This window comes from Pyrus communis, chromosome 17 (assembly GCF_963583255.1).
Source record: "Pyrus communis chromosome 17, drPyrComm1.1, whole genome shotgun sequence".
In the NCBI taxonomy this organism is placed as follows: Eukaryota; Viridiplantae; Streptophyta; class Magnoliopsida; order Rosales; family Rosaceae; genus Pyrus; species Pyrus communis.
This window is the reverse complement of record NC_084819.1, coordinates 14,413,829-14,485,917: the sequence shown is the minus strand read 5'-3', so window position 1 is coordinate 14,485,917 and position 72,089 is coordinate 14,413,829. Positions and strand designations below refer to the sequence as shown.

The 72,089-nt window shown below is 36.4% G+C and overlaps 5 protein-coding genes and 1 non-coding gene across 6 annotated transcripts; 2 read left to right on the top strand and 4 right to left on the bottom strand.

Moving 5' to 3' along the window:
- Positions 1-13,637: 13,637 nt before the first annotated feature.
- On the bottom strand, positions 13,638-15,397 carry LOC137723649 (glutathione S-transferase U8-like). The gene is made up of 2 exons (XM_068462846.1): positions 14,963-15,397; positions 13,638-14,257 (listed from the first exon to the last, which is right to left on the bottom strand). The coding sequence occupies exons 1-2, from the start codon at positions 15,275-15,277 to the stop codon at positions 13,904-13,906; spliced, it is 669 nt and encodes a 222-aa protein (XP_068318947.1). The 5' UTR covers positions 15,278-15,397; the 3' UTR covers positions 13,638-13,903.
- Positions 15,398-20,282: 4,885 nt separating this feature from the next.
- LOC137722055 (probable glutathione S-transferase) lies at positions 20,283-20,678 on the bottom strand. Its single transcript, XM_068461049.1, has one exon. It carries the CDS (start codon positions 20,676-20,678, stop codon positions 20,283-20,285), a length of 396 nt encoding a protein of 131 aa, XP_068317150.1.
- Positions 20,679-25,962: 5,284 nt separating this feature from the next.
- Positions 25,963-29,682, top strand: LOC137723038 (rop guanine nucleotide exchange factor 7-like). The gene is made up of 7 exons (XM_068462191.1): positions 25,963-26,731; positions 27,003-27,119; positions 27,248-27,402; positions 27,789-27,863; positions 27,943-28,233; positions 28,312-28,668; positions 28,760-29,682. Exons 1-7 carry the CDS (start codon positions 26,116-26,118, stop codon positions 29,264-29,266), a joined length of 2,118 nt encoding a protein of 705 aa, XP_068318292.1. The 5' UTR covers positions 25,963-26,115; the 3' UTR covers positions 29,267-29,682.
- Positions 29,683-29,836: 154 nt separating this feature from the next.
- Positions 29,837-29,908, bottom strand: TRNAP-AGG (transfer RNA proline (anticodon AGG)). The gene has a single exon. It is a non-coding gene; the product is annotated as a tRNA-Pro (tRNA).
- Positions 29,909-30,811: 903 nt separating this feature from the next.
- On the top strand, positions 30,812-31,714 carry LOC137723040 (uncharacterized). Its single transcript, XM_068462193.1, has 2 exons — positions 30,812-31,228; positions 31,421-31,714. The coding sequence occupies exons 1-2, from the start codon at positions 30,889-30,891 to the stop codon at positions 31,435-31,437; spliced, it is 357 nt and encodes a 118-aa protein (XP_068318294.1). The 5' UTR covers positions 30,812-30,888; the 3' UTR covers positions 31,438-31,714.
- A 1,488-nt stretch (positions 31,715-33,202) lies between these two features.
- LOC137723039 (uncharacterized) lies at positions 33,203-36,442 on the bottom strand. The gene is made up of 6 exons (XM_068462192.1): positions 35,993-36,442; positions 35,330-35,417; positions 34,556-34,737; positions 34,162-34,222; positions 34,018-34,066; positions 33,203-33,477 (listed from the first exon to the last, which is right to left on the bottom strand). The coding sequence occupies exons 1-5, from the start codon at positions 36,116-36,118 to the stop codon at positions 34,050-34,052; spliced, it is 474 nt and encodes a 157-aa protein (XP_068318293.1). The 5' UTR covers positions 36,119-36,442; the 3' UTR covers positions 33,203-33,477; positions 34,018-34,049.
- Between the last annotated feature and the right edge of the window lie 35,647 nt (positions 36,443-72,089).

Genomic DNA, 72,089 nt, shown 5'->3' with positions numbered 1-72,089 from the left:
ACACCACCTTTGATAATAATAATTTAAAAAAAAGTCGAAATCTGTTTCTGTATTCATTCTCAAATAATTATAACTCAAAAAAATTATATAATCGAAATAATAAATTTCAATTTTAGGCCAAAACAAACAATAATAAAAATAATTCAAAAGAAAAATAGTGCCATAATATACAAATGTTTTACATCTAACATTCCATATAATTTACAAAAATTCATCCTCCATGCTTTCCTGTGCTTGCCTTTGTCGAAGACCACATATTTTGTAGCTCCATAGTGCCATATATAATACTAGCAACTCCATGCTGCCATGCTTGCCATCAGATCAGTGCTCCAATACTTTACTACTTCAACATTAAGGCTCTAATCTCTATAGATTAAACTCAGGTTTTATACCTTTAAAAAGTTATGGATCTGCGATTTCCAGTGTCCTTGCTCTTCAGATCCAACATGCATAAATACAAAAAAAAAACAATTAAAAACCAAGAAACAAAAATAAATTTTCAATTTAAGCATAAAACTATTTAGAATACAAAATAGAAACTAAAATTAATAATCATAATAATTTAAAAATGAACCACCTTCAAGCTCTTCCTCCTCGAATTGGAGTTCTTCAGAATGTTGATCTTCAAACTGGTGATCCAAAGCAAACGGGGAAGGAGTTGAGGAAAAAATGAAAAGGAGGAAGAAGGGGACGCACAGATGGGGAAGGAGAAGAAGAAAGTCTGAAATTGGCGGAGAAATGAAAGCACGGTTGAAATGGGAAAGAGAGGGGTTTAAATATGGGTACTTAGTTTGCGTCCGTTAAAACCGACGCAAGCGTCTGACACTTTTTTTGAAATTCACATAGTGTCGCTTTAATGAAACTCGCGTCGCTTTAATGAAACTAGCGTCGCTTTAAACCGACACAAACTTCTGACACTTTTTGAAATTCACATAGCGTCGCTTTAATGAAACTAGCGTCGCTTTAATGAAACTAGCGTCGCTTTTAACCGACGCCAACTTCTGACACACTTTTTGAAATTCACATAGCGTCGCTTTAATGACACTAGCGTCGGTTAAAACCGACACTAAGTCTCTCCATCCATTCAAACAAGCGGGAAATTTCCCGCCTAATATTTCAAATACTATAATTTTATATATATTAATTTTATAACCCTAAAAAATACTATAATAATTATATATATTAATGTAACAATTTTATACCCCTAAAAACTATAATAATTATATATATATATATTAAATTAAATTTTAAAAATTGGTGACCGTTGGATCAGTTTCAATATACATACCATTCAATTTCTTTAAGTGTTATACATACAAAATAAATAAATTTAAATCTACTTAATAAATATATATATATATACACACACCATCGAACTTGATGGGATACAAATTCTATGGAACTTTTCGATGGTTATAAAACGAAAAACTAATTTAAATCAATATGTCGCTTAAAAGCGACACTGGGTTTCAAAATATTTAAAAAAACTAATTTAAAGCGACATTGGATTTCAAAATATTTTAAAAAATAATTTAGTGTCGGTTATAAGCGACACTCATATAAGGGTAGGTTTTTGGGTGTGCAAAGCACCATTTTTGCACAAGTCAAACCACCTGGTTTTTTCTTCTAAAAAAGAAAACATATATCCCGTATAATACCTCCTGGTCCCAAAATAAGATCTCTTCAATTAATTGGAAGGATACTTCTGAGAATTTGTATTACACAAGAGCAAAAAAATAATAAAAGTTGAGGGCCATATTTGTGCGCTATACAGCACACACACTCCACACTCTGTCCATCAATTGATAGTGAAATTAGTTTGACGGTTGAGATCGTTGAAATTAGTTTCGGAGAATTCATATCCCATCAAAACAATAGATTGACTAACACTTAGAGTTTATTTATACTTTCATTAAGTATAACATAAGATTTTGTGGTATCCACTTGTGTAAATATTTTAATTTGAAGATCGAATTCATTCATTCTATTCATAAAGGGTCAATGAGTGTAGCTGTAAAAAATCATCAAAATCGGAGTTAAAATAACCGTTAAATCGTGATTTTTCGTTTATAACCGTCGAAAAGCTTTGTCCCGTTACTTGATCTCTGAATGTTTGTTTTTTGTGATTTTTTGCTGATGTGATCTCGAAGCATATGCAAACAAGTTTGACGGTTGGGATCGTTGAAATTAGTTTCGGAGAATTCGTATCCCATCAAAACAATAGATTGACTAACACTTAGAGTTTATTTATACTTTCATTAAGTATAACATAAGATTTTGTGGTATCCACTTGTGTAAATATTTTAAATTGAAGATCGAATTCATTCATTCTATTCATATAGGGTCAAGAATGTAGCTGTAAAAAATCATCAAAATCGGAGTTAAAATAACCGTTAAATCGTGATTTTTCGTTTATAACCGTCGAAAAGCTTTGTCCCGTTACTTGATCTCTGAATGTTTGTTTTTTGTGATTTTTTGCTGATGTGATCTGGAAGCATATGCAAACAAGTTTGATGGTTGGGATCGTTGAAATTAGTTTCGAAGAATTCGTATCCCATCAAAACAATAGATTGACTAATACTTAGAGTTTATTTATACTTTCATTAAGTATAACATAAGATTTTGTGGTATCTACTTGTGTAAATATTTTAATTTGAAGATCGAATTCATTCATTGTATTCATATAGGGTCAAGGAGTGTAGCTGTAAAAAATCATCAAAATCGGAGTTAAAATAACCGTTAAATCGTGATTTTTCGTTTATAACCGTCGAAAAGCTTTGTCCCGTTACTTGATCTCTGAATGTTTGTTTTTTGTGATTTTTTGCTGACGTGATCTCGAAGCATATGCAAACAAGTTTGACGGTTGGGATCGTTGAAATTAGTTTCGGAGAATTCGTATCCCATCAAAACAATAGATTGACTAACACTTAGAGTTTATTTATACTTTCATTAAGTATAACATAAGATTTTGTGGTATCCACTTGTGTAAATATTTTAAATTGAAGATCAAATTCATTCATTCTATTCATACAGGGTCAAGGAATGTAGCTGTAAAAAATCATCAAAATCGGAGTTAAAATAACCGTTAAATCGTGATTTTTCGTTTATAACCGTCGAAAAGCTTTGTCCCGTTACTTGATCTCTGAATGTTTGTTTTTTGTGATTTTTTGTTGATGTGATCTCGAAGCATATGCAAACAAGTTTGACGGTTGGGATCGTTGAAATTAGTTTCGGAGAATTTGTATCCCATCAAAACAATAGATTGACTAACACTTAGAGTTTATTTATATTTTCATTAAGTATAACATAAGATTTTGTGGTATCCACTTGTGTAAATATTTTAATTTGAAGATCGAATCCATTCATTGTATTCATATAGGGTCAGGAGTGTAGCTGTAAAAAATCATCAAAATCGGAGTTACAATAATCGTTAAATCGTGATTTTTCGTTTATAACTGTCGAAATTAGTTTCATAGAATTCGTATCCAATCAAGTTCAATGGTGTGTGTGTATATATATATATTAAGTAGATTTAAATTTATTTATTTTGTATGTATAACACTTAAGAAATTGAATCGTATGTATATTTAAGCCAATCCAATGATCACCAATTTTTTAAAATTTAATTTAATATATATATATATATATAATTATTATAGTTTTTAGGGATATAAAATTTAATTTAATATATATATATATAAAATTTAATATATATATACACACTTTATGTCGCTTAAAAGCGACACTAGTATTTAAAAATTATTAAAATAATGTTTACGTCGGTTTAAAAGCGACACTAGTATTTCAAAATTATTAAAATATATGTTTACGTCGGTTTAAAAGCGACATAAACATTTAATAACGCTTATAAGCGACAGTAAATCCGACGTCATGTTCAGTTAGTGTCGCAACTGCCTAATCCGCTACTATATTAGATTAAAGCGACACCACCCTCCGACACTATAGCCCCCTTTTGTAGTAGTAAGATTCTAGTGTACATTTAGAAGTCTCTAGATCAAAATATTACAAACGGCTAACAATTTGCAAATAAGAGGCAATTGGGCTCCAAAATGCTATTGCATTTTACAAGCCCTGAAAGTTAGCTTATTCTAATTTCAAGGGCCTGAATAAGCATGAAATCTAAAAAATAATGGATCACCGGTGAATATTTTCATAGAATCTTCTTCATGATCAGATGCGGTGGCATTAGTACCCATATAAGCTAAAAAATCGTTTTAGGGTATGTTTGTTTGGCCTCACTAACTTTTAATGACTGAACTGGACTACATATTACTATAATCTTGTGTTTACTATTTGTAAGGACTAATTTAAAGGGAAACTAATGAAAAGTTAAAAAAAAAACTTTAGTTTTAATGAAAAAAGACAAATAAAGGTGTAGCGAATAGTATCATGGAAATGTAAAAATGTGATTTTTCGTTAAAAGTAAACAGTACTAGAAGTGTTTCATTAAAACTCCCTAAATTTAATAGGATTAAAAGGGACTTGTGCGAACTAACTCCCACGCTAGGTCTTAGCGAGACCCCAAAAAAAGAGAGGACTTCTAATATTTATTTATAAGGGTAAATTATATTTTACCCCTTTAGGTTTGTGGTCGATTTTAATTTCTTACAATTTTTTTTTAAACATTTCAATTTCATACTTCAAATATGATTTAGTTGCAATTTCATACAATGCACTACATAATTTGTTAGAATAACCGTTAAGTGATGACTAGGGTTCCTATTTGTGCTAACGTGGCTAAAAACTTAATAAAAAAAATTTAAAAAAAATTATTTAAAGAAAACTTATTTAAAAAAAAAAAAAAAAAAAAAAAAAAAACCCATATCCCCTTCTTCCCCAAAATCCCCACACGTGCCCACTCTCCCACCCCCCATCACCCACCCTTTCCCCCACCCCCCAACACTCTATCTCTCGCACCTCTCTCTCCCCAACTATCTGGGCAAAGCTTAGCCCAATAACCCCATCTCTTCCTCGACTCCATCCCATCTCCTCTGTGCTTATCTACAACCAATAATCCCATCTGGGTTTGGGAAGCTTCTTCAGTCGCCCTATAGAACTTCAACCTCTTCTTCCTCGTGCTACCTTCTTCCTCCCTGCAAATCTCAGGCATTACACGAGACTCCCTGAACTTCCTCCCTCCCTCGCCACGCACCAACACACTGCAAATCCCTGCCTCGAGATGAACTAAGTCCGGGATTGCTGAAATCAACTCCGGGATGATGTCGGATAAAGAATTTGAGGACAAAGACACATTCTTTAGCGAAATTAGGTCCCCGAACAAAGTAGGTATTTCACCATTGACGGAATTAGAGGAAAGGTTTAAGGTTTTGAGGTTTTCGAGGAGTGTGAGGGAAATGGGTATCTTCCCCCAAAGCTTATTGCGAGAAAAATCGATGTGGGTAAGGTTTAAATTCATGTGTTTGGGAGTGCTGCCGGTTAAATTGGTGTGGGAAATGGTGACTGACTTGAGCTTTTTCAAGTTTCAAAGGATGATGAAGGGTTCGAAGGCCTTGACTTAGACGTTGGAGACAGTGAGCTCGGTGAGGTTTTGGAGGCAAGCGAGCCAAACGCCGGTGAGGCGGCGGAGGGAGTTGATGCAGGTGAAGGAGTGGAGGGAGGCGATGTGGTCAGCGGGGAAGCGGATTAGAGCAATGGGGCAGTTGAAGAACTGTAGGGACTGGAGGGTGGAAAGGGATTTGAGGGCGGTGAAGGAGAGGGCGATGTCATCGAAGTAGTTGGCGAGGCGGAGAGAAAGGAGGTGGCGATGTCGTGTCGAGGGTTAATGGTGACGGAGAGGCGTGTTATTGGTGGTTATGGAAGATGGGGTTGATCAGAGGAAGAAGAGGTGTGGGGATGATGGAGGAGCGGATGAGAGCATCTCCAAAGGAGATGTCAAAAAATAAATGTCAAATGTTAATTTAATGGCTGATGTGGCAATGTCAAATTTTCTCTTTTTCCAACCGATATGTTTCTTTGTGATAAATGATATTTGTAGAACCCATTTTATAAAGAAATTAATTAAAGTGCATTTTTCAAGATCTATAATTGATGCATTAATGAGACTTACATAATAAAATAATTAAAAAGAAAATTGACAACACCTTTTCTCATATGTTAAATTTGACATATGAAAACTTATATGTCAATTCATATAGGATTGACATATTGGTTGAAGCTCAGTCCTACCTTCAAATTTGATTACATAAAATTCCACATAGGATTTGACATTTCCTTTGGAGATGGTCTTAGGAGTTGATCAGAGAGAAGAGGGGTGGGGTGTGGGGATGATATTTTTTTTTTTTTGACATTTTAATTATTTATTAAATATTTCAAATAATAATAATTTTTTTATCTTCATGGCGCAAAGTTGACATCCACTTCATTAAAAACTGGGTTCTATATCTGCCACATCATCACTTAACAACCATTCTAACAGATTATGTAACGGATTGTATGAAATTACAACTAAATCATATTTGAGGTATGAAATTGAAATGTTTTAAAGATATTATAAGAAATTGAAATTGACCTCAAACCTGAGAGGGTAAATGACACACCCCGACCGAGATCGGAGCGTGCTGGCCGTCACTCAAAGGTGACGTAGCCATGTGCACGTGCGGAAGCTAGTAAGTAGTAATATAAAGGTACGAAATAATTAAAAACTAGCATACAAGTACTAGAATAAGTGCTAGTTAGTGCTATACAAATTCAGAGCAGGTCTATAGCAGTCCAAATAAAACGACAACAGTAGTACGCCCGAAGGCGACCCTACAATGTGGAGTGTCTGTCAGAACGCCGAAAAGCTCTCAAGGGAAACCACCGCAACGGCTAAGCAACTAGAACCTGGAGGGGCGCAAAACAAAAGCGTGAGTGGGCAAAAACAAAGCTCTTTGAAAATCATTTAGCAAAACACAATCTAACCCCTCGCCGTAAAACCTGTATACTTCCCAGAAAAATAACATATGTACGTATGTATAGATATGCCCAAACATGCTCAATATATGCTATGTCAAAATCTCATAATGATGTGCAAGTGCTCAGGTATGAGTCGTATCAATCACATAATCCTCTGGCAGCCGGAGTCACCTAACGTGACCTGTACGGCTGTATATAGAGCTCAAATCTCAATCTCAATAACTAAACCTGCCCACGAGTCGGAACCACTCTATGTGGTCTGTACGACAGGCCTGGGTGTAATACATATATACGCTCTAGTGCTACGATCATGTGAAGGCTGTGCGAATAATCGCGGGTCACCTACGAGTCGGAACCACCTAATGTGGTCTGTACGACAGGCCTATGCACCTAGCTTGGATCCAAGCTGAGCGTATGGTGCGGGAGGTGAACAACACGTGAAGGACTGTGCCCTACTCTGGGCGGGAGCACTAACACCGGGGGTGCAGGTTATGAGCTCTCTAAGCCTCTCTAAACACTATGTAATGCAATCGTTAATTAACGCTTACCTGGCACTTACCTATGCCTCCACAGCACCCACATATAAATATATATGACATATGCATATGAATATGTATGCCACAAATAATGCATGCAAAGATGCATAAACGATAAATAATAAAGTGCATGGCATAAGGCAAATAACCCTTTTTAATTCAATTTCTGGGAATATAAATGTATATAGGTATATACGGAAAACAAAAGCCCACTCACTGGTATGTAGAAGGGTCGTAGCCCCCCTGTCTCGCGTGTGCACGCTCGTCCTCTGGGTACGTGTCACCTAGATGCGAAACAACTATAAAAACGTTAACTTTAAAGCACATAACCCGTTTCTCGTAATAACTTCTCATACATTGCTCAAAATGGACAAATGAATATACCCACGTGCTCTACACAACCTCAGGATCACAACCATATTTTTAGAAAAATTTTTGGACCCCTCACGCGCCCCCACGCGCCAGCACAGGCACGGACCTACGCGCCCCCCACGCGCGGCCACGTGCCAGGCACACTGACGGTGTCAACAGACGCCGTCAGGAATATTCCGTTAAACTGACGGAATATTCCGTTAAAACTAACCGGATCCGTTAACGGCGTTAGGAATATTCCGTCGCCTTCCTCATTCGAACGCCGGCGACGTCGCCGGCGCCGGAAACTGGGAAAACCTGCAACTAGGGTTTTCTCGCTCGTTTCTCGACCGTTTTTCGTGATTCTTGGACCAAATGAAAGCCCTAGACTAGTAGAACATGTCCCAACAAGTTTTAAGGGCTAAAACTAAGAGATTATACCTGTGCAAATTCTCCAAAACCGGCCAACTTCGAGCAGGACGATCCCGACGTCCAAATTCGTCCAACGAAGTACTCCGAGGCTCCTGGGAACCTCACAAACACAACTACGAGCTCAGAAAACCCAAAAACTTAATGTACAAACTTTGCATGAACAGTACACAAATCGGCCATTGATGAATCGACGTGAAAATCAAGGATTCCTCACCTGAAAATGGTATGGCTGAGCTCGCCTCGACCTCACGAGTCGAATGGTGTAGTTGGTTCCTTCGATCTGTGATGGTTTGAAGGTCCTTGGTGTGTGTCCGTACTCTCACAGAAGGAAGAAGAAGAAAGAAGGGAGAGAGAGAGAGACACGGGACAGAGATAGAGGGAGAGGGAGAGTGAGTCAGTGTGTGTGTGTGGCCCTCCACTTGCCACCACACACAAAATAACCCCACAACGTGACGAAAAACATACTAGGGGCAAAATCGTAATTTCATACGTACGTTTTCTATAATTCCGGGACGGGATGTCACAGTAAAATTGTATTTTACCCTATTAATAATTACAACTAGGTGATATTGAAAGACCATAGTTTTGGTCACACATGATTATAAGTTTGTTCAGTAAACCCTTGTTTTCAATGACATCACCGCGCAAACAAGGCATTACACATGTATGAAGAAAAAAATTGTCACTAGTGCCACACAATTTAAAAGTCAATTTGCACTTCTCACAGTTAGTAAAATAGAAACAGCTATAATACGTGAAAAATAAGTAGACGTATTATACGGCAACTTTTCTAAAAAATTACTTTAAGAATTCGGCTTTTTTTTTTTTTTTGAAATTTTAATAAGATTAAATTAAATTAATTAATTTTTTATGTTTCTTCAATAATATGTTAAATTAAAATACGTCTAGAATGTGTGTATTATTGAAACATGTGTGAAAATAGCGTGAAAAGCATGTATGTAGCATGGACGGAGCCACCTTGGGCGCAAGGAGGGCGCATGCCCTCACTCAATTTTTTGGTAAAAAAAACTCTTACAGTTGTTTGTGACATTAGTATTAACTCTTTGGGTAAAGTACAAAAAACTATCTCAACTATTGATGTCACAACACTTTCATACCTCATCTTTTAAACTTGACAATGTCATACCTCATCTTTAGAATTTGGTCTAATGTTATACCTTCCGTTACTTGGCTGTTTACTTTTCAGTTAAATGCTGACGTGGCTTGATCCAAGTTCCATTTTCTATTAAAAAATTAATAAATATTATTAAAAACTAAAAAAAAAATCATTTAATAATTTTTAAATATTAAAATAATAAAGAAAAGTTATTAAAAAAAAAAAAACCTTCTGTTCGTACCCTTCCCCCCCCCCCCCCCCCGGGCCGCCCCTCTTTTCTCTCTTCTCCCCCATCTTCATCTTCTTCTCCCTTCCAGTCCTTTTCCTGCAACCTAGAAAAAAAAGAAGGAGGAAGAAGAAGAAGGGAAAAAAAAAAAAAAAAAAACGGAAACTGCAACCCAGAAGAAAGAAGAAGAAGAAGAAGAAAAACCCAAATCTGCAACCCAGAAGAAGAAGAAGAAGAAGGAGGAAGAGGAAGAAGGAGGAAGAATAAGAAGAAGAAAAAACAAAAACCCGAATCTGCAAAAGAAGGAGGAGGAAGAAGAAGAAGAAGAAAAAGAAAAATAGGAAGAAGGAGGAAGAAGAAGGAAGAAGGAGGAGGAAGAAGAAGAAGAAAAAAAAAAAAAAAAAAAAAAACCAGAATCTGCAAAAGGAGGAGGAAGAAGGAGGAGGAAAAAAAAAAAAAAACCTAGATCCTATTAAGGTGGAATTGGGAAACCTTCGTGACCTTCTTTTTCCTTTTCCTCCTCCTTCTTCTTCTTTGGGCGTGGGCCGGGGGTGTTGTTACTGAGGGTTTTTTTTTTTTTTTTTTAACTTTTCTTTTAATATTTAAAAAATATTAAATGATTTTTTTTAGTTTTTAATAATATTTTATTAATTTTTTAACAGAAAGTGGGCCTCGAATTAAGCCATGTCAGCATTTAACTGAAAAGTAAAAGGTCAAGTAACGAAATGTATAACATTGGACCAAATTCTAAAGATGATGTATGAAAGTGTCGTGAGATCAATAGTTGAGGTAGTTTTTTGTACATTACCCTAACTCTTTTACGTACTACTGCCATCATTGAAAGATCATTTTTGGCCATGAATTTTTTTAAGATCGATTGAGAAATTGGATGAGAGATCAAGGATAATGATAACATGATTATTTTTATAGAGAGAAATATATATTTGATGGTATTGGTAACGAGGTTGTTATGTAAGGCTTTCAAAACATAAAAACACATGAATGGATATTATAATATATTGTATGATAAACTTTATAGACTAGTAAATAAGTATTTTGTTTACTACATTCTTGAGCTTTTTAATTCATGACTTTGTTTTTTGAGGATGCTCTCATCCATGCATATCTCGAGCTTCGTTCTTGGTATGTAGTGTACAATACTTGTATTGTACATTAGAGTTCAAAAAACATGTATTGTGATGAATTAATAAAATGTGTACGGAAAATGAAAGTATTTTGAAACATTTTTGTGTAATACACGTATTATATACAAATTTACTATGTATTTCACATTTTTCTGTAGAAGGCAAATGTTATAGATAACGTTGATCTGATTTACATCTAAACAGTAAATCACATATTTCAACACTAACTAGTTAAAAAACTTTTATTCCATAGATGTCATAAAAAAGATTTTGCGGTGCATAGAAAATATAAGTAAACTAAGAACCTTGCAAGTGGTGGATTGCGCAAGTATTTTAGACATTCTTCGTCAATTCATTGCCATTTGGGTGTTCGAACTCTCCTCCTCTTGTTGCGAAATTTAAATCAACCGAAATTAGTCCAACTTAGTTCCAAATTTTATGCTCACAAGCGTATGAATCGTTCGATAGTATAGAAAGTAAGCACTTAACATTGTACCGCAAAAATTAATCTAATTCTAAACAACTAACTTAAATCCAATTGCAACATGGTGAAATTTAACAAAGATTGATAAAATAATGATGGTTTTGAGAGTTGATACTAAAAGTTAAAAAAAAAAGAAAACAATAAAAACAAGTACGTGTGATCACAATGCAAAAAGTGGCAGCAAGAAAACAAGTTGTAATTCAATCGAAGTAAAACACTAGATCGTCCAACTCACCATAACCAATCCTACTTATTTCATGCAACAAATTATTAACAAGTACTCAATCTCATTGATAGTCAAATTTCCCTAACTCATGTAATATCTATGACATCTAGATTGTTACGTATATTCCATTATGCAACCATCCATGGCATTTGGATTAGTTAACATAATGAAACTCATTACGATTAGTGGAAATTTATATAAAGATTACACAAATCCTAGAGTATGACATCTACTACTAGGTAATTTATGGTATCTATTTGCAAGAAGCTATCACTCAAGTTGAAAACATGACATCTGCACAACTTGCATCAAATTTACTAAGTAAGAGTCAAGATGGTAGCTAATCACCAAGACTAAAACCAAGCATATAAGCACATCAAACGATACCCAATGAAAATTGAAAACTTGAAAATTATTCACTTCAGAATCTAAGCATTCATAGTTGTGGCTACATCGTAGCCCTAGCTAAGAAAAATTAGTTCCAAAACATAATCGAAAATATTATTGAATTCATAAAATTAAAAGAAAACTAAGTTTAGAAAAGCTTGAAAATCTCTTGCTTTGCCGCTGCCTTCTTCTCCTTGTCCCTTTTTTCTTGAATCTTGATCAGTTCTCTTTTTTCTTTTTCTTCCCCCTTGTCTTTCCTTTTCCATAACTGACAAAGGTTTTAAAACCCATTAATTGGCAAGAATGAAGAAGAGAAACGGAAGAACTTTTAACACCTTCTCATTGATATCTCACTGCCATCACCCCTAGCCTTGTACCTCTGAATCAATTCATTGCAATAGTAGGCCTCCTTAATTTACATCTTCAATGCTCTGCTAAGCGTTGAATGACATTCACATCTCCAAAATGGACATCCACCAAATTTGCACTTGGCCAATCTCCACAACAGATCAAAATCATCAAATAAATATCTCATGTTCATACTTTTGCTTGAAACCCTCAAACTAAAATTTGATCTAGGAAGCTAGATTTCCATCTCTTTTCGAATCGGATTGTCCAAAGCCTCTTGCTCTGCTGCAATTGTATGTGACGGCTTGCTCCAGAAAGAAAGATTGGATTAGGCCTTTCTTTTGGATTTGGATCCTCTCCTGAGCTAATGGAGAGGATCCTCCTGACCAATCATCATGGGACGTTGTATTTTTATCTACCGGCTACAATCATTATAACTTTAAAAGGACCCCCTGTTTGTAGCCGTTGGATAAAAATTCAACGGTCCACGATGATTGGTCATGAGGATCCTCTTCATTAGCTCATGAGAGGATCCAAATCCCTTTCTTTTCTTTGTCGGTGTAGATGAGAGAATAAGGGCAGCCCCTGTGCAATTGAATACATCACGTGCAAGGCATGTGTTCCACATTTTGTTGACTTGTCAAACCTCCTTTCAATCTTGCTAAGTAATAGGAAAACTATTCCTTGTCAACATAGAAAACCAGGATATGATTTAAGTGAGAGTGAGTTTAGCCTTATAATAATGGAGCCTCACAAAATGTTAAATAGTCTTCTCTTTGTGCGAGCCAATTATACAATGCCATTGTCTTAAACAAAAGATAAAGACATTCTTGCATTCAAAATACGAATGGCAATAGTTCCATTTGACTCAACATCATATAGATATAATGCAATTTAGTCCTCTCCTTTGCCTAACCATAAAACCACAAAAAACGTGTAAACGCTTTCATTTAACTCCAAAATGTCACAAGAAAAATACAATTATTGGAGTAAATAAATAGTAGAACATGCGATCATCATCTCCATCAATATAGCTTACAGTAACGTAGTATTGTCACATCTATCAATTTTTTTATTTTTATTGTCACATCTATCAAGATATATATGCATACATATACATACATATAGCTATGCAGGCCCTTTAAGCAAAGGGACTTCTATATTTGTTTCAAAAATTGAGATTACTTGTTGGATCCACTTCACATTGAACTTTAACAATCCGAACAATCTATTTTGCAAAAATTCAATTCAATTTGACATCATTTACCCATTTAATTGTCACAATGAAATTTCAATGTTTTTTAGAATATAATGTTCGTCAAATTTTTTGAACTCAATTAGATATTTCAAATATTTCCGATTTGGCTAATATTTTGCAAGATAATCTATGAGTTGCAACTTGAAAAATAAAAGGTTCAGATCATTGAAGTTAGATATGATGTTGGCCTCACAACTAATCTCCATTTTTTGAAATAAATGAGATCCATTTCCTTAAAGACTCTGCGTGTGTGTATTAAGAACCCGATCTAGCCACAAGTGCAAAATCCTGATTTTGTTCTTATAAAACATCACGGAGCCACGAAATGCTTCGAAGGAAATCACACAGACACATATATTTAGCCACAAGTGCAACCTGATTTTATTCTTCTAAAATACCATGAACTATGAAATGCTTCGAAGGAAACCATCTGATGACTAGGATTCTATGAACCGTTTTAGCTGGAAGTAGTAGTGGTGGTAGTGCTTTGAAGGCGACCGCGGATGTGAGCAACTAGTTTATCTTTGGGAGGCAGACTTTCCTGAAAAACACTGCAAAACTCATCGCTCCAATTGTACAATTTGGGAAGCTTCTCTTTGGTCAACAGCTCCACTCCCACAACTTCTTGAATGGCTCGAAGCCAGTAGCCTATGAAGTTGGCAACAATGTCCACAAGTCCAACGGTCTCTCCTGCGAAGAACTTCTTGTCTTTGAGCTCATTTTCCAGTATTTTCAGAAGCTCACAGGCTTCTTCCACAGCCTTTTCAGGTTCCTCACTGCCCCACAGAACTTTATATGTTGCAGGCAAGCACTAAAGTAAACAAACAAAATAAGAATTTAGCTAATTAGACATATATTATGGTGTGGAAAATTAATTAATGCGGTCAATAAGCTGGAACATGGGCTAAAAAATAGGGCTATATAATGTTCACTTGTCAAACTAATGTTTTATAACTATTGTCTGAGACCACACATATCATGATAAAATCAAACTTGATCACTAATTCAGATTTTGTGACATAAACTTTTTATACAACCAGACATGTTTTCAAGTTATTAATTTAGACTACATTTGTTTTAAATGAACTTCGACGGTACGATATAAATTTTATTGATACGAAATCTTAATCTAAACTACATATTTTATACAAAAACCAACTTGATCAACCATTCATATTCTGTAGTATAAACACTTTATACTACCAACATATTATGCAGGGTTAGGCCTGTATTGTCACTTGTCAGGTTTGATCCAGACTGAACAAGTAGACATTTCAAACGAGATTCAACTTAATCAGTGATTTAAGTTTTAATAATATAAACGTTTACACTGGTAGTCACAAAAGCATTTCTAGCTAGTACATATACTCAATCCAAAATCGCCATGCACATGCTTATATATATTAAGAAACTGTTAATCTAAACTATAAATTCATGTTATAATCAACTTTATTAAAAATAACCTTGATCATCAATGATTTAGATTCACTGTCTAGCAAGACAAGAAACATTTTACCTTTTCATCAATGAACCTAGCCCAGAAACGTGCTTGGGCTCTTTCATAAGGATCTTTAGGCAAAATGGGGAAACCCTCCTTCCAATTCTCATCAATGTACTCGAGAATGACCTGGGACTCAGCTATCGCTCTGCCATTGTGCAGGAGCACAGGGATCTTCTGATGAACTGGGTTGGATTTTAGAAGCAAAGCACTCTTGCTCTGCAGGTCCTCCTCAACAAATTCGTACTCCACATTTTTCAGCTTCAGAGCTGTTTCCACTCTCCTACTATATGGGCTTCCCCAAACCCCCAACAGCTTCACCTCGTCAGCCATGATATAAGCACTAACTAATCAAGTTTAACACTAATTAATCTCCTTCTTGTGTGCATATTATGACTGGTTTAATCTTTCTTTTGGGGTTTTATAGCGGTAGGAAAACAGTGTTTTTGGCAGCTAAGACAACTCTACACAATGTTCAATAGTCAATAATAATTTTAAAATGGTTATTTGATTGAGGAAAGATCTAGAAAATGTGCTTTATTGATAATTCTTCGTTGAAAACCGTATCTAAATGAGCTTATCTGCGGAAAAGATCCCTTCCGGATCTCTCCAACTAAAGTCCACCAATTAATTAATTTGGGTTCTTGAAATTTGATCTAACGACTATAAATAGAAGATCTTTTAAAAATTATAATAATTTTAGTCGTTAGATCAAATTTTAAGAACTTAAATTAATTGATCGGGTTGGTGAAAGAGATCTGGAGGAGATCTTTTCCCCTTATATGCCGTATTGATATTGTATTATTCTCCATCTGGTGCTACTGCTTGCTTTTATTTGTTTTATCATATATTACCTATTTGTGTTCAATTAGTCCAACTTATGTAAATTTTCCGATGTATTACGTCATTGCTTATCGTTAAGGGCCTCAATAATCAATATATTGTGACAAAGACTTCTTAAAGTTTTAAACTATTTTTATTGGGTGGTGTTGACGTGATTGACATTTCGAAAATTTTACTATACAATCCAAATTTCGTTATTTAAAAAAGAAAATACACTTATGAGTAATACATATTACATAATATTGAGATTTTGAGTGTCAATGACGTCAACGCCCTTTTCTCTTTAAACAACAATATAGAGGGTGGGTATTTAAGCTACATAATGAGCTAATTGTAATTGTGTTGAACTCAAATTCAGAGGAATCAAACTTAAGACCTTTAGTTTACAAATGAAGAGAAAAAACTTTCCAAATGGTAGATATATTGATTAGATAATTAGATTTAGGGTGCAATTAGAAGTCTCCAGATCAAAATAAGACAAACTGCTAACAATTTGCAACGAAGAGGCAATTGGGCTCCAAAATGCTATTCGGTTTGGGCTATAAGCCATAAAGTTTCAAAACAGATGGATCACTGGAGAATATGTTCAGAATCTTCTTCACGGTCACAATGACGGTAGTACTCATTTAGGCTAATTAGTCATTTTAGGGTACATTTGTTTGACATCACTAATTTTCAATGGACTGGACTTGATTACTTATTAGTAAAATCATGTATTTATTACGTGCATGGATTAAATTTAATGAGATTAAAGGAACTCGCATGGATTAACCTCCTCACTAGAAGGTTTTATAAAGCGCCCGAAAAGGAGATGACTACTAATCTTAATAATAATTACAACTAGGTGATATTAAAAGATAATAGTTTTGGTCACACATGGTTATAAGTATTGCTCAGTAAACCTTTGTTTTCGATGGGATCATAGCAAACAAGGCATTATATATATATATATATATATATATATATATATGTATTAAGAAAAAAATTGTCACTTCTCATAGTCATTGGTACTTGTCGTAGTTAGTAAAATATGACACGGGATATAGTACGTGAAAAATAACTACATGCATTATTTGGTAACTTTTCTAAAAAATTACTTAAAAAAATTTGGCCATTTTTTACATTTTAATAGATGAAATAGTTATTTTATTTCTTCAATAATATATTAAATTAAAAACGTTCACAATATGTGTTGTGAAATTCCATTACCGAATTCCACTATTCAATATTTCGTATTTCGTATTTTTTAGGAAATTAATCTTATTTTTAAGTTAATTTTGGAATTTTGGTTATTTAGTTATAAAGTTTGATTTTTTGTAATAAAAAATTCGTAGACCTTTTAAGGCCATTCTTAGTATTTTTGGATTGAGCTCGATCCTATGAGCGTGTAAGCGAAAACCATATACGAAACGGAGTTGTAACGAATAAACTAAGAGCTTCCAAAAGCAAGGTCAAAATGGTAATTTCCCTCGTATATGGCAGCTCAACCCAGCCCATATTAGGGGTGTTTCGAAATAAAAACTGGGTATGTACGACCCGTTTCTCTATTGTCTGGCCCGCGATAACCTGCTACCCGGGTGAATTTCCGAAGGCGATCTCGTCGAATTCCGACGACGATGAAACAAACACCACCACAGATCGACTCAGTGCTCCTCAAGCTTTATTTTTCACCCCAGGTCTTCGTTGTTTGGCTGTTGTTCGTGGTAGGTGGAATCCCCGAGTTTCCCGACCGACGATCATCGTCCTCCGTGCATTTCGACATCGACCTTCACTAGTTTTCAACTCACCTTGACCCCAATAAAACCCGATCAAGGTTCATGCCGTGGGAGCCCCCGTGCCGTCGAATCGACGTTCGAACGATTTTGGGGTTTCGGACGATCCATCGTCGTCCCGATGGAAACCACCTTCATGCTTTGAATCTAGTTTTGATACCCGTTTGACGCAATTCGATCATTTGGACTTGGTTTCGTAATTGACTACCACTCGATCTTTTTAGTACACAGAGATTCGATCATTGGATCGTCCTGAAATTATAGTGTGTTGTTTGTATGTTTTGAAGACCTTAGGAATTTATGGATCTGAAATCTAACATAAGAATCTTGTGGATTGGATTACTATAGTTGTTGATCGTACGATCCGACCGTTGGATCATCATAAAATTATTGTATGTGGTTATACATAATATTTGAGTATTTAAAAGTTTACAAATCGACTTCTAATGTGTGGATCTTCTGGATTGGATTACGTATGGTTGTTGATCTTACCGTTGACTGCGTTGATCAAGGGTTGATTTCTTGTCAAATTTCTCGAAACGTCTTCAATTACTCAAATTAAGTTTCCTAGAGACCCGACAAAGTTTAGAGGACCTATCTTGATCAATGAGCTATCCTAGATGATGTGTGCCTCCAATTGCGTGTAAGTGACACCTAACCAGAATTTATGTGTGTATTGAATTATAAATGACAGTAATGATATTGTGCAAATACTAGTATGAGCAGATAAGACGAGGGCCATATTAGAAGTATTATGTAGAACTTGTACTTATGTATGATTAGATAATTGTTGTTCATGTAGATTCAATAGTGCTTGTGTGTACTTACAATTGTGATTCATGTTGAATGAATGTATAATAGGATGATGTGATTGCACCATGTAACAATGTGGTACATGGATAATCCCACCTGGTTAATTCGCATTGGGGGACCACATGCATTGTAAGAGTGACTCTTGTTGATTAATCTATATTGGGTGTGTCACTGCCTACGTGGTTCATTATTTCTATAGGTGGTCCTGCCTGGTTAATCCGCGTTAGGGGACCTTACACATTCTAGGGGTGACTCGGTTAATCCGCATTGGTGGGTCATTGTCTACTTGGCTTCATTATTTCCATGGGTAGTTCCGTCTGGTTAATCCGCATTGGGGAACCACATTATTAGATGCATGCCTATGGTTTCACTAGTTAATCCGCATTGGGGAACCATATGCATTCTAGGAGTGATTCCGCCTAGCTAATCCTTGTTGGGGAATCATACGCATTCCAGGGTGATTCTGCCTGGTTAATCCACATTTAGGGATCATTGCCTACTTGACCACATTAGATCTATAGGTGGTCCTGCCTAGTTAATTCGTATTGGGGGCCCGCCCTATCGTATTGATGCCTATGGTTTCACTTGGTTAATCCACATTGGGGGTCAATACGCATTCTATAGTTGGATTATGTTGAATTGGTTTGGAATCCCTTGGTCCATAATCCCTTTTCCAAGTTGGTTGCTTTGAGTTGGTCCGGAACGTTAGATTCTTGTGAGTAGATGTTGCTCAAGGTTACACTTGTGTGTAATTTAAGATTACAATGTTGTTACCTTATAATACTAGTAGAAAATTAGGGCAATCCTTACGGATGTTGGATTTGTTACGATTAGTGAAGTGATGTTTGATAGTATTGATTGATTAATGTGGGTAAATATTAAACTTTGTGCCTTGTTGGTCCATTGAAATGTTATTGGTTATGGTTTTGTTATTAGAAATCTTTTTGAAGTATGTAAAAGATGGAATGACATATAGATTCATCACTTACGTTCGAAGTTAACTATAACTTTATATTTTATAGTTAGGAATGCCATGAGAAATGTTAAGAGTTTATCTAAAGATGAACTATGAATGACTTGATCTCGTGACAGGGTACATAGGCAATCTAAAGCAAATGTTAGATGCACTTATAAAATAAGAGGAAAATGTACTAAGGTATGGAACCGTTGGTTATTTCTGGTCATGTCTTGAAAGGTAGATAAGATATATGTTGGTATGTTCTGACATCACGTGTCGATCGTGAACAAATGTTGGGATCGGGGCATCACATGTGTGACACTAAAAGATGTGTGAAAATTACTTGTACTAAACATGAAATGTATGTAAGTATGTGTATAATACGAATGTTGTACGTTAAAGTTCTAAAATGTGTAATTTAACGAATTGTTGAAACTTGTATGGAAAATAAAAGTATATTGAAAAATTCATCTGTAATACGGGTATTATGTACGGATTTACTAACTATGTATAAACAATGTATTTTTTACATTTTTCTGTAGGGGGCAAATATTATAGTTAACGTTGTTCTGATTATATATAAATGGAAATCATATATTTCAATGATAATTAGTTGAAAAACTTTTATTTCATAGATTTCATAAAAAAGATTTGGCGGTATAGAGAATATATAAGTAACTAAGTACTTTGCAAATGGTGGATTACATAAGTGTATTAGACATTCTTCGTCAATTCATTGCACTCCGGTGTTCGAACTCTGCCCACCCGTCAATCTAGCTTAGAGTACATAGTAATATCACGTCTAACAAGATTATATGCATACATACGCGAGCGCGCGCAGACAAGAGAACGCGATCTAGCCACAAGTGCAATCCTGAAATTTTTCTTATAAATATCATGAACTACGAAATGCTTCGAAGTAAACCATCTTATGACTGATTTATGAACCGTTTTAGCCGGAAGTAGTAGTGGTGGTGGTGCTTTGAAGGCGACCACGGAAGTGGGCAACTAATTTATTTTTGGGAGGCAGATTTTCCTGAAAAACACTGCAAAACTCATCGCTCCAATTGTAGAGTTTGGGAAGCTTCTCTTTGCTCAACAGCTCCACTCCAACAAGTTCTTGAATGGTTCTAAGCCAGAAGGCTATGAAGTTGGCAACAATGTCCACAAGTCCAACGGTCTCTCCTGCGAAGAACTTCTTGTCTTTGAGCTCATTTTCCAGTATTTTCTGAAGCTCACAGGCTTCTTCCACAGCCTTCTCAGGTTCCTCACTGCCCCGGAGAGCTTTCCATGTTGCAGGCAAGCAATAAAGTAAACAAACAAAATACGAATTTAGCTTATTAGGCATATTATGGTGTGCAAAATTAATTAGTGCTGTCAGAAAATAGGACTATATAATGTTCACTTGCCAAACTAAAGATGTATAACTATTATATGAGACCACACATATCATGTCAGAATCAACTTGATCACTAATTCAGATTTTATGTAACCAGACATATGTTTTCAAGTTGTTAGTCTAGACCACTTTTTTTTTTTTTTTAAGAAACCTCAACGGTACGATATAAATTTTATTAATCTAGACTACATATATCATACAAGAACTTGATCAATAATTCATATTCTACCAACATATTATGTGGGGTCAGAAATGTATTGTCATGTTTGACCCAGACTGCACAAGTACAAAGTCTCCAGATCAAAATACGACAAATTGCTAACAATTTGCAACGAAGAGGCAATTGGGCTCCAAAATGCTATTTTTTTTAGCTTACCAACCTTGAAAGTGGGCTTATTCTACTTTCAACAAGGAGGCTGGGCCTCAATAAGATATTAAGTCTCAAAATAGATGGATCATCGGAGAATATGTTCAGAATCTTCTTCACGGTTAGATGCAATGACAGTAGTACCCATTAGGCTAATGAGTCGTTTTAGGGTTTTGGTGGATATGGTTCTTGTGAACTTGACTTAAGATCAATTTGGGTGATGTTTGCATTATAGTTGTTTGTGTAGCTTTTGTCCGCTTTAGTTTTGTGTCTTTTGTTTCAGTACAGAGTAGATGTTTTGATGTCATAGTTGAATTGTTGCAAGCTTTTTAACGAAATTTGTTGTTCGATAAGAAAACATGTAAAATTTCGCCAATGTCAATCGCTCACGCATGTAAGAGATTTATAATCATTGATCAAAATGTGAATTTTACAACGACCAAAAATCACCCACACACGTGTTGGGCAATTGATTGTAACACAACTCAACTTGGGGCCATTATGCTTCATTCACACCTCTAAACAAATGATCATATTTCCACATTTGCAAACAACAATAAACAAATAATTAGCAATGCGGTCCATCAATTATCTAGCGTGTTTCACATCTTTTTGGAAAGAAAAGGCCCAAATGGTCAGCTTTTGACTCCTCGGGAGTAGTACTCATACCATGTAAGTTGTTTACCATCATGAAAGTTTGCATTTGAAAATTGAAATGTAGGATGGAGCCATGGCAATAAATGGAAACACAAGCTTTAACAAGGAATCAACAACTTAAAGCACAAGAGTGGTACATCATACTATCATAGGCTCCATTTCTTTCGTTTTTGTAATTCAGAAGCAGCTTGGAATTGAAGCGTGTCTTTCCCTCTACGTCTATTCAAATTAGCAGTCAACATCCAAACAACGGTTGGGAGGAGCCTTGGAAGTCGGAACAAGAACAACAACCAAAATCATATCCTTCATCCGACGCAAATTGGAATTACATAATGCCTTGCACGGAAAGTCACCAACCAAAACAAAATGGAGATTAATTTAGATGGTTGAGACTTGAGAGATTTAATTAGTACCCAAGTCTGATCTTAATTTTAATTCTTTCTCACTAACTACTTTGGTCATCATTAATCATGATAATGCTTTATATTGTCCCGTGCATAAACAAAACTCATTTATGAACTGCTCCATTCAACCATGAACAAATCTTCTTTGCCGATAAGATTTCAAAGAGACGATTTAGGAGTTCACCACTAATTTACAGTCATATTGACTTTAACCTTATCGATAAGATTTAAAAAATTCCTCAAATTTCCCCCTAAAACTCAATTTTTGCATCACTTTCTCATATTCCGTTAATCTTTTAAAAATCTGTATCGATAACGGTTAAAACCCATTTGGAAGTTCAAATCAAGAACCCGAAATTTCATTAGATAGTGAAGACCCACCAAACCAAACTTGTTCTAATGTTTCCAGTGACAATGACCTTGATGCATAGTCCTCGGGCTTCAGCATTCTTCCCAATTTTGATCACAAACAAAACTCAATCAAAAAACCAAAATAAAAGCATTTCGCACAAGTATTTTAGCTCCAATACTCAATCCCCAAATATTGATTTTGATTTCGAGTTGGTGGGTTGCTTGAATTAGGGTACTTTGGGTAGGGAGGTGCGGCGGTAACGGAGGGGGAAGAAGAAGAACCTTGTTTTTTTAACTTTCCAAATACAATATATTATTTTTTTAAAAATATTATTTTGCACAACTGGCAATCAAAACAGAAATAAATGGGACTCGATCATGCCACGTTAGTGGACTGAATAATACAAAATTGACATAATATAAGAAAGTGATGCGAAAAGTGAGTTTCAGAAAATGAAGTGACTCAAAATTTTAAATAGAATAGATATAATGTAAGAAGGTGATGCAAAATTAAGTTTCAAGAAATGATGTGGCGTAATTTTTGCTTTAGCCGACAATGTAGAATTGAAAAGGAGTTATAACTTACGAGGGCCGTAACAACAAATAAGCCTTGAGTATATTCCGGATTCAGTAACTTATTAGCTAATCTGATATAGTAAACTTAAAGTAAAAACTAGTTGCTAGTTTAATTATAATAATGTTGATGTAAACAAAAAAAATGTTTATATAAACAATTTGAAACTCCTTTGAGAAGATAAAGATATTCCACCATTAATATGTTTTGTAGTTCCCAAAATATTTTACCCTAAAATTTGAATTATTTATTGGCTTTCTACGAACTTGGGAAACTTTCTCCAAAAAAAAACTTTCTCCAAAAAAAAAAAAAGAACTTGGAAACTCTGCTTCTAAAAGCCGGCTGCTTTTACTGGAATGCCCCGGACTTCATCTGCACGTAAACATTTCTTTTGGGGTTTCTTTGTATTTTCAAAATGAGTTTGCTAAGATTTTTTTTTAAAGTTATTTTTCTTTACCAAGAGTTTTCTAAGATTCATTTTGGATGCGTTTGTTGCACCGGACTGTCTCGAACTGGACTAGCTGCAGGGACTAAGTTGGACTGGTTTAAACTAGACTAAGCTGGATTAACTTAGTGATGCGTTTGGTGCAATGTCAGACTAAGAAGTAGGATAATACAATTTTTAACATGCAATTCACAAATCCGACACCAAATTAGTACAAACAACTCAAATTGGGTCCAAACAGGGACTCTTTCTTCTTCTTCTTCAGAAATTACAAGTAGGGACTCTCTTTCTTCTTCTTCTTCGCTGGAAATTACAAGCAGAGACTCTTTCTCCATGTCATTGTCCCTGAAGCCCCGGAGTACATTGCACACTACACACACACACACATAGCAATCTGCTTGAAACCCATCAAACAGTCAACACAACAGGTAGAATCCAATCAGTCCATAAAATTTAACAGATTAACAAACTCTAGCACATAAACTTTAACTAAATCGCATTATACAACCTGCAAAAACTTAACTTAAATTCTGAAATTCAACACCTTTCAATAAACCCAGATTCCATAAATAAATAAAAAATAAAAAAATAGATGGAAAAAATTCAAAAGAACCAGAGAGAGTGAGAGATGGAGAGAGAAAGGGTTACTTCGACTGGGATCGAACGGGGGAGGAGGAGGGGCGATTTAGGTGGAGGGCGACCAAGATGCTGATGAGGGCAAGCAGGACGCAGAGATGAGGGTGATGAGGATGAGGATGAGGAAGCAGGGCAAGGAGGGAGCAGGGAATGCAGGGAGTGATGGCGACGACTCTCTCTTGCAGGAAGAGTGAGGTTCTCTCTCACAGGTGGTCTTACGAGTCCGGCCGAAATTGGGGTTCTTGGCCAAGAACTCCTAACGAAGTCTTTAATCTCAGCGAGTCCCATCTAATATCATTAAACCTAATCCTTGTGCAAACCAAACATGAGACTACACTAGCAATCAAACACCCCCTTTAGTTCTTGCCTTTTAATTTTGGGTGATACGAAACACAAATACTAGTCTTTTAAGAACATGAGATTCTTGTCATTTAGTACTACGGTTAATTGATATTTTTCTTCATTTGTAAGTGAGAGATCTTAGGTTCGATTCTCGTCAAAGACGAATTTGAATTACATTATTGCTAGCCCATTGTGAGGCTAAGCCAATCCTCTCATTCTTAGTTTAGATAATATCGTTTGTTCAAAAAAAAAAAAAAAACACATGAGATTCATGACTACAATGGGAATATATTTAAATGTTTAATATCTTTCATCTTAGTTTAATCACGACTGTAACACATGTTTTCCAATCATAAGAAACAAATATGAAAGATAATTAACGTATATGCTCTAACCATACTTCTATCTTACTCTATGGAACTATTTACTAGTATGAGCACTAGATCCCAGAATTTATAGAACAAAATTCCCACACATCTCCATTTACTATGATCACACTTCACACAATAGGATTAGTAATTGAGTAATGTCAGGATTATCAATTTTTTAGACGACATTTGCAGATCATGTGATGTATTACCAATAAGAAATAAGCATGTTAATCAATACTTAAGTAATAATCTAATGTGTTCTTAAAAAAAAAAAAAGTAATAATCTAAGGGTAATTCTAGGGAGACCGAAAATTTAAACTAAATTTGCAAACATAATGATGTGTTACCAAAATGAAATAAGCATGTTAATTAATATTTAGGTAATAATCCAATTATCAGCAAGAACATCATTAGGCACCAATATAAAATAAGCATATTAATCAACGTTTAAGTGAAATATAATTTAAATAAACAGTCATGACAATTTCAGGTAGAAGGGCAATGTGGTCACTCGACACCAAATCCAAGGATAAATTGGTAGGCATCGTTGAGAGATCCGTCGATTGCACGATTGCCATAACCATTGTTTATTGTATTTTTCAAACCCAAGTTAGAATTATTAATACACGTTTTATCATTTTTAATCCTTGTTTAAGCAAAGCAGAGCAAATGCTAACAGAGAGAAAGAGAGCCACCGGCAATTAAGGTCTGATTCAAGAACACATTGATTGAAGGGGATTCACTCTCTTTGCATCCGAGTTTAAATTTCTTTATCTTTTGTACTGTAAAAAGAAGATATTGACAATTTTCTTACTTAGACATTCTTATTTAATCTTGTCATGCAGTTTGATAATCAAAACCTTCTATATTTTAACTCAACTTTTAGTTCTGCAAAAGAGAAATGAATTAAAATATAAATAATTTAACTGTTTGATTAACGTTTTTAAAATCTGTGTTAGAGTGAGAAATATAGTCAATTAATTTTAGTTAATTTTTATTACAGAAATAATTTTTAAAAGTTACTTAAAAAAGTAGATAATTCGAAGTTCGAACCATGCGAAGATAAAAGGTAGAAACATACGCTCTTCAAAGTTCAAATGCGTCTCTCTCTCTCTCGCTGTTCATGTGTTTGAGCAAGTTCCATTAATCATTACCAGCTCCACATTTTTGTTCATATAAATAAACCAAACCTCCTTCCGGAAGAATCATACTTTCACTGTCAGACATGGTTGAGACCCCATGGATGGAGCTTTCACTCACCAAGAAGAAAGAGAATCAAGAACCCACCTACAATTTCATCAACTCGAGCTCTGTCCGCCATTGCTGAGCTTCAGAAGATTCAACAGCCGCAACCCATTTTCCCTTTTCTGTTTCTGGGCGTCCAAGTATCTCCGGAACTTGCATTGCAGAGCTCGAATCTCCAACTCCTGCTGCTTAGGAAAGCTTCCGTACGATGGTATGGTGGTGAACAACTCTGCTTTCTGCGATTTGCCGGGTTTTGGTGACGAAGGAGGAGCTTCGATGGAGGGTTTGGTGGAGAAAGATGAAGTTATTGGGGAGAAAAGTGGCGATTTTTTGGCTGAAGCCTTGGATAAAGATGGGAGCTTTGAGGATTTGATTGAGGAGAAGGGTCGTGAGAGCTTTTCAAGTTCGAATTTTTTGACGTCGGAGACGACGGGGCAGGAGGAGGAGCAGAGCCACAGCAGCTCTGAGGAGTCGTCTTCGCCGCCGTCGTTGGGTTGGCCTGTTCAGAAAGGTGAGGCGCCGGATTGCACCAGTGAGAATGGTGATGAAGCGGCGGAGAAAACCCATTCAGATGATAGGAAACTAGAGAAACAAGGATCAACAATATCAGGTATTATTATTCCCCTCCAATTCATAACCGGTCTGGGATTGCTTTCGTAGGAAGCACTTTTGCTCATAAGCGCTTTTGATAGAAATGCTCTTGTGAGAAGCAACTATTTAGGGTTTAAAGTGCTTTTAGGACCTTGAAGCACTTTTAAAGTTGTCAGAAAGCACTTTTAACACTTACATAAACAATTCGAAATAGGCTTGACAACCAAGCTACATGTCAATTTGATGCATTTTCATCTAACATAATTTGGTTTTGGTTTATGGGATTCTAGAGACTGAGTTGATGAAGGAGAGGTTTTCGAAATTATTGCTTGGAGAAGATATGTCAGGTTGTGGAAATGGGGTTTGCACAGCATTGGCTATATCAAATGCCATTACTAATCTTTGCGGTACGCACTTTTAATTTATTTTCTCAATGTCTTAACACTAAGGATTGGTTGATTTGCGGCGTTGTTTAACGAAAATTTGTTATAGATTCCGATGCTAATTCTTCTTATTCTCTGGTTCCCTCTTGCAGCTACCCTATTCGGGCAACTTTGGAGACTAGAACCACTGCCGCAAGAGAAGAAATCGATGTGGCGAAGAGAGATGGAATGGCTTCTTTGTGTGAGTGATCACATTGTTGAGCTGATACCTTCTTGGCAGACTTTTCCTGATGGAAGCAAATTGGAGGTATGATCTGATTCCAACATTGATTAAAAGAATAGTATAATAATTCAGCTTTCGATATGGAAACCCTTGGCGCAGCTTTATATATTGTACTGAGTGGCAAGAAACATCTGAAAGAATGATCAAAATTCTCAATTGTGAGTTTTAGTGAGCAATTCCTAGTATATTGCAGTAATGAAGCGTGCGCTATTTTAACTGTGCTGCGTTATAAATGGTGCATTGAAATAGAAATGCAGGCGTAGAGCCTTTTATGTTCATATAAGTCACGTGATGATTTTTTGATAAGCAACCGCAACTATAAAGGGTAGGGCAATGAAAACGTTGGGTTAGGGGGCTAATAAATGATCAGTTCCTTGAAATTGTTCTGACTCATATATATTTCAATTCAGGTCATGACTTGCAGACCGCGCTCAGATCTTTACGTTAATCTCCCTGCCCTTCGTAAATTGGACAACATGCTTCTTGTAAGGTTCTAAAAAACTTTTCCCCTGATACATAGATCCAGTTTGCGAGTTCCATTCTGAATTTAGCCAATCCTTGCAGGAAATCTTAGATGGCTTTAACAATACGGAGTTCTGGTACGTTGATCAAGGGATTCTGGCCCCAGATGCAGATGGGTCAACCTCTTTCCGAAGAGCATTTCAGCGCCAAGAGGAAAAGTGGTGGCTACCTGTGCCCCGAGTTCCTCCTGGTGGACTCCATGAAAATTCAAGAAAGCAATTGCAGCACAAGCGTGATTGCACAAGCCAAATATTAAAAGCTGCCATGGCAATCAATAGTATTACTCTAGCAGATATGGAAGTCCCCGAATCATATCTGGAATCTCTTCCAAAGGTTGGAAACGTTCAAGATACCTGTGATATGTGATTACAAAGACATAGTTGTTAAACTTTTGTTTTAACTTGGTTTCAGAATGGAAGAGTAAGCTTAGGGGATGTTATTTATCGATACATTACATCAGATCAGTTCTCCGCAGAATGCCTGCTTGATTGCCTTGATTTGTCCTCTGAACATCAAGCCCTAGAGATTGCGAATAGAGTGGAGGCCTCGATATATATGTGGCGTAAAAAGGCAAACCCAAAACCTACAAGTATTTCGAACAGATTTGGTTCGAAGTCATCATGGGAAATGGTCAAGGAGCTGATGATTGATGCAGAGAAAAAGGAGTTGCTTCCAGAAAGAGCAGAAAGTCTGTTAATGTGCTTGAAGCAACGCTTCCCTGGTCTTCCACAGACAGCCCTCGATATGAGCAAGATTCAGCACAATAAGGTTCCGACTTTACCACTAAAAAGCTTTGTTCTCATTGGTGCCTTCTAATTGTTTTTTCTTTGTACTTAATTGGTCAATTTTGATCTGCTAGGACGTCGGGAAATCCGTTTTGGAGAGCTATTCAAGGGTTTTGGAGAGCCTGGCATTTAACATCGTGGCACGCATTGATGACCTGCTTTATGTAGATGACTTGACACGACATTCTGATCAGTTCCCATCAATCTCGAAAGTTAGTATGATTCCACACAAGAGCACTCCTACTCCATACTCGGTGCCCATCTCAAGCACTCCATACAAAACACCTTTCGCCACACCAAGCTTTTCACCCTCACAGCTAGTTAGCCCTCTGAGGGGAGACAGATCACCATTCATCACCAGCGGCAAGATCCCTCAACGTGGGTTGGGTGTTAAAAAAGTCCTGACTGATTATCTTAGCATCGATGCAAAAGGAAAAGACTACAGTGATCCAATTGAGAAACCAGATTCAGTAACAAACACAATGCAAGAAACGCTAGGGTCTCACATGCGAATGGATTCTTTTGAGTGTACAAAAGCATCAAGGAGCCCGGGATCACAAGACTCAGTCACAGAAGAATGAATCCATCGGCTGACCATGCAGAAGTGTTCAGCCACTTCAACTAGGTCCTTTATGCGTGTTTTTTAAGGACATAGGAGGACATCTGAGAGAGGGGAAGGTTCATTGGGTTGTCGACTCTCGTTAGAACAAGATGTCTGCAACGGTGATGAGTTGAGTGTTTTATGTTTTAGATGTGCATCCCTGTATTACAGTTTGGAGTTTGTTCCGGACCCGAGTCGCAGTTTGACCTCGATCAAACAGTGGTTGTAAAGATAGAACTAAAAATTTTACACTAGTTTGGATAGAATATATGAAGTCTGATTATTTTCTCATGCAGTGGATATGATGAATTATATGATAAAATTCAGTGCAAAAGTGTTCAAGTTTGTGCGGTATCAGCAGACTTTGCTCTAGGATTTCCTGAATAAAATAAAATAATGATGGCAATTTTCACAATAATTATGTTATTGTTTATGAATTCATTACTTCTTTTTTTTCGGTCATAAATCCGTATAAAATACTGGTAAATTTCCAAAATACAGTCATCTCATCTGCCATGGACAAAAAACTTACAAAAGGAATAAAAAGAAAGGGGCATTCCGAGAATTGAACTCGGGACCTCTCGCACCCTAAGCGAGAATCATACCACTAGACCAAATGCCCACTTTTGATGCTAAGGACAGGTATATACCTATTTTATCTGATCCACTGTCACTGAGCAGGTTATCAATTTGCACAGAAGTCCTTAAGAAAAATGCCTTTGTATTTTGCGCCATAATTAGCTCTTCTTCAAGGGGTTTTCACGTATTTATCGTTGTTTCTTGCATCATAGTATTCTGAACTAACTGTTATTATACAAGCGATGTTGGTGATGTGAAGATTGAACACATAATTTGAAATGCATAGATAAAATGCTCTTAACCACTTGAGTTAATAGTTCCTTACTAGACCTTGATCATTAAGAAATGTCCAATATCTATATGCAGAAGGAGCTAGAATTAAAATTGTTAGGAGGTCTGTTAATTATAATACTGAAATTTTAGTTGCATGGCCATATAAACAAATCAATTTGGCTAATTGAAGAAAAAATTTACAAGGAGGGTTATTCGAACTTGAATGCAATAGGCTGATATACTATATTCTAACCAACGGACTTGATGCGTACACCTGCTTTTGTTGAAGTGGTTCAACAGTTTTAACCTAGTGTGGTGGTTGGGTTTAACCTAGTGTGGTGGTTGGCTACACGTATTCACATACGAAGAGGATGGAACATGGTCGGTAATGGAGCTTTTGGAGAATTGGGGTGAGGTGTCTCAGCAACAAGGGTTTTTGAGGATCCTCACTGTCAGTAATGGTTGCATCTCAAAATCTCTAATGATCAAATGCCAGTCTTTTATTGGAGCAAAGTGAAACAGATGTCTCAGACCAATTTCTGTACCCAAAAGTGCTTAAAAATAAGCAATAATTTGGTTCTAGTGCCACTTCCACTAGTAGTGAGTGGATGAATGGAAAACCCACATTTTCTGCTCTGATTCAAGTATAAAAACCCCATCACACACAGATTATTTCATTGTACCATGGTGGAATTGTGAGATATAACTTTTCATTAACTTCAAACTTCTGCATTGTGAACCAACACAAAAATGGCAGCTGCAGTGAAATTTATTTGCGTGTTAGGGTTTCTTGCAGTTTTCAGCATTGCTATGATTGAAAGGGCTGATGGGGCAAGTGCTTGTGGAAAAGCTAGTCCAGACGAAGAGGCCGCCAAGCTTGCTCCTTGTGCAGATGCCGCACAAGATGAAAAAGCTGCTGTTTCCGCTAGTTGCTGTCAGCAAGTCAAGAGGATGGGACAAAACCCTAGCTGCCTCTGTGCCATCCTGCTTTCTGACACTGCCAAGAGCTCTGGTGTCAAGCTTGAGGTTGCGATAACCATTCCCAAGCGCTGCAACTTTGCCAACCGCCCAGTCGGTACCAAGTGCGGAGGTAAATTCATAAATACATGCATTCTCAATCTGATACATACAGAAAAACTACTAAAACATAAAAAAAACAACGCTTTTTTTTTTTTACGTAACTGTCAAACTGTGATTTATAAATAACAACCCAACCTTTTTTTGTGTTTGATACTATTTTTTGACTAATATAATATGACTTAATGCGACGTTAATGTTGCAGGCTATACTCTGCCGTGAATGAATGTAAGGAAAGGTTGAAGGCCATGGAGTCGTACGTCTGGTTAAGATATTTGAAGCAGTTGGCTACTAGTGTGACTAATTAAGTAGGATTACTACTCTGTAATTTGGCAATAAATTAAAGCTAGTAGCCCGTATCATGTATATGTATCCTGGCCTTCTCGTACAATAAAAATATGCAATTTCCCGGAACCTTGTAACTTGTTTGTTTTGTGCCACACCTAAACGTTAAGTTGTCTTGGATTCTATTGATATGTTTACGTAATTTGAATGAGAGAAATTTCGAATGAGAATGATGAGAAATCATGAATTAGAATGGTTTCTGATTGTTCAAGTATAAGATAAATTACCTGCTCGTTAATAATGTGATATCTTAATTCATATATGAAATAATTGATTTTTAATTCAGGAACCACTTAATTTTTGTATAAATCATATAAACAAACGCATGATACCAATATCTTTGTACGCTCATTTTCGATAAGTAGACATATCCTTAATGAAATTGGAATTAGTCATAAGCTGAAATGAATGATTGGATTTGGACAATTGGAGACAAAACATTCATTGTAACGTCAAAGTCAGAAGCAACTTTGTAAAAGCGTGGCAGAAGAGTCTTCCTCCACGCCTACAATCTTCTTTAACGACCAGAACTTAATTAACGACCATGGTGAAAGCTACGTCTCACCAAACATAGGATAAGGACTATTCCATTAGGTTTGCTACTTGGATAGGTCGACCCCAGAATCGAAAGCTGGGATAAGAACTCGAAAAGAAGGTTTGGAAAGCAAGATAATCCTGGCTTTAATGGGCACCGCCCTTGAAGACTAATTTGTTAGTTTCTTGTATGTTGGCACTAACAAATGGAATCTTAAATTTGAGGTTAGCTAGGAGAGTCAATGAACTTTTAATCCGACTGAAAATGACTTACAAGGAATAGGTTCATCGTCAATCTTTTTCGGTTCAATAATATAATGTTAGGTATAAATTTTTCTCTATAAGGAGTTCGCATTTCTAAAATAATATGATGCTACAGTAATTATTAACCTCTTCCACGTAAATTGTTGTATTGTTTTAGTGGATATCCAAATACCCAGTTTCTTTTTACCATTTAAAGTGAAGAAGTGAATAGGAGGAATTGGGTGGAGTGAAAGATGAGGTTACTTCTCAAGTCATACTTATCTTACCATAATGAATCCGAACTCCACATTTAGACAAGAATCAATTAGATTACCGGTTCATATTCAGTCTAACAAAAGAATAATTTTGTCATACATAGATATATTGTTAAAACTAAATGTGAACTAAGTGAAAGATGAGGTTACTTCTCTTGTCATACTTATCTTACCATAATGAATCCAAACTCCACATTTAGACAAGAATCAATCAGATTACTAGTTCATATTCAGTATGACAAAAGAATAACTTTGTCATACATACTTGTATTGTTAAAACTAAATGTGAACTAAACACCAACAAAAATCAATCAGACTCGTAATTGATACACACAATCTAACAAGAGAACATTTTTTAGTGAGGATAACCCTATCATTGAGACTGAGGTGATTTAAAAAACCAGCCACACGTACATCATAGGCTCGGTTTGGGTTCATCCCCGTCAGTAAGATTCTATCTCAGGTAACAAATTTCATGGACCACAGATGAGTAGATCAGAGACTACAAACTATCCATCCATCCTAAAAGCGAAAAAAAAAAAAAAAAAAAACAAAAAAAAAAAATGAGAATAGAGATAAAGAGAACCAAATGCAATTAAAAGTACAAACCATTCATTTAACATAAACTAAAATAACATCCAAATCTTCAACTACATTACAGCAGTTGAGGTTAATTAAGTCACTAAACCAAACATCCTTTACAGTAACAGAGAGTACGTACTTTACAGAGAACCTAAAGAAGGTGCGCACATATATATCTCTCTCTCTCTCTATTTATATATATGAGTACTGTGTTTGGGGGCTGGAGGAAAACAAACCAGCTGTCCACAATCACCTGCTGCTACCCTATTTCCTTCCTATATATCTGCAAAGCACAATACACAAAGGTCACACAAATAAAACTACGGAGGACAACATTGATGAATTTGAAACGAGAAGAACCAAAGTTAGGTGTTTCGGAAACTAAATCAACCATTTGTGATAAAAACCCTTGTATATGTATTAATAAGAGGGTAAAAAACTGTGGTGAATATGGTAAGATTCTAAAGGAAAATGTCATGATTGACCAATAGGCAAGTTAATAAATGAAATTCACCGAGATCAAAGAAAGGAAAAGATAAGGTCAATGTAGACGATGTGCTAACGATAGGACGCGTCTACATAGTACATACTTAAACGTATGCTTGTGTATTCGTTCATAGGTCAAATTAGATGTGTAATTAATGGAATGATTGTTGAAGACTTAAATGCTAGATGACGTGCGATTGACAAGAAGTGTCTATATAGTACATACTAAAACGTAGGCTTGCATATTCGTCCATAAGTCAAATTAGATATTAATTATTAGAATGATTGTTGGAGACTCGAATGGTAGATTCCTAGCAATGTTTCAGAAGTAACATACCTTGACGAGTATAAGCCTCGGCAAAGGAGCACTTAGTAATAGAGGGAACCTGCAGCGATGGATAATTTGGAAGAAAAACGACGTCAGAAGTTGAGAACACTACATACAGATTTCTCCAGTAAACAATTGCAGTATGATTTATACCTTGCCACCAGTTTCCTCTACAAGCACTTCCCGAATCATCCTCGGTCCCATCTTTCTTGTACTGAAATTATCAGGAAATAATCCCCCAATTAAGAACAGCCTTAATCTAAATGAAAATTCCTTAATTATATAGTAAATTTGTACAATTTGCTACATCCCCTGACATAACATGCCACACAAGATAAAATCTAGCGTGCCACACCCATGTGTCAATATCTCTCATCACGTCACTTGTTATGTCCCACCACAAAAGGATACAGACACACAATACACCCGGTGATTATACATAAACATTACAAAGAAACATAACATAATACACCCGGAGAATTTCCACAATTACTCTATTAGTGTTTGGATTATACATAAACATAACAAAACAAAGAAAAACGCTCACCGTAGAATTATATTCGGGGCTCTGGGTACTCTGAGGGTAAGAATAAATATCTTGGCCACCATAATAGATTGATGAACTGAGATGGCAAGGTTGTTGCACTCTCTGATCCCTATAGATGGAGTTTATTATGTCCTTATTTGATATGCTCTTACTCTCACCTTCGCTCTCTTTAGAGGCACCATCTGCAGCAGCAACAACACGGTATCCATCTGAATCAAACACTTCCCAAGCACACAATTCATACTTTAAAAACCAACAATTACTTGGTCTGCCGTTACAAATAAATTTTTTAAAAAAAGGCAACCCAAAGATAAACTATTTTATTTGCAAAGAAAATAAGCAAATGTTTCACTTTAGAATGAATAGTGCAGAAGGAAAATTCTGTTTCCAAGGCAAAGTATGGAGGACTTTAAAAAGTTTAAAGGCAGATTGACTAAATATATATTTCCCTAGAAAGTACTTATGCTCACGATCTTTTTCATTAGAAACTTTTTTTTTATTTATTAAAAGCAGGTCGAAAAAATAAAAATTCTAAGTGCTTTCAGAATAAACAGAAAGAACTTCCATATACTGTACAACCCAGAAGTACTTTTGGCCATGGGCCCCTGGTGATGTTCATAAATAATAGGTTAACCCAGTTTATGCCTGGCATGCAGAAAGCAGCAATCTAAACAAAACAGCAAAAAAAAAAAAGAAAAAGAAAAAATGAAAGTACAAAACTTTGGCCATAACAAAAGAAAAACAACATTTGAAAGGTAGAAAAAGCATGCAAACCTGGCTGATCTCCGAGCTTGAAGTGCAATGGTTCATCCGAGAGCTTTTTCCCAGTGAATTCTGAATGCACAGATTCCCTCCCTAACACCTGAATCAACAACATCACAAGTCAGCTCAGAGAATGGTACAGCAGAAAAATAAACAAATATATACACACACTTTACAGAATCTATTAATCTAATAAAAGGGTCAGTCAGGAGAGAGAGGGAGAGAAAGAGATTCAAAGAGCAAAAGTTTAGAGGAGAGATAAAGCAAAATCCATTCAAAAGAACAAACAGATACTACTTTTATAATTCTAAACCTTTTCATTAATAAAATAATGTTATCATCCATTCAGAAAACGGATGACAATTGAGGGTTTTCACCTAGTTTGGGAGACAATATAGATAAACCCCACCAAGATTTTACGAGAGAAAGTTGTAAGAACATCCCCAAAACAATGTAAATTGTAAAATGACACATAGGCGAAGGCTTTAAGCTAAATCAATGAAAAAAACAGAACCCCATTTTTCATTAAACAAAACCTAGCAAGAATTGTCAAAAATTCAAAAATGCAGAGATAAAAACCAAAACCCAATTGAATAATAAGAAAACAATAAGAAAAAAACCATCAAGAATTTCAGAAAATCAGAAAAATAAACAGGGGAATAATAGCAATAATACCAAATCCTTGGAGGGAGGCGCAAATATGGCCTCAAAAATCCCAGAAGAAGCAGATGACTCCTTCGACCCGAAAAGCTCAGAAGTGAAGGAAGACGACGACGACCCAGTTTTCTTTCTTCCCTCCATTTCTCTCTCCCTATAAGAAACCTAAACCTGTCTCGCTCTCTGTTTTATTTATTAGCAGAGTCAAGGTGTATATATAGGGTGATATATGTATGTGTGGGGGGTGTATATATATTGAAAAGTAGCACCGTCAAACGAAGCTTAACAAATAAATAAAGTTAAAAACCGAAGCAAGATGATTATTATTTTCTTTTTGCTGCAAAACAAAACAGAAAGAAAGCAAGATAGATAGATTGATAGACAGATAGATAGATAGATACAGAGAGAGCAAATAGAATCGGAAAAATAAAGGAGAGTGAGGAAAGGGAGAGACACGTGAAAGATCAAACCCCCTTTTCAGTTAAATACGAAACCGTCGCTCCCACCCTTTTAGAAGCCAAGGACGACGCCTACCCTTTTCGAATTTTCCTAATTTTTTTTGTATTATTTAATTTAATTTAATTTTTGGTTTTTTTTTTTAATTTTGGAATGATTCGCCAATTAAAAAAAAGACTTTTTAGTTAAAATGGTGGTTAAAATTAACTCTTTCTTTTGGTCCTCGACAATAGAAATCGATAAAAGTGGTCATTGAGTTTGTTCACAGTAAATTATTTTCGTCGTTCGATGAAAAATTTGTTAAACATTAACACTTTCAAAGGGTATTTTTGTCAAACTAACTTCTCCCCTTCATGATAATTAGTTGTGCTAGTTTTAGAGATTATTTTAGCTAAAATACCAAAAAAATATTGGTATCTTTCCTCTCTCCCTGCACCTCGCTTCATTTGGAGCAATACTTCGGTATTTTTCCAAAGCACTTTCACAAAATATTATTATATACTTATATTTTAACACATTAAATGGTACATCACATGGCGAAGTTCTTCATGCTCATAATCGTAAATATTTCTCCATTTTTTTTTTATAAAAGATATTCTACATTTCAGTGAACATGGACAATCCATTGCAATGGTATAGGGATTGACCTAGGCTAAGCCGACACTAACTAGGATCGAAATCAATACAAGTGAGTGAGGATGCTCATCGAATCTTCTTTGTGAGGATCTCGTGAATTCTTCAATCGCATCTGTTTATTGTACATTGTACGGTCAATTTTCGTCAAGTACGGTTTATATTCAACTTTAAATAAAAGAATTTACAATAATTTCTAACCTCACGATATACGATGAACGGATGTAATTTGAGGATCTTTGAGAACCTTACAAAGAGAATCCTACGAGAATCCCCACTAAATACATACGTCATGATTATTCCTGTGAAATAAACATGGAATTTTCACTTATAATAGAGAAAAACAACCCTAGACAATAATATTAGTCGGTTTGTTTTATCTATTTTTATTTTGTTCTTTTCTATTGTTTCTCTCTTCATCCTCCAACCTGTCAAGAAAAGTTACAGATTTGCGCCATGTGGTCAGGGTGACGTCGTTGTGAAGAGATTTGTTAGTATATGATTAGGGTGATGTCGTTGTGAAGAGATTTGTTAGTATATGATCAGGATGACGCCGTTGTGGAGAGACTTTTTAATGTGTATGGCATACCATCAGATACATTAAATATAATCATAAAATTAGTTGAAAATTTAAAATAAAAAATCAACAATTATGTTATGATATATAATGTATTGAATCATGATTTCAGCATATTAAAAAATTTCTTGTCGTTGTGAGCCGTCCAAATAAATCCCAACCTTTTACTGCCACGAATACCTAGTGGACAGTAACAACGCTAGCCCAACCAGACCCATATTTGACTTTTTGCAACGTAATCTCTTGGGCTTGTTTTGGACAATAAATGGGGTTAAGGGTGGGGTATATAAAGAAAATGAGAGAGCCACCTTATCTTTTTATCTTGTCGGACCAAACATAGACGGGTCTCCTTCTCCCCTCCCCTGTTTTTTTCAAGCTTGGATTTGGAGTTTGGAAATTGAAAGTTACACTGTATATACTATGATGATTATTTGAACAAGAGGATTGCTAGGAATTCTCATTTGTATATTTTCATTTTACTTTTTTATTTTTTTTTCTTACTATGAAATGTTGCTTGTTGATCAAAACTATCTATTTATGCACAAAAAAATAACTAAATCTGAAATATTTTAATCATAGGATGATTATCTAATAAATACACGAACCATCTTTTTCAAGTAAACTCATAAATTTGACAATGTTAATCGAATAGTTAAACGATTTCTGATTTGGTTGTTTTTTTTACAAAGGTTGATCTTTAAAGGGCCTTCTAGATAGTAGCCGATCATCAACTACATTATAAGATGAGAAAGAGATTTAAGAAAACAGAACAAGAAAGTTCAAGTGAAAAAGGTGTTAGCATCTTTCTTTGAAGAACATGATAAAAGAGTTGGTTTTTCTTGTTAGACGTTTGATCAAGCACCTGGCACATGTCACATGCCAAGAACTGTACGTATGACTTTATGAGGTTAGCCAAGAGGTGTGCACAAGGTCTGCCGACCCCTGCCCAGAGATGGCACGATTTGCCGATACATGATTTTGTCAAGCATTTAGTGGCATCATGAGGTCGTACACAATAAATACTGGTTGATATAAGCACAACTGAACGAGCTCTAAATATTGCTAATATGGAGGATTTGGAGGTGAAATATATACAGAAAAATGTACATTACGTCTTGTTGTAAGAAAAAATATCTTCGATCTTTGTGATTCGTTCTGTTGGATAAGAAAGTTTGCATATACAGTCATCGACATCATTAATACTAATACAAGATATGTTTGAAGAAAGTATTAGTGCTTAATAATTAACATCCACTATTAGTGTTTAATAATGGTTCGATATGTAATTAGTGGAGTTGAGTTGATGAGAAATCTGATGATGGGACGAGGGGCCACGAGCACCCCACAAGGAGCAAGTGAGGGCATCACAAGTCGAGGAATGAGAGATGGGACATGGCAGGAGGTCCAGTCGTCGTCGGTTGCGTTGTGTACAACTGAGGGTCGCCGCACGACGTGCGTGTGTACAATTTTAGGCCACATGGATTGTCACCGTTTTAAACAAAGGAATCATTTACTCTTTCATTCGTTTATTCTTTCACAAAATCATTCACTCTTGTTTGCCAAAAAAAAAAAGAATCACTCACTCTTTTTATTCATTTGGCAATTTGCGGGTAGAAGTAGAATAGACCACACAAACCGAGTAACTTCCATTTTTAATAATCATGATCTCTTTCTCTCTCTTTTTTATCGATAAGAAAACCAAAATTACAGAAGAATTTGATTCTCACACACTTTTGTCTTTCTTTGTACACACTAATTCAAAGATGCACGTAAGAAGAAAGAGTGTCAAAATAAATTTTCATACAAATATGTATTATGAGGGAATTTGAACTTAAATGCAAAGTGGAAAGAACATTCTTATAGTCCACTTAGGATTCGTTGAGAAGTGCTTTTAAAATAACTAAATATTGATTCCAAAAATATTTTTTTAAAAAACGCTTTTAACCATTTTAGAAGTAGTTCCAATGAGCCCTTAAACCTTTGGATTCTATGCTTCATCATTACCAAAAATAAAACTTCATTATTGAAGACATAACACAACATTCACTTTTCACAAATGAGTTGCATTTGCAAAAGCGTTTCTTTTACACTCAAGAACCTCACACCCATCCCTCCTCCCTCTTATTTTTTTGTTAACAAAAAAAATTACACAAATTAACCAATTAAAAGCGGGGGGACGAAGACCAAATCCGCAAAAAGAGACAATCAACGAAAATAATAAAAGTTGAAATCGTGAACTACTAATGAAATGAAATGTCATGAGGATGGGTAGACGCTATAAAAGTTGAAATCGTGGACTACTAATGATAAGCATAACTACCTACCAAATAGAGGTTCAAGTATGCAATCTAATTACCTTTTCGATAATTATGGATACAAATAAAATGCATAAAAGAAGACGCCATAAACAATTATTCCAATCCACTATAAGAAATCAAGGACTCGCAGTAGATGCGTTGAAAAGTATTGAATTACTAATGTGGATTTTGTTTCAGTACAATTGTATTTTGAGTTCCTAACCAAGCTACACGAACAATTTTAGTAAAAACTCTAGCCCCTCTTTTATCTCTCCTCCTCTTAGGAAACCTTAAATATGCAAAATTCATAGCCACTGGCCTTTTGCTCCAGTTTGGGGCTGGTGGCAGCCCCTCTCCCTTTTTTAGCCTTCTTCCTTCATCTTCTCATGAATTGCAGCATATCTGTTTTTCATTTCTTCGTCAATAATGCCTCTTTGACAAGGTTTATTAATTTGTGAGTTTCTGTAGTGAGTATTTTAATTTTGTTTGGCGTGTCATCAGTTTGTTAGAAATGGTATCTTCGCTAATGGTGTTGAGAACAAAATTGTTATGGACTCTAGTTGGTTCATTGTTAGCTTCTTGTGTCAGAGCTGCTCATTGTCATATAGTGTCTCCTATTCATTGTTTTGTAGGTTTTGTGCGTAAAATTTCTCAGATGTCATCTCTTGAAGTGCTTTTTTTTTTTTTTTTTTTTTTTTTGGGAGTGTTATCTCAATAATATGAGTTAGGTGTAGATGATTTCAAGACTTGGATATCTTTCTTTGCTTATTCTCATGCATTCTCGCCCTCAAACCCATCCCATCAGTACGAGGACAACTAGTTTGATTAAGTTGACATTGTATATTTTGTTGAAGTCTATTTAGATTGTGTACCTATTGAATGTTATCATGAGTGTCATCTTTGATATTTATCAGTACGTAACTTTATGGTATAAGTTAGAAAACCGCTATCCTTTGGATTTTTTTTTATTTTTTAAATTGGCAGGTTCGAAAAGATTTAAATAAAAAAATCATTTAAAATTTCTTTCAACAAAAATCTTTCAGTATGTATATTTAGTGATAGTTAATACCCTCTTTTTTTTTTTTTTTTAGGAAAAAAGAGGATGAGTAAGATTTGGTTGTGACGAATTACGTGTGGAAAATTCTTGATAATTTACCATGCAGGAATCCGCGTAAGTTTCACACAAAATCTTAGGTAAAGTTCATAGAATCCATGAGACAAATATGTTCCTATCAAAAGAAAAAAAAAAGAGAGACGAATATGTTAATCATAATTATTAGTTTATTACGTACACACGTGATGCAATAAAAGAAAATCAACCTAAATTAGGAAGGTTATCCAGACCCAAATCTAATCCATATGACCTGAGTTTATGAGATTATGACTTGAGTTTGTGGCTGATGACCACCACCGCAAAAAAATTGAAGGAAACAAGTATTGTAGTAATTTTCAAATCTAAATCACTTTTGATATAATGTAAAGTATTTGTAGGATGGTATCATAGTTGAAGAAAACAATCATGCATGTACACTTTGGTGCGAATTCAATCTCTACCAATCATTTTCTCTGAACAACTAAGAAAATTCGATCTCTACCAATCTTTTTCCCCACATAAGTATTTTTCCATATCAAGTGTTTTTTCTTTTCTTTTTATATTTCCATATGTTTGGTGCAACATAAATCTTTACAAGTGCCAATAATGATAACCTAGATTTATGTTGATAAATAATCAACTTGAAAGTTTATATTATAGTTAGGCAATTTTGTAGGAAAACCTAAAATTTCAGATAATAGCTGCATCTTTTGTGGCTTAAAGGGTTGGAGGAGGGAAAAAAGTCCCAACTAATTTCATATATTTGCACGGAAAGAAGTCCCAACTAATTTCATATATTTGCACGGAAAAAAGTCCCAACAACTTTCCATTTGTTTGTTTCCTTCAGTTTTTTCTCTTGGCGCCTTTAGTCAAGCAAATTACTTTGCCCATATGACTTCTTTACATATGATCACATCAGCGCCTAATATTTTCTTTTTCGTAACGATCGAGTAAGCCTCTCGTGTGAGAAAGAACGTCGGAGTTGGTAAAAGAAGGAGAGATTTTTTTCAACATTTATGCTGCTTCACGTTTTCATCTTTTTTTCAAAGTTCATTTTTGTTGCTTCACGTTTTCAGATTTTTTTTCACCCAAGACTGTGAAAATAAGTTGTTTTTAAGTGTTTGCCAAACATCTTTTTAAACTCAAATTTTTTTTATACCCATTTTTTATAAAAACATCTCAGTACCAAACCAAATCAGTACTTAGATTTAACTTTGATAACTGCTGTTTTAACTTTTGTGATCTCAAACAAGATCTCGAACAAGATCTAATAAAGGTCCACAGATTTAATCAAAGCCTATGTGAGCTGCATAAACATGCAATTAGTGATCATAAGAGATGTGGATGAGATCGTAACACCGACATCTGATTACGAGGAGAACATTCACAAAACGGCTTGGCTATCAGCCAATCAGATGAGCCTGTACCGTCTCATGGATAAGAACAGAAGAAAAAAGGAGAGAAAAAGTAACTGCAAAAATTCAAAAGAGCCACGTTAAGAACATGAAGTCATTTACCCCACATAAGAAGCTCTCTTGCTATAATGTATACGTCCCTGCAAGGGTCGCGTGTTCTAAAGTGGGGTCCTAATTTTGGATTTGTCTCCACCCTTCAATTCTTCTTTTCTTGCATGGCATCCATGAGAATGTGAAGACAAAGTCTCACATCAGTGAGAGACTAAATCATGCAAGAGATTATAAGAGATTAGACTACTCCTTATATTATTAATTTTTTTAATTTTTTAATTTTTTAATTTTTTAATTTTTTATGGTGGAACTCAACTTTTTTATAGTATCAGAGCAGATTGGCTCGCGTGTAAAGTCTAACAGTCACACATGCTCCATGTTACCTCATTTGTGTTGTCCACATGTTATGCTTCAAGATTGCCACACGTAAAAGAGCATGTGAGAATGTGAAGAAAAATTCCCCATTGGTGAGGGACCAAACCATATAAAGGCTTATAAGAGGTTGAACTATTCTCCATAATAGCAATTGGTTTTATGCTAGAACCCTTACTTTCTTCAGTAAGTATTGTAGCCAATTTTTAAAGAACATTCAAATTCAATGTACAGAAGTGGAGTCACCGATGACATAATTTATGGAAGAATGGAGCAATATTTTAACAAGTGCTATGATGAGGTTTCACCATGAATATAATTAGCAATCTGGAGAGTAGTTTAACCTCTTATAATTCCTTGCATGGCTTGACTCCTCACCAAAGGAGAGCTAATTTGTCCTCACACCTTCTCACATGTGGCAAATTTGGTGATATGGGGAGTAGCCTAATCTCTTATAAACCCTTGCACAGTTTTGTCCCTCACCGATGTAGGATTGTGTCCCACATTCTCACACGCAATGTTCTAAAAATCGGCCTAGGCGGCCACCTAAGCGCTAGGCGGTGAAGGCCCACAGCAATTTAGGACAAATCGTTTCGAAAAATTGGTTTAGAGCTAGGCGGTTTGGTTTTTATTTTTAATTTTTTTTATATTATTAATTGTGTGCTTTTTTCTTTTTTAGTTTCATGATGGTATACTTATGTAAATGGTGTACCTAATTTGAAAAGGATGGATTGACTACAAGTTCATCCAATTGTAAATGAATTGGAGCACTTTTGAGGGGATACATACAAAGAAAAGAAATAAACTGGATACAACAATGTTAAATAATTTAGTCAATGTCCAATCCAATGCAAGGATTATGAACAAGAAGAATTTAGTCTATCATCCAAATATACTCCTCATTATGATTATATGCCTACTATTTTTTAAATATTGAACTCCTTGTATTGATGTACTTTGTGTATTCTTCTACTTCTATTTTTTCATTTTTTCATTCTTTTATTATCCATACAAGTATATTTTTTTAAGTGTAAATAGACACTTATTTACACGACATATATTAAATTTACATAAATCCGTCTAGGACGCCTAGGCGCTAGGCCCCTGCCCGCTGCCTGACTAGCTTCTATTGTTTTTTAGAACCTTGCTCACACGTCCTCTAACATGTGGCGAATTTTCAAGCTGAACACATGAATAACACAAACAGGGTGATGTTGTGCATGTGTGGCCATTGGGCTTCACATGTGGGTCAACCTACGTTGATACGACGAAGAAAGTTGAGATTTCACCATAAAACAATTGATGATATGGGGAGTAGTACATCCTTTTATACATCCCTACATGCTTTGGTCCCTCACCAATGTAGGACTTTGTCCTCATCACATTCTCACATTTACAATCACTTAATATTATCCTTATCTCACGATCAGGTGTGTTGTAACGACATTTAAAAAGCATTTAACTATCATATGGTGATAGTATTAAGTACTTATAAATATTGTAGCCAAATAGTTTTTTAAAGGATGAAGTGCTGATTTAGTTCATGAACTGTCACCTTAGTGAAAATTAGATCCCTGAATTTTTATTTTTATAAAATAAGTCCCTAAATTCATTAACAATTGCTAATTTCATCCCTACTATTATATTCAAAGCTATTTTATTCAATTTTTTGTCAACTTAAGTCACTTAACACACTTTAGAGTGTAAAACTGTCATTTTCTCATCTATAAGCCCTTAACATTTTATTTAGGTTGCGTATCTAATGTCTAATTTACCCTCCAAAGTTAACTCCATACACCCTTTTTTTTATGTAAAATTACTAATCTACTATCCAATTTGTATCACATGCAAGTAACGTGACTTAAATGACGGAAAACTGAATATATTAGTTTCGAATATAATATTGGGGATGTAATTGACAGATTTTTATAATTCAATGACTGATTTTTCTAAAAAAATAATTTAAGAACCTAATTTTTACTAAGGTAATAATTCAGAAATTAAATTGGTAGTTCATCCTTTTTTAAATACTATTTAGTTTAAGATATAATAAAGTACCAGTAGCCAATAGAGACTAAATTTTGCGATCAATGTAGCAAATTTTTCTTAAAAAACTCTCAATTAAAAATGGTTGAAGAAATATTCCCCAAACGAACATGTATTGCCAAAGGAGTTATCATTATAATCCTTCTTTCCTCATTCGGTTAAAAATAACATAAAAATCATGAGCTCCCTGTCAGGTGTCATGTTCACTGCATTATTCATGTTCCTAGCGCTTGCACACGTCACACTTCAATTATAAACTTTGTATGGAAATTTTTGTTATCTGTCCTGCACTAAACTACAAGACCTTTTTTATGGTTTCAAAAAAAAAAAAAAAAAAAAAACTACAAGACCTTTTTGTTTCTTGATCAAATGAAGGCAGGCATAGGGCACTATTTGCAGTCGTGCTTTTATGGTAGTTTGCCACGATTAGAACCTAGTGTGCAAAATTGAAAATTATTATCAGTGGTTACTGGTGGGGGACGTGGGCCTTGTTATTGTGTTGGAGTAAACCACTTAATTTGATCTTATACTAATTGGGCCTTCAAGAACAGCACGCATAACGTATTTAATGGTTGAAATAATCAATTTTCAGTATGTAATCAATAGTTTACTTCATCATATGTCGTTAATATTTTACGATTAGTTTAGTAATTGAGTTTAAAATGATCATTTCAATCAACTTCTCGAAAAAGGTAAATGTATTTGGACACCAGTTTTCCTTGACAATCAACTAATCTTTAGTTTATGAGTAACTATGGTTTCTTCTCTTAGTTGCATTCGTTTTAACTTGTGAATTAACCGATTCATTGATCATTTTTTTTTATTAAACATCACCTTATATTTTAGAGGTATTCATCAATTTCCCCCCTGAACTTGTGACTATTAGCCAATTTCCCCCCTCAACTTTAATTTTGGCCAATTTCCCCCCTGAACTCTCAGGATTAGTCAATTTCCCCCCTCAACTTTAATTTAGCCAATTTCCCCCCTCAACTCTTATAATTAGTCAATTTGCACCCTACTGTTAATTTTTTAATTTGATCATAATTAAACAAGTGTTTGTAAGAAACTAAATAAGATGTATGTTAATCATGTTCCTATATCTTTATCCTATTACAAATAGATTAAAATTTAGAATTTTACAATTTATCATAGATAGTATTATTAGTCATAATAAATCAGTATGGAGTAATTTTATTTGATTTTTTACTATACAAAATTGATAACAAAAAGGATTGATGTGTAAATTTTTGTATGTGAATACAATTTTCTTTATAAAAGTGAAAGCTAAGTTCAAGTAAATTGCGGAGAATCGAGCTTTAGTGAAAAAATGGCTAGTCTATTCATAATTTTCGACTCCTTATTAAGAATAACCCATTTTATTGAAATATGTTTGATCCATGAGTTTAGGATTATTATTTCTTTCTGTTATTGTTTCTTCTTCTACATGCTTTAAACCCGATTCATAACTTTTTCTTATAATCAACCCATGTCACATACTAACTGTATTATGTTTTTGTACATTTTACCCTATATTATGCAGGTGAGTTTATGTTAATTTTAGTACTTTGTTGGAAGCTATTAGAAAGATTGAAAATTAAGAAAAGAATAGATGGAAAATTAAAAAAAAAAAAAAAATTAACAGTAGGGTGCAAATTGACTAATTTTGAGAGTTGAGGGGGGAAATTGGCCAAATTAAAGTTGAGGGGGGAAATTGACTAATTATGAGAGTTGAGGGGGGAAATTGGCCAAAATTAAAGTTCAGGGGGGAAATTGGCCAATGGTCACAAGTTCAGGGGAGAAATTGATGAATACCTCTATATTTTAATCTATTTCATTTCAAAGGTTACTTAGTTCAATGAGGCATTGCATTGTGTTTACAACAACAATAAAACCTTATTTTACTAAGTGGGGTCATCTCTATGAATCAAAGAATATTATTGCACTCAGTTTTGTGTCAAGTTTTTCATTAGCTCCAAGTATTCTAAGTCTTTTTAGATTCTCTTACCAAGTCTTTTATTAGCTCCAAGTACTCTACGTCTTTTTAGAGTCTCTTTCCAATACTTCCTAAGTCTTCCTCTACCTCTTTTGCCCTGAGCCTCTGTCCGATAGTCGCATATTCTAACTGGAGCATCTATAGGTCTTCGGTTCATGTGTCCAAACTCTCATCTTATCTTCAAGTGCGGCTACTCATAGTTGACCTCAGATATCCTCGTTCTTAATCATGTCATTTTTCATGTGCCTACACATCTAACGAAGCATTCTCATATCCGTTACACTTTTTTTTTTTTTACGTGTTGATACTTGACCACCCAATATTCTACACACCTAATGTACTTTTCCACTATATCCATCTACTACAAGAAAAGTGTCCATTAGGGACAGACTGTTAGAGGCGAATATAATAATTTGCCTCAATTATAATTAGGGGCAAAAATATACTAATGTAATAGAGATTGGATAAGAAACTGCCTCTATTAATTTTATAGCAGTAATAGGGATGGAATAAATTTCCCCTAATGATTTTTTTTTTAATTTGAGCGGGAGATGAAATTTTGGTGGCGTCAAATTTTTCCTAAAATCAACAAGTTTTTTGCAATTAAATTGCCTCTTAACAATTTCAAAAAATTTTAGACTCAAACAAAAAATATATTCATTTAAAAATTATGTTAATAAATAAATAGTTAATTACTCTAAACCCTATAATTTGCTTCTCTTCTTCCTGCTTCGCTTAGTCTCTTATCTCCTGATTGCGTTTTTTCCTTCTTCCTCCCTTTGTCATCCCTCCTCCTTCCACCTCTCTGCACTATGAATCCCCCTTTTCTCTCTACTTTTCTTGCTTCCTTATCATCATTTCATTTTTCTCATTCTTTCTTGCGATATTACCTTGGAAGTGTCCCGGAAAGTGAACAAGATATTGAAAGAAAGGTTTGCATTAATTCAACGGAGAGCAAAACTCATTCTTTATAGTTTCATTCAAGGTTATTTCTCCTCTAAATTTCTGTTTTGTAGGTTAATTGGAGGGCACAAGAGGCTGAAGTGCAGTTGGTTATAAAGTCATGAATCAATATATTTAAATTTTTTCACAAGAAATTTTATTATAGAGGTACATACTTTCTTATGGATTTTGTCGATGCAAATTTCTTCCATCTCTAGCTTTGACGAAAATGCACCTGCAAAACAATCAACACCTTTGATCAAGGACCTAAGCCTCACACGCCCACAAGGGTTGGGGGGGGGGGGGTGGTGTTAGGCCAATGGATCTCTGATACCTAAGTTAGTTTCTCTGAGAAGAGTAAACTGTTTAGGACTTTTTAGGAGTCAATCTTCAATTTGGAATGTATTAAAGATAGGATTTGGGTAATTAATTCTTATTTTTAATGCTTTGACTTTTCCTTGCCAAGGGCAAGTGAGCCGTGGGCAGTCGTATTCAGCTGCTGGAACCTTCATGGGTGTGAGTTGCTTGTGAGAGTATTTGAGGAGCCTGCCCATTTAATGAGGGTAATCTTGTCTTTCTTTAGCAAAGTCCATGTGTCGCCTCTAGAATTTTTGGGATTATTTTAGGCTCCACAAATGCCCCAACACTTACTGGACTGCACGTAGGAAAATGGCAATAGGTGTAGAAATCCTAAGTTGCATGAACTTGTAGAGTTGTTTCCCAATTTGAACTAGATCTTCTTTCTTGACTTGGAGATAGATTTCTTCTAGGAAAAGGAAACCAATTGCCCCCAATACCTATTTAATTCTACCTTAAGCAGGGACTTAAATAAATTTGGAGAACAATCATAATTCTAACAAGGAAGAAAGAAGCCAGAGGAAATTTATTCCCTCTCCTCTAGCTTTCTTCCTCTCTTGCCCTTGCAAGGAGTCGTTTCTCGTTATTGTTCTTCTTCTCCATGCCGCACCAAGGTAAGAAGAATTTGAATTTTCCTTCTTCTTGATTTTTTGGGACTTGAAAAATTGGCTCGTTGGGGGCCAAGGACGTGTGAAACACGTGGCAAGGGTGCCACGGGACCACTGTGCTGCATTGGGCAGTGTGGGCTGCTGATGGCACAGCACGAGGGTCAGTTGGCATAGGCCAGGTGTTAAGGTTGGCTTAGACCGAGGTGACAGGTGCGCTGGGGCGCAGAGTTAAGCAAGCCATGAAGGTCTAGCCCATCTAGTTGGGCTTGGTGCAGGCCAAACATTATATAGCAGGCTCGGGCCTGTTATGGAGGAAGAGAAAGAGACCGGCATAGGCTGGGTCTCTGTTGATGGCAGATTGGGCTGAGAGGCCTTGGGCCATGTTAAGTGCGAGAAAGAAAAGAGGAGGGAGGCGTGGGCCTCATTCCGTGTTAGGCTGGAGCAGCTTGGGTCGTATGTAGGAAAGAGAGAGAGTTAGGGCTGGGCCATTTTGTGGCATGGCCGAGCTTAGCGAGCTAGGCCGTGGGGCCTGGTAATAGGCCGCTAGGCTCTGCGGTCATCCTTTAATATATGTATATATATATATTTTTTTTTCTTCTCACGAGCTACCTTTTGAATATTTTTCTTCATACTTTTTTTAAGGAATTTTGAGATGTTTTCCTCCTATCGCAAAAGTGATAAATACCCTCCACCTTTGTACCGTCAAGGTGGGCTACTTCAAGGTTGCACATGTCAAGATCAATTCTGATGAATTGTTTTGAGAGTTTTTTTTAGACGGACAAGCATGCGATTTCGTCAAGGGTTTGCGTCAAACGGGTGAAGGATGATAGCGACCATGAACCGTGTGGCGAGGGTGTCACTGCTAAGAAGATGGCTATCAAATTCCATCCGTATTACATCATGTTGGGATTTACTTTTCCCATGCAATGTTTTTTTAGGAGGTGATCTGCTCAATGAAATGCGCACCTGCTCAGTGCTTCCCAAATGCAGTTCGTGTGATGGTGGGGTTCTCGAACTTGAGCAGGTTCTTTGATATTGGCTTGACTATAAATAAGTTCTGGTACTTCTTTGAGATCGGCCATAAAGATGGCATGGGGCAGGTGAGGTCTCGCCATAGGCTGCTTGATGCTTCATGCAAAAGTGATCATGAGTGGGCGAGAGATACCTTGGAGGTGAGTGAAGAGTGGGAGTCTGACTCATCACTTGAGCTGCGTGTTCCAATTGTCTTTATCAGCAGTAAGTGCGCTGCTTTATTCCTGGCCTGCTTGAATTTTTGTTTAGCTGCTCTATGACTTTAATTTATTGATCGTTTTTCTTACATTGTGTAGATTCAAAATTTGGCTCAACTCCAAGAACTTCCCGGATATGAAGAAAGTGCAAATCACCTTGGGCATTCTTGCTGAGTATAGTGAGTGGTGCTGGCTGCTCAGTCATATTCGTTAGGAGAAAGGCGGGCTACCTCTGAAGGAAGAGATAAAGTGGATAAAGGATGAGGCGTTTGCTCGTCCGATTGCTATTGTAAGCCTGCTGCCAATGAGGGTGGAAATAAGATATCTTCCTCACCTACTTGTGAGCCTTCGGCCGAGAAGAAGCCAATGATTTCTTTTGCTACTTGCAGAGGCTCTTATGCTATTGAGAAGCTTATTATTGATCTAACTTCTCCCAAAGGGATGAAAAAAACTATTGAGTCTGAGCCTGTAAAACCTGCTGCTCTGAAGGTAGCCATGACCATTGTTTAGAGGATTGCCCAGCAGAAAGGTTCGATGGTGCCCTTGATGTCTGGGTTTGTGTCGAAGCGTGCATCTGGAGCTAAGTCCGATTCGACTTCTGAGAGGCTCGCTGCTATGAAAAGCGGGAATGTGGATTTTGCTGCTAAGGTGGTGCATAGGCTTGCTCCTCATTCTGTTGTGGCTGATTCATCAGTTGAGAAAGGGAAGTCTGCTCGCATGGGCAGTTGTGAGAGATCCACTAAGTTTGAGGCTAGGGAGTTTCCCAAGGTTTGTGTACTGTTGAAGGCTGACCTGCTTAAAGACGTTGATGCATGGGCTAAGTTTATTGATAATGTTAGGAAAATTGTTGTTCGCTCAGACTCTTTTGCATAGTGTCCTACCTGCTCAAGGAAGTCCTCATTGATTGCTAGATTGCATAAGACTTTGATTTTGGCAGTTGAGTGTATGTGCTTCGATCAGAATGTTGTTAAGTGTGCTAAAAAGGTCGAAGTGGCGTTGATGGCCCAGCTTCGCTCGGCTACTGAAATGATTGAGAAGCTCAAATCTAAACTCGCCGTTTTGAAGGGGTTTGATGTCTCTGCCCCCACTTCTATAGTTGGAGGCCGTTCATCAAAAAGTCATTTATTTGAAGGCTAAGTTTAATGCGACTCAGGCAATGTTGGAAGCTGCAGATAAGGAAGTCAGTTGTGTTGTACCGGTGGTTAAAGACCTTGAGCGTGTCAATTCAGAGCTATAATATGCTTGTTTTGCCAAGGACAATGAGCTTGTCTTTATGCATGTTGAAGTGTCTCGTCTCAAGGATGTTGCCAGCAAGCTTGAGTATAAGGAAGTGGATCTGCAAAGTGTGTTGTCTGTTAGCGAGAACTTGGAAAATGAACTAAGTAAGCTGTAGGATACTCATATAGGGCTTGTTGAGGAAAACGTGCAGATAAAGAATGAGAAGGTTGGTCGCACTTGCTTCTTGTCAGGCCGATTTCTACAAGCTTGGCAATGTAGACCATCCTTAGGGTAAGCTGTAGGATTATTAGTTTTTCGAGAATGACTTCAAGACTTTCTCTATTTCTCTAGTTGATCTGCTTGACTTCTAGTTTGAGGTTGCCTTTGGTGAAGCAGTTGAGGGTTAGGCAGTCCAGGTAGGGGTGGCTGAGGATGAGCTAATGGAAGCTTTGGTTGCTGAGAGCAGTATGGCTGCTGAAGATGTGGTAGTTGAGGGATCAATGGTTGCGCATGCTGCCGATGAGTAGTTTTTTTGCTTAAACTTAGGAATTTTCTTCTTTTCCTTTTCATTCTACTTTTTTTAAATTTGTAGGCCTTCGAGCCGGTTTATTAATTTGCTAGAAATTTAATAAACATTTTTCCTTGCTTTGCTTCATCCTTCTATTTCGCTATGTCTTTTGCAAAACTTTACAGTAGGACAGGCGACTAAGTGAGCTACTTCAATGAAGCAGTCGATCCCACGTTGTCACTTAGGTTTTAGTTTCGGCTTTGATGCTCAAGGAACTTTACCTGCATGAGGAAAAAATGTAAGATTTCTAACTTATAAAGTCAGCGGCCAAACTAGTAGCCTCTAAAGGAAGCAGGAGAGTTCGTGTAGCTGCTATAGTCGTGAATCTCGGCTTTAATAGCTGCACGAACCTTGGCCCTCTCAGGGCATGTTGTCAAATTTTTAACTTATAGAGTTGACGGCCAGACACGTGTTTCTCATATAAAGTAGAGGAGTCCGTATAGCTGCTATAGTTGCACATTTGGGTTTTAGTGGCTGCTTAAGCCTTTCCAGGGGCATGTTGTGAAATTTTTGACTTATCGGACATGTACTTCTCGTAGAAAGCAAAGGAGTTAACGTAGTTGCTGTAGTCGTACATTTTGGCTTTAACGGCTGTTCGAGTCTTAGCTCTCTCGGGGCATGTTGTAAAATTTTTAACTTATAGAGTCGATGGCCAGACACGTGCTTCTCGTAGAAAGAAGAGGAGTCTGCGTAGCTGTTATAGTCATACATTTCAGCTTTAGCTCTTGCAAAACTTAAATCGTAGACCGTCGGTCAGATGCGCTACTTTTAGATAAGCAGACGGGTCCGTGTAGTCATAGCAAGTGTAAGTTTCGGCTTACAAATTGCTAGGGTTGCTAGCCATTGGGTCGTCAGCCAAGCATCTTACTTACAGAAGCAGACGACTCGCGTGACCAATTTAGGCGTCGTCCCTCGCTCTCAAAGGCATTTTAGGCTTAAGATGTAGGTGAAATCGTGCCTTAGAGGTCATATCCTTCTGAGCTGGTGGTCTATTGATCTTCTAAGCTACACGCAGCTTAATATGGATATCTTGGACAACAATTGTAACTAATTATGCGAGTCGTTTAACTAGTTTTGCAACACTTTAGAGTTAAGTTACGTTCATGAAGACTTGCACATCGAGGACGGATCATCTAGTCACGCGAATTCTTTCATGGGTAGGGATTCTGCACTTAGCGTCTTCCGATTAGAAACCCAGGCTCCCGCAAAATTGAATTCTTCTGTCGGCTAAGTCTTTTTAGGAAAAAGTTTATTGTAGCCAATTCTGGGAATAGTCCGATGCAGGTAGTCGATGCATTCACGGGAAACTGAGCAGTCATAAAACCCATCCACATTTGGATATCCTGGATTAACTTACCCTCTCCTGATGGGAGCCATGTCTGCAAAGGCAGAGACATTTTCTACTTTGGCATGGGTGGTCAGTTTGTTTATGCATTCAACCCAGGCTTGTGAATAATTCCTTCAATCATCGCTAAAAATAGAGAAATGTATTAACTTTGCTTATAGGCAATAATAACATAACAACTGATAGTCCTCGTCATGTGAGGTTTTGTTAGTCAAGTTGCTTCAGTCTTCGAACTTTATTTGTCTTGAACAAGGTTTAAGGAATAGTGGAAGGTCACACGTAGTACTTTATCAGGTTGTAGGCATTCCACTACTTTTCGATCTCTTTGTCGCTCATAATGATGAGGATGTAGCTGCCATTTCCGCTTACTCGGCTGATTTTGTACGGACCTCTCCAGATGGGAGCCATCTTTTTATAGCCTTCACAGCTGGCAGTTAAGAAAGCTTTTCTAAGAACTAAGTCCCTTGGTTGGAACTACCTGATCGTCACACTCTTGTTTTAGTTTGAGAGAAGCTACTGCTGATAGGTCGATAACTTTTGCATGCTCATCCTCTGCCAAGTCTAAGTTTGTGGCCATCTCATTCTCGTTCTGCTCAAAATTTGGTAGTACAGTGCCAATGCTTGACACCATAACATTGGGAGGAATGATCGTCTCAGAGCCAAATGCTAGAAAGAATGGAGTTTCGCCGATTGCTCGTCTCTTAATGGTGCAATATGCCCACAGAACACCGGGGAGCTTATCTGGCCAATTACCCTTCTTGTCTGAGAGGGACTTCTTGAGGCAGTCGAGAATGGTTTTGTTGGATGCCTCAGCCTACCCTTACCCTACAAATCTCGAGGCATGAACATGTGCTGCTTGATGCCATATTTTTCGAAAAACTTCACCAAGTTTTTGCCTATGAACTACGAACCATTATTTATGATGATGGAGTGAGGCATGCTAAAGTAGCAGATGAGGTTTTTCCATATGAATCGCTCTATGTCCGTTTCGGTAGTTGTACTCATGGGTTCGGCTTCGACCTATTTTGTGAAATAATCGGTCGTTACGATCATCATGCCTCTGCCCTCGATGGTAGGCCGCATTGGTCATACTGGGTCAATTTCCCACTGCATGAATGGCCATGGGCTCGTTTATGGATGGTTTCCACAAGCGCTTTCGTGGATTAAGCTAAGAATCTTTAGGTCGTCGGGAGGCAATATGTAGCAGAGAAGTGGTATTAAGAAGGATCTGTGAATGTGCATGTTGTTCCACATGTAATAGTGTGTTGTCTTATTTTGGAGCTTTATATAATCCAATCTGTCTGCGGATAACATTCTGTTGACTATGTAGTTGATGATATAATCCTGCCAACTCGGAGTTGTGTTAATCTGCACCACATCGACTGCTGGTTCCTCATCTATGGTCGGCTTTTCCAGGTATTTGATTAGGATGAAGCATTTGTGCTGATGGTCTAAGGTAAAACCTAGGCTTGCTAGTGCGTCTACGTGGGCATTTTCTGTTCGCAAAACCTAAGTAAGTGTGTGCACCTGAACGTCGCTAACTATTCTTGTACCTTCTCGAGGTATCAGGCCATCCTTGGATGCTTTGCTATGTACTTCCTTGAGGCTTGGTTGGTGATCAGCTAGGAATCTAAATAAACCGCGAGCTTCTTCACCGCTAAGTCTTTCGCCAATCGAAAATATGTAAGTAAGGCTTTCATATTCTACTTCATTGTTTGACGCCTTGAAGCTTAGAGTGATTACCTGCTCGAGCATCGAATCGTCTGGGGTAGTGAGAACTAAGCCTGTTATCGATCCTTGGTAGTTGGATGATCTGTCGATGTGCAAGCGCCAGAAATCTCCTGCAGGTGGGGCTAGTGAGACTACTGCGTGCTCGGTTGCCTCTGGGGTATTTTTGGGTTGAGTTAGTGCATCATTCAGGCTTGGGGTGAGTTCTGCTACGAAGTCTGCCGATGCCTAGGCCTTTATAACCGTGCGGGGTTAGTATGCTAAGCTATATTAGCCAAGTTCCAATGCCCACTTCATCACTTGTTGAGAAGTGTCTGGACTATGCAAAACTAATCGCAGTGGGTACTAGGTCATGACGATGACCAAATGTCCTTGAAAGTAAGGTCTTAGCTTCCGAGTTGCAACAACTAGCGTAAAAATTAGCTTTTCAATCTTCAGGTATCTGGTTTCCTCATCAATGAAAGCTTTAGATGTATAGAATATAGGAAGTTAGGCCCCTAGCTCTTCTTATATGAGGGCAGAGCTTATTGTTACCTCAGATACCGCAAGATAGATATACAAGTTCTTTGCTGCTTCCGACTTGGATAATAATGTAGGTGACATCAGGTATTGCTTTAGGTCATGAAATGTTTTCACACACTCGTCGTCCTATTTGTCTCTCTGCGCCATCTTGATTGCCTTAAAGAAGGGCTTACATCGGTCTTTGGATCATGAGAGAAAATGATTGAGTGCAGCTGCTCGTCCGGTCAGACTTTGGATCTTCTTCAGAGTTGTGGGAGACTTAATGTCCAAGATTGCTCTGATTTACCTTGGATGAGCTTCGATTACTCGCTGGGTTACAAGGTATCCTAAGAATCGGCTTCAAGAGACATTGAAAATGCATTTGGCTAGGTTGAGCTTCATTTTGTACTCTCGGAGGATGTCAAAAGTCTCTACCAAGTTGCCAATGCGGTCTGACCGCTGTTTGACTTTCACCATGATATCGTCGACGTAGACTTCGATGGTTACTCCAATTTGCTTCTTGAACATCGTGTTTACTAGTTGTTGGTAGGTTGCTACTGCATTCTTGAGGCCAAAATGCATGACTTTGTAGCTGTATGTGCCTCGCTCGATCATAAATGCAGTTTTCTCCTTGTCAGGCTTGTACATGGCTATATAATTGTACCATGAGTATGCGTCCAAGAAGTTGAACAGCTAGTTCACGGATGTTGAGTCATCGAGCAAGTCGATTCGGGGAACCTAGTAGTTGTCTTTAAGGCATGCCTTATTGAGGTCGGTGTAATCCATGCATACTCTCTATTGGCCCTTTTCATTTTTTCATTACCAGCACAACGTTTACCAGCCATGCTGAGTGAGCTACTTCCTCAATGAATCCAGCCTCTGGTAATTTTTCGATCTCCACCTCAATAATTAATACTCGCTTGGGTGTGAAATGTTGCATTTTCTAGATCATAAGTTTGGCAGACAAAGGGTGACCATGTGAAAATGTCACGATTTTCCCTAAGGAAAACCGTGAGTTCCTCATTCTCCGTCGAGCTCAGACGTGAGCCAATCCTAGCTGTCTTTTCCGGCTTGTGGGGGTCAAGAATGATGTGCTCAGCGTCCTTTTCGAGTTTCTATCCTCATTCCTCTGCCAAGACATTATCAACCTTGACACCATTTTCTTGACTCGCCTGCTATGATTGTTATTTGGTGGAAGTGGCATCGTCTTTTTGCACTTCAGCTACTACTGATGGGGCAAAAGACTTATTCTTTGACTGTTTGAGAACTTGTAAAGTGAATCACCAAGACATGGCCTAGTTACCTTTAATCTCTCCGACTGCTCATCCCGAATGCGAAATCGGATCTTCTGATACTCGATCGAGGTCATAGCTCTAATCTTTACTAGCCAAGGTCGGCCTAATATCTTATTATGGGGAGATAGGTCGCTGACGATCATGAAGGTTTACGATGAGACAATTGGAGGGTTGGTTACGAGCGTGATTGTGCCAATAGCTGAGGTAAATTCGTTGAATCTAGTCATGACCTCTGCTTTGTGTTTGATCATACTTTCTAGGCCCATCTTCTGGAAGACTGACAGTTGTAGGATATTGACTGAGTTGCCGTTGTTCATCATAATTCTGTCAATGATGACGTTGGCCAGTTGAGCAGAAATCACCAAGGCGTCATCGTGGGGAAGGTCTACTTCTTCAGCGTCTTACTCGATGAAGCTGACGATTGGTCCAGGTACAACATCTATGGCTTGAACCTGAAAAACCGATATCGCTTGCTAGATCTTCTTCTTCTTGGAATTGTTGGTGGTCTCCAGATGCTCGGATTCGATAAAGATGCTGTTGATTTAGATCGTCTTGGCTAGGGGTTCGACATCGGCGTTTTCTTCTCGCCTTGGTCGGGCAGCTGGTTTGTCGACATACTGGTCGCACTTGTCATAAGTTTCTCAAGGTACTTCATCCATGTGATGCAGCTGTTGGTCGCGTGGCCCGGACCTCTGTGGAATGCGCAATACTTTGTTTGGTCTATCTTGGAAGTGTCTCCCCTCATGGGTTGCGGCATCGTGAACCACGACTTATCCTTAAGGTCGCAAAGGATCTGGTTAATCAAGACTGAGAACTTGGTGTACGTCTTGGGCGCCGAGCCTTCCTTCGCCGGGTATCAGTCCTCGCGTTTACTTTCTAGCTTGTTTTTAACATTGAACGGTTTATCGCCTGCCTTCTTCTGAGTTGTTTGTGCATCTTTGCGCGGTTGCTTAGGCGGCTTTTGGGAGCCCTTGGCCTCATCCCAGAGGGAGTGCTTTTCTACCAAAGCATAAGAATCAACCAGGATCAAGTTTTCGCCCATGATCAGCTCTTCAAAAAGTGGGTGTTATGCTAGGAGCCCCTTCTGAAAGGCTGAGCTTGCAATGTTGTCATTGTTGGAGTTTTTTTAGCTCGTTTAGTCCTACATCGGGGAACTGAAGGAAACTTGAGGTCCTTATATTAAATTAGTCACCTTTATTAGTGATTAGGTGTTGGACCATTTGGAATGAGGATTGAGATTTAGGCCACTAATTGTGTGGATTAGACTTCATGATTATACCATAATATTAATATAATATTTATATTAATTAATCAAGACAAGGGTCTTGGACCTTGGGGCCTAAGAATTAAAATTAATCAGATCATTAATTTGAATTTCGAATTAAGTTTTTAATTAAAATTAATTAAAAACATTTTGATTAATAGACACAACTCTTTAGAAAGAGTTGTGTAGCTTCAGATACATCAAAAAGGTATTGAAGAGGTATGAAAGAGCCTATATAACTGGAGTCTCAGTTCCATCATAGATAATCTTTTCTTCATCCTTTTCCGTACAAACTTTTAGAGAGTAAACACACAAAGCAATTCGCTAGAATTCTATAATCTAGTGCAGGTTGTAGAATTAGGTAGTTGTATCCTGGTCGAGCAGACGTTGTAGAACCACAAGCACAAGAGTGGAACGGAAATACTGTTCGAATGACATAGCTTTTGCGCTAGCCTTTACATGTTGTAATCAAGTTAGTACCATTTTAATTCTTGTATTTCTATATTTCATTTTGTATAGCAAGTATTTTTGGTTAATAAAGTATTAGAATTTCGAGTTCTGTTATTTCTGTTATTTTTATTATTTTATGAATTGTTCTCCAACAATCTTCTAACAGTATGGAACAATCAGGAACTAAACCTCATTCTGAAAAGCCTGAGAAATTTAAGGGTGGAGATTTCAAAAGATGGCAATAGAAAATGTTGTTTTATTTGACAACTCTGAATTTGGCTAATGTTTTGCGCGAGACTGTATTTACTGCAAATGGAGAAAATATTTTTTTGTATTTACTGCAAATGGAGAAAATATTTTTTCTATAGAAACTTTGACGATTGTAGATGCATGGAATCATAATGATTTCCTCTGCAGAAACTATATTCTTAATGCATTAGATGATTCGTTGTATGATGTCTATGTGGTGTGCAAAACAGCCAAAGAACTTTGGGAATCACTTGAGAAACAAAATATAAAACAGAGGATGCTGGTTTAAGGAAATTTGTCGTGGGCAAATTTGGACTACAAAATGGTGGATTCCAAGTCTGTTGTCTCTCAAACTGAAGATCTCCAGAAAATCATCCATGACATTCATGTTGAAGGGATGATGATAAATGAGTTTTTTCAAGTGGCGTTTTTTCTAGAGAAACTGCCACCTTTTTGGAAAAAGTTCAAAAATGATCTCAAGCATAAACGTAAGGAGATGACCCTCGAAGATCTCATTGTAAGGCTGAGAATTGAGGAATATAACAGAAAGAATAAGAAGGGTCTGGTTTCAAGTAGGGAAGCCAAGGCGAATGTTGTTGAAAGAAGTTCATCAAAGAAAATGTCGAAATTCTAGAAAACTAAAAAGAAAGAAAAACACTTGGTCCCTGGTGTGAAAGGCAAAGACTTCAACAAAATTAAGGGAAGTTGCTGGGTTTGTGGAAAGCAAGGCCATGGGGCTCAAGAATGTCACCATCGAAGGGATCAAGGTCCAGGAAATCAAGGCAACAACAACCACGCAAACCTAATTGAAAATAATGTGGATGCCCTGGCTGCAATGATTTTTGAAATTTACCTTGTATCTGACCACGCTGATTGGTGGATAGATATCGGTGCGACTCACCATGTATGTGGTAACAGACATATGTTCTCTTCATACCAGAAAGTCAAGGGAAATGAGCAGTTGTTTGTGGCAAATGCGTCTGCATCTGTGGTGGCTGGAATAGGCAAATGTATTCTAAAATTCACTTTTCGAAAGGAATTAACCTTCCTTGATGTGCTGCATGTTCCCGATATAAGGAAGAATCTTGTTTCTGGTCCTATCCTTAGTAATAAGGAATTCAAACTAGTTTTTTAGTCCAATAAGTTTGTATTAACTAAATGGGGAATGTTTGTGGGAAAGGGATACCTTGTTGATGGATTATTCAAACTAAATGTACTTGCTAATGTTATGAATGAAATAAATAATGCTTCTGCTTATATTGTTGATTCATCTAATTTATGGCACTCAAGGCTAGGACATGTAAATTTTGGTTCTAGAGAATGCATAATTTAGGTTTGCTACCCAAACTTGATTATTTAGATAATGTTAAATGTGAGACTTGTATAGAATCAAAATTTGCTAGTCAAAGCTTTAAATCAGTGCATGAAAAATTCAATGATTTGTTAGATTTAATTCATACTGATTTGTGTGATTTTATATCATATCCAACTCGTGGTGGAAAGAATTATTATGTAGCATTTATAGATGATTTCAGTGAGTATTATTATGTTTATTTAGTTCATAGTAAAGATAAGACCTTGGATATGTTTAAGACATATAAGGCAAAAGTTGAAAATCAACTTAACAAGAAGATTAAAGTCTTAAGGTCTAGTAGGGGAGGAGAATATGTGTCTCATGCCTTTGCTGAATTTTGTGCCACACATGGCATAATTCATCAAACAACAACCCCTTATACACCGCAACAAAACGATGTTGCCAAACGGAAAAATAGGACTTTTAAAGACATGATCAATTATATTTTGAATAGCTCTGGGCTTCCACACAATTTGTGAGATGAAGCTTTACTTAATGCAAATAAAATTTGAATCGAATTTCACCTAAAACAAGAAATGAGTCACCATATGAATTACGGAAAGGAATAACCCCAATATTTAAATTGCTTAAAGTGTGGGGTTGCCTTGCAAAAGTACAAGTATCATTGCCAAAGAGAACAAAACTAGGGCCTAAAACTATAGATTGTGTTTTTATTGGTTTTGCATCTAATAGTTCAGCTTATAGATTCTTAGTTTTTCATTCCGAAGTGAGCGATATACATGTCAATACTATTATAGAATCTATAAATGCAATATTTTTTGAGGATATATTTCCATATAAAATGGGCAAGTCTAATATCTTGAAAAGGATATTACATGATGATGTATCTGAGGTTAATGATGAACCTAGTGAACATGGTGATGGTTCATCCTCGTCTAGAGTTTAAGAAGAAGAAGAACTTGAACCTAGAAGGAGTAAAAGGACAAAAATTCGAAAGGACTTTGGGCCTGATTTTGTGAGCTTATTAATTGAAACCGAACCTCAATCATTCAAGGAGGCCATGTCCACTCCTGAAGCTCCATTTTGGAAGGATGCAGTTAACAGTAAGATAGATTCTATTATGCAAAATTATACATGGGAATTAGTCGATTTGCCCCCGAGCAATAAGCCAATTGGGTACAAATGGATCTTTAAGAAAAAATTAAAACCAGATGGTACAATTGACGAATATAAGGCTCGTTTGGTAGCTAAAAGATACTGTCAAAAACATGGTTTGAATTTCTTTGATACATACTTGCCTTTAACCAGAATTACATCAATAAGATTGTTAATTGCTATAGTTGCACTCCATAACATGGAAATACATCAAATGGATGTAAAGACTGTGTTCTTAAATGAATACTTATATGAGGAAATATATATGGAACAACCCGAGGGGTTTGTGATCAAAGGTCAAGAACACAAAGTTTGTAAACCTGTGAAATCGTTATATGGACTTAAACAAGCTCCAAAGCAATGACATGAAAATTTTGACCATATTATGATCACATATGGTTTAAGATAAATGAGTGTGATAAGTATGTCTACACAAAAACTCAAAATAATGCTTATTTTATGTTGTGTTTATATGTAGATGATATGCTTATAATGGGAACTAAAAAATATATAATAAATTGGACCAAGAAGATATTGAAATCAAGTTTTGATATAAAAGATCTTGGTCTAGCTGATGTGATTCTTGGTATAAAAATCAAAAGAAACCAAGAAGGTTATACTCTTACACAATCCCATTATATAGAAGCTACACTTAGAAAATATGGTCATTTGGAAAGTAAAGATGCAATTACTCCTTTTGATGCCCAATAGCAAACTAAAGAAAAATAGTGGTGATGCTATCTCTTAATGTGAATATTCACAAGTTTTTGGAAGCCTTATGTACATTATGAATTGTACAAGGCCTGATATAGCATACTCAATGAGTAGACTGAGTAGATATACATGCAATCCTGGGCATGATCATTAGGAAGCTTTAATTCGAGTATTGAGATACTTAAAGCATACAATGAAGTATGGATTGCATTATACAAGGTATCCTCATTTGTTTGAAGGATTTACTGATGCTAATTGGATATTTGATAGTACTGATACGAAATCCACAAGTGGTTATGTATTTACTTTGGGAGGAGCAGCAATATCTTGGAAATCTTCCAAACAAATGTACATAGCCCGATCAACGATGGAATCGAAATTTATAGCTCTCGATAAGGCTGGAGAAGAAGCTGAGTGGCTAAAAGATTTTTTGGAAGATGTTCCCATATGGCCTAAACCTGTAATGGCAATGTGTATACACTATGATAGTTTAGCTGCACAATATCGAGCTAAAAATAGTGTATACAATGGGAAGTCTAGACAAATTAGGTGAAGGCATAATACAATAAAGCAATGGCTCTTTAGTGGTGTAATTTCTATTGACTATGTCAAGTCAAAAGATAATATTGCGGATCCGCTTACTAAAGGTTTGTCTAGATAACAAGTTAAGCATACATCGAGGGGAATGGGTTTAAAACCAATAGAGTAAAATGAAACTATTAAAAAAAAACCTAACCTAGTTGATTGGAGATCCCATGGTCTAGGTTCAATAGGCAAACTAGTTTGGCTAGATTCAAAGAAAAAACACACTTACGTACCCATTCCTATCATGGAAGAAGTGTGGTGACTACTGATGGGTGTAGGATACATTAGTTTCATGATATTGATACTTGTAAATCAAGTGGAACATTAGCAACCTATTCTTAATCAATATCACCTATATGAGAGTAAATGTAAGGTCACATTTATGAGAATTACATGGCTACATTCTCTAAAGCTCTTATGAATCCAGGATTTGTTCAGGACCAAAAAGAACACAAATGTATGAATTTGTGATGTGTTGGTGTGGCATGTGTTTTGCTTATTGTCTTGGTTTACTGCGGAGATGAACAGTTCAAGGTTTTATATTCATTGTGTCATCTAGTAAATCCGATAAGTATATACTAAGGTAGGTTCAAATCCAAAAGACACTTATCCTGATGTGTGTCACATCTATTGCTTACTTTCACTTTTCACCTTACCCTACGACCTAATAGTCGGCTCAAAATGTGGGGTATTGTAGGAGTTTTTTGAGCTCCTTTTGTCCCACATCAGGGAACTCAAGGAAACTTGAGGTCCTTATATTAAGTTAGTCACTTTTATTAGTGATTAGGTGTTGGACCATTTGGAATGAGGATTGAGATTTGGGCCACTAATTGTGTGGATTAGGCTTGATGATTATACCATAATATTAATATTAATTAATCAAGACAAAGGCCTTGGGGCACTTGGGGCCTAAGAATTAAAATTAAACATATCATTAGTTTTAATTTTGAATTAAGTTTTCAATTAAATTTAATTAAAAACGTTTTGATTAATAGACACAACTCTTTCCAAAGAGTTGTGTAGCTTCAAATACATCCAAAAGGTATTTGAAGAGGTATGAAAGAGCCTATATAACTGGATTCTCAGTTCTATCATAGATAATCTTTTCTTCCTCCTTCTCTTCCGTACAAACTTTCAAAGAGTAAACACACAAAGCAATTCGCTAGAATTCTATAATCCAGTACGGGTTGTAGAATTAGGTAGTTGTATCCTAGTCGAGCAGACATTGTAGAACCAAAAGCACAAAAGTGGGACAGAAATACTGTTCGAATGACATAACTTTTGCACTAGGCTTTACCTGTTGTAATCAAGTTAGTACCATTTTAATTCCTGTACTTATTTCTGTATTTCATTTGTATAGCAAGTATTTTTGGTTAATAAAGTATTAGAATTTCGTTATGTTATTTCTGTTATTTTTATTATTTTATGAATTGTTCTCCAACAGTCATCGTATCCAACGATCTTTGCCTTCTCCACCTTGAACCTATTAATGTATATGCAGAGTGCCTCATTTGGGTCATTCCTCATGTTGAAGAAGTGGTCATACTTCTTCTTGATTGAGCGGTAAGATAAATATTCCTTAGTGAAAACCAAGGAAAGTTCGCTAAAGTTCCAGATTGAACGTGGCGGCAGGGTATGAAACTAGTCTTGCGTATCACCTTGGAGCGTCGTGGCAAAGATTTTGCACATGAGAATGTCATTGTTGCCGTAGAAGGTCATGGCGTTTTGGTAGCGCTTCAAGTGTCTGTCCGGATCTTCATCGCATTTGAACAAGGTGAAATGTGGTGGGCTAAACTTCTGCGGTGGCCCCATCTCCTCGATCTCATATGTAAACGGTGACCTGCTTATGTTGGCCACGTCTCTACAAAGAGCATCGTCAGTAGTCTCAATGCGCTGGATTTACGACTGGTGGAGTAGCAGTGTCTTCGGTTACCCACGGTGTTGACCTACTGGTCCATATTGCTCTTTAGCATGGCCTGCTTCTTTGTGCAGCATTCGCAATGCACGTGGTTCATTATATGCTACTTTTCGTCGCACTTGGCGAAGGCTACTAGTGGAACTTGAGCTGGACTACTCTCGTGCTCTTCACGGTTCTTAATGTAGCTGCCTATTCCGATGCCTTGCAGGAGGATCTCCTTGTGGGCCTAGCCTCGTGTGGACGCTTCACTTGGAATGTCCTGAGTGCTCATCAGAGTGTGGACCCAACCTCGAATGCACAATGACTCGTGAGTCGAGTTAGGAATGAACGCTTCTTTGCACACTGAGGCGGGAAAAGACTTTCTCCCGATGGCCCAAACTAGAGTGTACACTACTCAAACGCACGGTTCGTGGCAGGATGAGCAAATTTTTACAGGGACGTCGTTAGAATGAGTCACGTTCTTTCGTCCTTGTTCTACTTCTAGACACCTTATCTGGGGTGCGCAGCATCTCGATGAACTCAAGGAGCTGGTTCACCAAGCTGGTCTACTGCGCGAGGGCAATTTGTCGATGCAAGAGGCTTCTTCAAGTATTTGAATCAACTCTCAATGAAAGCACCAATTAGGCCAATGGATCTCTTATGCTTAAGTTAGTTTCTCTGAGAAGCTTTTTAGGTAGCAAAAGTTTATCGAAAATTGGTAGAATTAAAGGTGTATATAGGAGGAGAGGGTCGCCCATAGTGTTAGGGTTTTACCCTACACATGGCGGCATCCTATTGGCCAAGGTTTTATGGAGAAATATTCTCAAGATATTAAATAGGAGATAATATCTTGAGATAATGGAATAATTATCCCTAATTGATTTAAATAGGGATTACTTATCCTTAATGCTTTGACTTCTCCTTACCAAGGACAGGTGAGCTATGAGTAGTCGTATTTAGCTGCTAGGACCTTCAGGGGTGTGAGCTGCACGTGGGAGTATCTGAGGATTTAATGAGGGCAATCTTGTCTTTCTTGAGCAAAAGTCCACGTGTCGCCTTTAGAATTTTTGGGATTATTTAAGGCTTCACAGATTTTGCTCGTAGATTTAGTTGTTTGTGGTATTGAAATTTTATTATTGTTCTATTTGTTTTATAATTGCGGTTATGATTTAGTGTAATAGTTGTTCTTTGATTACAGTTACTAATTGAGAAAGAACGCAAGTTGAAATCGTTTGTCATGTAGGAAAGTTTAGAGAAGAAATGGCTTCAAGATTTATTCTGGACAGCTTCATTAGAGATTGAGAACAAGGGATTGAAGAGAAGATTTATTTTTTTGGAGAAGATGAAGAGTTGGATCGGGTTCTGTAACTAATGAGAACAATAAATTGTTCAAAAGAAATTATTTATTATCCAAATAAATAATATATTATTGATTATGTATATTATTTTTTTATTATATTGGAAGTATTTGGAACCGGATCCCTTCTGGACCCTTTGAAATTGAGCCTCCTGACCAAGGAATTCGGGTCATTGAAATTTGATCTAACGGCTACAAACAGGGGGCCCTCTAAATTTTATAATAATTGTAGCCGTTGGATCAAATTTCAACGACCCGAATCCCTTGGTCAGAAGGTCCAATTTACAAAGATCCAGAGGGGATCCGATTCGGAAGTATTTGGGGCATATAGACCAACATGGCAGATAGACTAATAGGTGCAAAAATTTGACACTATTCGCCCCTAATAACAATAGCAAAGCCACTTTTAGATGCGAATATATTTTCCACCACTCATTTCTATTAGAGGCGGTTTTTCATGGTATTTTCTCTTAATGAATACTTTTAGATGCAAATTTTATTGCCCCTATTACTTACGTTTCTTGTAGTGATCCAATTTGTATTATGTGGTTAAGATCTCTATTATTATCCGTTATTTTGTAAGACAGATCCAAGATAGCGAAAGCGTTTGCTCTTTGGTACTTCATGATCTCCAGTCCTCACCCCCATCTCATTTAAACCCATGTTCCCACTGTAGTCACACTTCATATACTTTTTCTTTGACCTGTTGAGAACAAATCCCACATTGATGAGACGAGAGGCCTTACATGTGCTTATAAATAGTTAGGCTACTCCCCATATCACCAATTGGTTTTATGGTGGAACCTTAACTTTCTTCATGGTATCAGAACATGTTATTGCACATGTGAAGCCCAACGGCCACACATGTTCCATGTCATCGGAGTTGTATTGTCCACGTGTTAGGCTTGAAAATCTCAACAAGCGGAGTTGTGTTGTCAATATGGGGAGTAACCAACTACTTATAGCACATGCAAGGTCCCTCATCTCATCAATGTGGGATTCATTATCAACACGTCCCCTCACATGTAGTGAATTTTCAAAGTCTAACAAATGAACAACACAAATCGGGTGACGTAGAGCAAATGTGGCAGTTGGGGTTCATATGTGGGACAACCTGCTCTGATACCATGAAGAAAGTTGAGGTTCTACCATAAAACCTATGGTTATATGGGGAGTAGCACAACTACTTATAAGTTCATGCAAGGTCCATCCTTTCATTAATGTAGAATTTATTCTCAACACGACCTACTTAAGCAAAGACTTTAGAAAAAGTAGCAACACGAAAATGGCGACAATATTATACATAAACACATTCTTAGATAGAGTTTTCATAACAAATTGATTTTATTTTATGATAGAAATTCGCGCGTAAAACACGGGCGCACGCAAACTTTAGTTAATTAGAAACTTAGAGAGCTTGCAGGCTAATCATGTTTATAAGCCAATGAGATGCATGTCTCCAGATCTTAGTCATGCATAAGAACAGAAAAAAGGAGAAAATGTACTGCAGAAATACCAAAGCCCCCGGCTAAGGAGAAGTTCTATCTTGCATTCAATGCGTAGCTTTAAGGATACCAACGGTCTGGTAAATGTTTACCACTTGTTCATAAAGTAAACAATTGATCGTTAGATGCTTCTTATATAACGTGTTTGGTTGGATGAGAGTTTCTCTCCACGTTAAAGACACAAACTCATTACCCAACGTATAAGACACCATGCTAACTTATCAATCATAGTGAGGGTCGCGTTTGGATCTGGCTCCTCCCTCCACTTCTTTGATGTTTTTGCATTGTTTGTGGTGTCTTTTTGTGTTTCACTTATTTTGCATAACACATCCTCGTCCCATGCATCCAATACTCATGAATAAATATTAGTTTAGGCTTTTAAGCCAAAGTGATTCCTAAATTTGTCCACCATCAATTATTTTAGTTATTTCGTGAAAAATTTTGTTAAATAAGAATCAAAATGATAAAAATATTATCAATTTAATAAACAATATGCCAAAATGATTTAACAAAAATTGAGGTAAGCAAGCTTTTCCTAATTATTGTGATGAGTCAGATTATGGTTTAGTCACTTTTTGAGTGAATTTTTCATACCAATTTTATCCTCCTCCACATTCTTTAGGCACACATTTTACTTATATGTAAGTATGCATTTAATTATTTGTGTTGATTTTAGTGTTGAAATGCTTTATAGGATAGTGTTTGTGTCCTCCGATGTGGAGACATGCATAGGATTGGCTAAAAAAATTTCAAATTAAATATCTTTTTTTATATACAATATTTAAATGATGATAAATATAATAAATAGTTCCGATTATAATGTTCAGATGATAAACGTTGGTTATATTAATTTGTTGGCATATACTCAAGTCACTAATACCTCTTATTTTTCTCTCACTCATGTTTCTCTTTTGCAAATATGCCAAATTATATTATATTACACATATACTAAAACTGGGTTCCGCTAACACTGTTTTTCACTGTTCATAAATAGTGAAATGGCAAAATTACCCTCAGCCACTTCGTTCTTTTTTTCTCTTGGTACAGTGAAATTACTTGTTTGTCAATGATAGATGTACTCATCTGTCATCTTCGAGAAGTCTGCTTTGTCTACAACCTCTAGATTTGTCAATGATAGAGCTTCATTTCATCTTCAAATGTCTTCGATTTTATTGCACTTTGTTTTGGGGAACACAATTGCAATTTTCGAAAGAAAAATATATTCCCGTTGGATAAATTGTCACTATCAAACTGAGCAAAAAGGTTGGTATCTTTTGCTTTTCATTTTTTTTCCTTCAATTTGGAATGTGAATTCACATTGTCACTTTGGCTTTATATTGTTGGTACACAAAGACAGACTGCAAACAATGTTACCTTTTTTTATTTTTTTTATTTTTTGTAAGAACTTCAGTTATTTTCAAAATGTGAAAATAACATGTATTCCCTTATATTCCAATGAGCATCGAGACAATAATATTTCTTACAGAAAAAGAATAGATCCTATGTTAGGAAGATACAAAGCTGGAGTATTTGCCAAACAAAATTGTGTTTATTCTTTTTTTATTCTTTAAGGGACAATTGTTACCGCTTCTTTTTCTTAACGGAAAATTGTTGCTAATTTGCTTGTGAAATTTTACCTAGGTTTTATCTTTCCTTATTCTTTTTGTGTTTGTTTTTCCCTTTTGGTTTATTTCGAATCATGGAATCTGGACAGAGTGAGCAGGATGATAGTAGTGGTTTGTTTGTGTTTTTTTTTTTTAAATTTTGATAGGTTAAAGAGCAAAAGTGCTGGCACGAGCAAGAAGGCTGCTAAAGATCCAAATAATCCTAAGAAGCTTACAAGTGCCTTCATCGTTTTCGTGTATGATCAACACTGTATCTCTTCTCTCTCTCTCTCTCTCTCTCTCTCTCTCTCTCTCTCTCTCTCTCTTCAAATCGATGGTTTTTTTTTACTACAATTTAATTTTTGTAATTATATTTCTATAAATTTTTCATTCAGTTTTATATAAGAAGCATTTCAGAGTGAAATACAAGGACCATCGTAATAACAAATATGTCGCCGCTGTAAGTCAATCTCATCGTATGATCCACTCTTACCTTTATCAATTACCATCCTATAAATACAACATAGTCTCCACTCTCTCACTCTCTCACTCTCTTGCAGATCCTTCTTCCCATTTTCTCCGAGAAAGGATCAATGCCATCAGCCTTTACTCATTAGCCACTGCCACCATTACATTGCACATCAAACTTAGAACACACATGGTATATATGTCTCTCACATCTCAGATCCTTTCTTTTACTTCAATTTTTATGAGATCTTACGGTAGCGTTTTAATTTTTCCAGTATTGTTACTCTTGCACGATTGCTACTTCATATACTCATCTTTTTAGGCTATTGGGTTTTTTCTGCATGTACAGATTAGATTCCCAAATTTTCTTTTTCCTTTTTTTTTTTATAGTTCTCTCTCATTTTTCTACTATCAAAATGCAAAACGTAAATTTCAAACATCCTTGCAGACCAAATTCATTACTTTTAACTATGCACACAAGTTTGATAGACCATTTCAGAAATAAAATATTTTAGCCATGCATAAAAGTATGGGCAATCTGCTATTTACTCCTCTTTAACTCTATTTCTCATATTGAAGACTCAGGGCAAATACTTGAAGAGAACTCGACCGGTATTGACTGCTCTTTAACATTATTTCTCATATTTAATACAGTAGCTGAACAATCTGGTAACATAGTTCATCTTGTTACAACCTTATTTTCGTTAATTTTCCAATTTATCTCTTTACTCGGTCACCTCTAAGCAAATCATAATTGCGCCTCTTCATTTATCTGCTCATTGCTATTTATGTTAGCTGCTTATTTTTCAGTGGGATTGGTTCTAAAATTCTAATTTGTCTGAGCAATGACAAACTGGAATTGATTTTGAAATTTTATCACTATGCAAAATTGCAAAGGGATGATCAAATGAAACACATAATTTTGATACACCTGGCTAAGGCATTGGAATTCCATCATTAGTAATTTGAAAAAGCCAACAAAAATCCTTGCTTTTAAGCAACGTACTGATGAAGTTGACCCAACCTAAGATAACCAAATCTATGCATATATACAAGAAAAAACTGTTGGACAATTACATATACATAGTTCATATCAAAATTTATTTACATAGTTCACATGGAAATGTAGTTGTTGATAGTAGAAGAAAATACACAACTTATTTATAAAAATTTCAATATCTGTTAAGCTCTTTATCATTGAAAATACATAGCCATTTTATTTACCATTTGCAATTAAAGTTGAACAATGCTTGCTCCCAACGAATATTTGGAACTAGCTATGCATTTCGTTTTGCTCTTATTTCGGAGTTTCCTTCAAACTTTCTAATACTTGGAAAAGGTGGTAAATGTGCATGAATCATATTGTTATGAGTTAATGAGTTGGTGCTTTTTGTTGCTTAAGTAAGATGAGAATATGTTAGTATTGCCAACTATGGATTGCAATGTACTATCATTTTTACATGTTTGGGCCTATCTGTGTGACTTTTTGAGTTGATTCGGCATGTAGTTAGCTTCTTTTTTTTTTTTTTTTTTTTTTTTTTTTTTTTTTTTTTTAAGTTGATTCGGCATGTTGTTGATTTGGATGAGAAAAAATATTGGGAATGGATACACCTATGTTCATTAATATTCGTACTTCTAATCTCTTCGATTTAATTATATTCATTGCACCACATAGTACTGCCAAGCAAATACACATTACATAGTCTAACTTTTCTTTTCCTCCTTTTTTAGTTCCCAGAAGGTGCAAGCTTTAACTCGATTCAATGTACTATCTGTTGGTGTGTAACCCTTCAGCTGAAGGTTGGCGGCAAATGATCAGTTTAAATGTTTTTGTTTCTAGTTTGAATTTGAGTCATTAAATCATAGTCCATATGGCAGCTCAATCTTGTATCTAGCTTAAGTGATAGATTAAGACAAGTGGCATCATCTCATAGGGTGATACCAATTAAGGGTTGAGATTGTATCTTGGTTTGGTGAGTGAAGGATCCCCCTTCTTTTCCATGTATAAAGGTAACAAACACACACATGCTTCATGTGTTCAAAAATTAGAAAATTAATTCCATCATCTTCTCTCTGAAATTCTCTACATTCTCTGCCATTTTCGAAGGTTGCAGAAAACCTCCATTAAAATATACAGAAAACACACACACACACACACACACACACACACACACACACACTAACATGGCCTCAGAGCCAGGTTTCATCGTCTAAACTGGGCATGAAATCTATGAGTGCAATTGAGCAGCATTTTGAGCTCAAAATGAATCTGAAAATTGAGATTTTTTGAATCCAAGTCTAACATGGCTGGATCAAGTAGTGCAGAGCTTAGAGCTTCGGTTTTCAATGGAGAGAACTACAAGTTTTGGAGGATTCGTATGACAACTATACTAAAATCGTATGGTTTGTGAGAGTTGGTTGAAAATGGGTTTGAACCTCCAAATCCGAAGACTGAGAAAGCTGTGGTCGATAAGACGAAGAAGGAGACGCCAGAGGTGGTGCCATTTAGTGAGATCCTGATGAAGGATGCACGTGCGCTTGGAATGATTCAAGGCATTGTCTCAGATCAGATCTTCCCCAGAATCGTAAATGAAGAGACATCCAAAAGAGCTTGGGATGTTCTGAAGGGTGAATTTCGAGGAGATAAACAAGAAATGTAAAATTGCAAGGGTTACGTAGAGATTTTGAGTATACTCGTATGAAGGATAGTGAATATTTATCTGTGTATCTCTCTAGATTGTTGATATTATTAATCAAATGAGAAGTTATGGAGAATAACTATCTATGGAGAGAATTATGCAGAAATTACTAATTAGTCTTCCAAAAAC

Bases quoted from the DNA above. Each gene is read 5' to 3' on its own strand.
- LOC137723040 (XM_068462193.1), top strand. From the start codon at position 30,889: ATGGCAGCTGCAGTGAAATTTATTTGCGTGTTAGGGTTTCTTGCAGTT.
- LOC137723038 (XM_068462191.1), top strand. From the start codon at position 26,116: ATGGATGGAGCTTTCACTCACCAAGAAGAAAGAGAATCAAGAACCCAC. The intron at 26,732-27,002 runs GTATTATTATTC...ATGGGATTCTAG, and splicing joins ACAAGGATCAACAATATCAG to AGACTGAGTTGATGAAGGAG. The intron at 27,864-27,942 runs GTAAGGTTCTAA...CAATCCTTGCAG, and splicing joins AATTGGACAACATGCTTCTT to GAAATCTTAGATGGCTTTAA.
- LOC137723649 (XM_068462846.1), bottom strand. From the start codon at position 15,277: ATGGCTGACGAGGTGAAGCTGTTGGGGGTTTGGGGAAGCCCATATAGT. The intron at 14,258-14,962 runs GTAAAATGTTTC...TGTTTACTTTAG, and splicing joins CTAGGTTCATTGATGAAAAG to TGCTTGCCTGCAACATATAA.
- LOC137723039 (XM_068462192.1), bottom strand. From the start codon at position 36,118: ATGGAGGGAAGAAAGAAAACTGGGTCGTCGTCGTCTTCCTTCACTTCT. The intron at 34,738-35,329 runs GTTTGCATGCTT...TTGCTGCTGCAG, and splicing joins CAAGCTCGGAGATCAGCCAG to ATGGTGCCTCTAAAGAGAGC. The intron at 34,223-34,555 runs GTGAGCGTTTTT...TGATAATTTCAG, and splicing joins GCCCCGAATATAATTCTACG to TACAAGAAAGATGGGACCGA.
- LOC137722055 (XM_068461049.1), bottom strand. From the start codon at position 20,678: ATGCCTAATAAGCTAAATTCGTATTTTGTTTGTTTACTTTATTGCTTG.